We start from the raw sequence: 72089 nt of genomic DNA on the forward strand, positions 1-72089 counted from the left end.
CCCCCCATTAAGTGTTTCTTTATCTTTTTCCTTTTTAAAAATATAAAGCATTATGTATGAAATTTGTAATCTCTCTTTGATGAAGAAAGACTATACATGATTTCTCCATATTCTTGTGCTTAATACATTGTGGAGGTCACTCCAGACTGCAGAAAATACACAGAGGTAGTCCTCATTCCCTTAGTAGCTTGATAGTATTGTACTTCACTGTGTGGTTATATGTAGCTAGTTCCTCATTGATGGTCCTTTGATTGTTTTAGTTCTCTACCACTGTAATACTGCTGCAATGAACAGTAGTAGTGCCACCTTGTGCATATGTTTCTTTCATATAGTGCTAGAAGCACTATACTTGTAATAGTAATTTCATCAGTGGGATTTTTTTTTAATATTAAAAACGATTATTCCAATTAAAAAAGTAATCTAATTTTATTTTAATAGAAAATAAAAATATATAAAGAGAGAAAAAATCATCTAAAATCCATGCTGCTCAGACACTATTTGGGTGTATATATATCCCTTACTTTGCAAATATTTTTCACTTCATCAGGGAAGAGTACTCCTTACTTTTGGGTTTTTGGTTTTTTTTTTTTATGAATACGTGTAGTTGAGATCATATTGTGTTCACTAGTTTGAATTTTTTTTTTACCATAGTAGTATAAACATTTCCTCTGGTAACACAAACGTTTTATAAGTTTTTCTAATGACAGCACGATATTATGCTGTATTGATTTTTACGATATTCTTAATTATTCTGCTATTGTTAGAGATTTTGTTTGCTTCCTTTTTTTTTTTTAAATTGTACTGCATATTTGATGGGGGGTGGGAGGGAGGGGAGGGTGGGTGATGCGTATTGAGGAGGGCACCTTTTGGGATGAGCACTGGGTGTTGTATGGAAACCAATTTGACAATAAACTTCATATATTGAAAAAAAATAAAAAAAATTGTACTGCATAAACATTTGTGCATAACTTTTCCCCTAATTTTAGGATTTTCTTATTACATAGGAATGGGATTATTGGGGCAAAGGTTAAAAGCATAAAGTTTTAATACATCTTGCCAACTTTTTTTCCCAAATATCCTGTGGATCTTTTTTTTTTTTTAATGTTTATTTTGAGAGAGAGTGCGAACGAGTGTGAGTAGGGGAGAGGCAGAGAGGGGGAGAGAGAATCCAAAGCGGGCTCCATGCTATCAGTGCAGAGCCCAATGTGGGGCTCAGTCTCATGAACCATGAGATCATGACCTGAACTGAATTCAAGAATCGGGTGCTCAACTGAGTGAGCCACCCAGGTGCCCCACTGTGGATCTTCTCTTGATAGGCATTCCAGCAGCATTAAAAAAATATTTAAGTAATCTCTATACCCCAGCGTGGGGCTCAAACTCATGACCACTGAGGGCCCCCTGGGCACACGCTGCCCTTTTTTCTTTGAGTGCACTGCCGGCTATGGGTCTTAACATGTATTTGCCCATTTAACTTTTGACCTCATATTTTTCTCGTGGGGTCATAGGAGTTATTTATTTATATGTTAAGGATGATAACTATTTTTCTGTCATATTGCAACTTTTTCACCAGGTGTTTAAATTTGGTTAATTTTTTACATACTTTAATTTTACATTTTTATGTAGTTATTTTTGTTTGTTTCTAGTAGTAGGCTTGCCTTTACCACTCCCTGCCTCCCCAGAAGAGAAAAAAATGGTGAATAATGGTCATTATTCATCTGTCAAAAATCAGCATTTGTGTTTATTATAAATCTTAACATTCAGGGGAGTCAAATTCAGTTAGCATTTATTCAGAAACAATTATATATTAGGTACTTTGTATGTTCTCTGTCCAAGCTACAACATTCTGTCTTTTCTATAGACTGTAAATAACAATGTGAAAATAGGGATGAATTGAATTATAGCCTCTTTTAAAAATTATAAGCAGTATTTATTTGCTTTAAGTATCTTTTATTATAATAAACTATAAAACCTATTTCACAAAATATAATGAGTTTCCTTCCCTCTTTCCTTAATTGTAAGAACAAATATGTATCTTCTGGTTGCTAATGGGCTAATCTCTACTACAGATATCTGGAGAAAACAAATTGCAGACATGAATATTATCACCAGGATCTGAAGACTCTAAAGGTTGCTCTTCAGGCTTGTCATGGATTTTTTTGGAGAAAGGAAATCTGTGAAATTATGTGAATAGAGAACATTTTTCAAAAACCATGGGGGAAAGAGAAAGAAGTCCAGATAATGATCAAGAAAGTAAGACAGACAAACATTATTACTCTTATTCTTCATCTGATTTGGAAACTACTCAACAATCTTCTGGCCGGTCATCACTAGTCAAGTCCTCTTCACCTAAGAGTAAAAAGGGAAAAAATCCTAAAAGACAGATTTCAGATAGCCAAGTACATCACCAAGGTAAGCATTCTAAAAGAGAGTCTAGAAGACTCATTTTAAGTGTTTAAGGAAAGTTGTATGAATGAAACTCTTCTATTACTATGCATATTGATATGTGCATGGAAATGGGCTGATTTATATATATATATGTGTGTGTGTGTGTTTGTGTGTGTTATATACACATAGTTTTGTATATATAGTTGTTGCTTATGGTGCTGTGTATTATCCTTTGTTATAATAAAAATCATACTATATACAGAAGAAAGAACTGTACATAAGCCTTCTCATTTTGTTTTATTCTTTCTAAATAAATTCTTGTCTTGGTGTTTCTGAGGTACTATACAGGCAAAAAAAAAAAATCACAAAGTAGTACCTTTTTAAGTCTCCACTTTTAAGGGGCATTTTTATAGATTGAGTAAAATTACTTCATCTAGGTTACACAGCACTTACTACAAAAGTTCAAATTAATTCTAGAAATGGAATTTGGGACTTGGGACCACCACTCTGTTTTCTATTAAACTGTGTTATAATGCAAACAAGATTAATCATTAGAAATAATTTGTCTTATTAAAATGTTACTAGTCTGGAACTACATATTAATACATATTTGACAAGGCAATATTCTAGAAATCTCTTCTTTGTCTTAATGAATTTCTGGTCAAAAAACCTCTGATGTACTTAGTGACAAAATATGTAAGGACTACCGTAGAAAAATACACTACAGAATTATAAACTAAGGCAAATGAGTTAATTATAGTGTTCATTAATAAATGCAGCACAGCTATAACAGCCCCATTTAGAAAGATTATATAGTTTAGATTGCAAGGCAGGGAGGGGTAAAATTGGGAACTGAAACAGGGGCCAGGTCATGAAACACCTTGAATCCTATAATAATATATTGACTGTCTGTTTCTGTGGAGAAATAGTTAGCTATAGAATAGATTTAACCAGGGGTGTAATTAAATTTGCCTTTATAAATTTTTACTTTGAAAAGTAACATTTGCTTTGAAAAAATCAGCAAAGAATATATGTTAATTTTGAAAGCAACCCTTTCATGGACCCCTGATCTAACTTCCCAGGGATGTTCATACTTAGAACAGTTGAGTGCTTTTTCTTTCTCTTCCTTTCTTTCCTTTCCATTCCTCTTCTTTTATTTCCTTTCTTTTCTTTCTTTCTCCAGTACAGTGCTACAAGTTTTTTGGTCTTTTCCTCAGTGTGAGCCTCTTGTTTTGATTTTGTGGTTGAAAGCATGATCTGATATTAAACTTTTGCTATCTAATTAAGAATAAACAGACTTTAGGGTTGAATCTTAGACAATGCCCATTTACTCCTGAGAAATAATTTACATACTTCGTGAATTACTTGCAGGAATACTTTAATTTTTTACTACTTCCCCAAAGCAATTTAGGAGGCTACCTAATTAAAGAGAAATTCTTAAACCTTACCTTATTTAAGAAGATAATTGAGAAAAATCTATGAAAAACAGTTCCAACATCACCCAGAAAAATCTGTTATTGTCTTTAGTCTGACTTTTACTATTTTCTGCTTTGTACTGCCTTCTGAATTAAAATCTGTGGTAATTTGTCTACCTTAGATTAATCAACAGGACCATACCAGTTACACTTAAGCACTTTAGTGTTTCCTTAAACACTGAATTAGTGTTAAATAGAATATGCTATTTAAGTTGCAACTGCCAGTGTATACTAAACTAAGGAAAGAACACATGTAATTAAAACAGCATCTTGAACACTTGAATTTGTGGATTTGAATGTTTGATAGCATATTCTTCCTTTCTCTTTTTAATTATCAGCATATCTAATTATTTTTAAAAATGAAATTGTTCTATCAAAAGTTATATGCATAATGATAAAATTTGATGATAGTTTAGGTTATACATGTTTGTATATTACATGTTATATATGTTTTCTATCTCGTGTGTTACCAATAATATAAATATCGAGTTTTTTTGTAGATATGTAATTCATCTTTACTACATTTTTTTTAACTGCATGTTTTTTAAAGGAGTCATATTTTATTTTTATCACCTGAAGGAAGAAAAAAAGCAATACTTTCTCACCCTCTTGTTCATACTGACTTAGCAAGGGGCAAATGAAGAGTGATATACATGACAGTCAATCATCTTTTCTCTTCTCACTTGAATTAGCACTGTGTTTCATCTTGATAGTTTTAAAAATGAAAATAAGTAAATGGCATTTAGGAAATATTTTTGAATTAGCTTAAGTGTCCCTTTTATGATCAGTTTGTAGTCATATGAATAGAATATGCTGTAAATCAATGTTCCAATTATTAGGATGTGAAAAAGTTGGTTTTGGAAGGCCTTTCTGTTTGACTGAAGAGCTGAAGTGTATTAGAGGAAAATTCTGTCGATTCTTATATAGGCTTTAACTTTTCAAATAAGTTTCTATTTGTATGAAATCTTGTTTGCTGAGCAATATGATTTTATATATATAAAACAAATTTGGAAGAATTAATACTCATCTTTATAATCATTTTTATGTATAAAGTTTCTGTCATTCTAAGAGTTGAGTACATATTCCATAATAGTATATGGATACCAAAATAGTATATGGATACTAACTCAGTATGTTGGGAAAGAAAGAAAATTGAAATGATGGATGCCCCAATTTAAAATTAGAGCAGTGCTATCCACAGGAAATATAATGCAAGTCACAAATGTAGGCCACACATGCAATTTTATATTGTCTGATAACTATATTAAAAAAGAAAAACAGGTAAAATTAATTTTAATATACTTCATTTAAACCAACATATCCAAAATATTATCTTATTTATTTATTTATTTATTTATTTATTTATTTGGAGAAGGAGTGAACGTGCATAGGAGAGGGGCACAGGGAGAGGGAGAGAGAGAATCCTAAGCAGGCTGCACGCTGTCAGCCCAGAGCCTGATGCCTAGCTTGATCGTGACCTGAGTCAAATCAAGTCGGACACTTAACTGACTGAGCCACCCAGGCACCCCCAAAATATTATTGTTTCTAAATGTAGTTAGGGGCGCCTGGGTGGCGCAGTCGGTTAAGCGTCCGACTTCAGCCAGGTCACGATCTCACGGTCCGTGAGTTCGAGCCCCGCGTCGGGCTCTGGGCTGATGGCTCAGAGCCTGGAGCCTGTTTCCGATTCTGTGTCTCCCTCTCTCTGCCCCTCCCCCGTTCATGCTCTGTCTCTCTCTGTCCCAAAAATAAATAAACGTTGAAAAAAAAATAAAAAATAAAAAAAATAAATGTAGTTAATATAAAACATTATGTTTAGAACATTGTGCTTGCTTTTTTTTTTTTTTTTTTTTTTGAACTAAGTGTTTGAAATTCAGTATGTACTTCACAGTATACCAGATCTCAGTTTGGACTGCCCACGTTTCAAATCTCTCAGTAGCTACATGTGACTAGTGACTACTACTATATTGGATAGTGTAGTTTCAGAGTTACAAGTAGGCTTTCCCTCATTTATTATCATTACCACTTCCTTTTGTGTATTCACACATTTTTAGAACTGGAATCCCAAATCAGTACACATTCAAAACACAGTCATTAGAATCTTCTGTTTTTTAAATGAAATTTTGTAATGTAAATTGTAAATATTACTTGTTTAAATAATGGAATTAAGGTATCCATGACTAGAGAGATGGGTAGGGAAAGGTTAAATTTTCTAGTTTTTCTTTTCTTTTTTTTTTTTTTTCCCATCTGGAATGCATTTCCTTCTTAAAAACTGCAGTCACCTTGGAGATTAAAGTTCATTATTCTCAACTGTGGCAGGCTTCCAGATGCCTCTTTTAAAGGACAGGGGCTCTGTACACTGGGGCCTAAGTTTAATGAACTTTTAGTATAAATAATGACATTCCAAATTTTTGCGAAACGTTATTTAATGTGTATAGTTTAAGGATTTCATATGCATATATTTTTTAGGGTGTAGTTTTTTTGTTTTTGTCTTGTTCTCAAATTGCATCAAATGTTTTTGATTGAACCCTACACAAAAGAAAGCCCCTGAGCAAGCATTTAAAATCATGTCTGTACTGCTAAAAGTGTTTTTCATTTTTAATCGCTGATAAATGGGATTAGGTTCTTATTGTGCCAGAGAATATTTGTGGAGAACTTCCTATTTTATATGAATTCTTTGTTTAGTCCTCACAACAACCTAGTTATATAGGTGCTGTTATCCTAATTCTATGGGTGGGGAAAATAGACCTGGAAAGATTTAGCCGAATTGCCTAGGAAGTTCTTAAGTGGTAAATCAGAGTCCCAAACCCAAGTCTTCTTGTTGTATAATATGTTGTAATCTTCTTTCCCCAAATAAAGAAAAAGTTCTGGTTAATTTAGAGAAAACGTACATTTCATCATTCTGAATTATAATCCCAAATATCTTGGCATAAATTACTTGAATATCACAATGTTTTGTCCAGTGTTCATTAAACATCATGCTAATGGTGATGCTGACCATGTTTGAATTCTGGCTTGCCATCTTATCTATAAAGTTGAAAATGGTAAAGCCTGATACTGGCATTAAAATTTTTTTTTCAATGTTTATTTTTGAGAGAGACAGAGTGCGAATGGGGGAGGGGCAGAGAGAGGGAGATACCGCTGATACTGCCATATTTTAAAGCAGTGTAAAATAATTCCCTGTAAACTATTGAGATATCATTTTGATAAGTCAGAATATTCTTGACCTTTCTTAAAAGATTCTGAATGTTTCTTAATAAAAACATTAGTATATAAATATATGTATATTTATATACATTAACATTATATTAAGACCTCTAAAACCTGATACTTAAGTTTTGTAAGGTCATTTTTTAAGGAACAATATAATTAAAGAATGTTATGGATCCACTTGTGTTAGAATGAATAAGTAATATTACATTGGTAGGGCTCTCACTTTACATTGTTACTGTTTCCTTTTTAGCCGCTAGGAAGCCAAGCCCTAAGGATCCACCAAACAGAAAGGGAGTCCGAGTGGGATTTCGCTCCCAGAGCCTCAACAGGGAGCCACTTCGGAAAGATACTGATCTTGTTACAAAACGGGTTCTTTCTGCAAGACTGCTAAAAATCAATGAATTGCAGAATGAAGTAACTGAACTACAGGTCAAGTTAGCTGAGCTGCTAAAAGAAAATAAGGCTTTGAAAAGGCTTCAATACAGACAGGAGAAAGCCCTGAATAAGTTTGAAGATACAGAAAATGAAATCTCACAACTTATTGCTCATCATAACAATGAGATTACAGCACTCAAAGAACGCTTAAGAAAATCTCAAGAGAAAGAACGGGCAACTGAGAAAAGGGTGAAAGATACTGAAGGAGAACTATATAGGACAAAATTTTCCTTGCAGAAACTGAAAAAGATCTCTGAAGCTAGACACCTACCTGAACGAGATGATTTGGCAAAGAAACTGGTTTCCGCAGAGTTAAAATTAGATGACACCGAGAGAAGAATTAAGGTAAAACTTACACAGCTTTAATTGTGCTGTTTTAATATCGTTTTTCATTGGGTATTTAAGAGCATACTCTGTTAAGACTGCTTATTGAAGTTCAGATTTGCTTAGAAATGAAAACTATTTCTTTAATATTTTAAAAATTATCTTTCTGAGGAAGATTAGGAAAAAATTAAGATTGTATATTTAAGAGCAAGATACAAAAAATTTATACATTAATGGGAAGGTTAATGAATGAATGAGTGTTTAATTCCACGAATCTTAGTCATTTTGGGTAAGTACATCATTTGATTACCGGAGTGTTTCTCTAAAATTGAAAACAGTACACTAATAGCTGTAGTGTATAAAACTGACATTTGGGGCCATTGTGTAAGAAATGCCACAAGAAAAATCCTTTGTTTTTATTTCTTTGAACATTTGTAAAAGACATTTTTGGCAGCAGAGCATATTCTTATTCCCCCAAATAGAAACTAACATGAGAGGTGGGTAGAAGAATGTTGAGTTACTAGCCTGAGAATACAGTAGAACATTTATTTTTTTATTTTCATTTTTATATTTTTAGAGGGAGAGGGAGAGGGCGTGTGAGTGGGCAAGGGGCGGAGGGAGAGGGAGCATGAGTGGGAGAAGGGAAGAAGGGGAGAGGGAGAGAGAGAACCTGAAGCAGGCTCCATGCCCAGTTCTGAGTACATGCAGGGCTGGCTTGATCTTAAGACATGCAGTCATAACTTGACCCGAAATCAAGAGTTGGACGCTTAACTGACCGAGCCACCCGGGCACCCAGAAAGGTATTTTTCTTGGGGCACCTGGGTAGCTCAGTCGTGCCAAACTCTTGATTTTGGTTCAGGTCATGATCTCACAGTTTGTGGGATTGAGCCCACATTGAGCTCTGCACTGACAGAGTGGAGCCTGCTTGGGATTCTCTCTCTCCCTCTCTTTGCCCCTCCCCTGTGTGTATGCATGCATGCCTGCTTGCTCTCTCTTTAAATAAATAAACTTTAAAAAAAAAGGTATTTTTCTTATAACAAGTTGGAAAAAGAGTACTATCCTGTGATTGTTATACAGAGAATTTATATTAGATGCTAACTCATATGTATGTATATCATGTGCACATGATAAAATTACATAGAAGTAAATGCATATACAATATACACATGAATGTGAGTGTGTGTGTGTGTGTGTGTGTGTGTATGTATGTGTATGTGTATGTGTGTATGTGTGTATGTGTGTGTCAAACAGAAGCCCTGAGTCAGGGCTTATTAAAACTGATGAGTAGTTTGGAAAGCCAAGGTAGGGGAAAAGTATGGGAATAATGCCTGCTGTGACAGCTCTCTGAGGAAGGGCAAGTCAGAACTACAAGTAAATTAGCTTCTGTCATGTATTAATTGGGTGTTTTTAATACAGGGTATGTTATTGTACTTCTTTGTATAGTATACCGTGTTCAATATACCAATGCTAAGCCCAGGAGCAGTGGCTTACTAATAGAGTGTACATAAGTGGTTAGAAAAAGTATCTAACTTACTCTATATAATTAGCAATTATTATCTTCTGCTTGAGTGCACAGAAGATACCATATTGTGTAGGCTTCACCAGTGATCAACCCAAACTGCAGAGCAAACATATGGAAACATTTTTTTTTTTTTTTTTAAGGGGCCGCTTACCTTGAGGTGGCTTGGAGGTAGGGGCTGAAAGCAATTACTGTCACAAAAAACAACAAACATTTTAATTATTTTTAAAGGGGAGTATAAAATGTGCCAAATCATAGGGTTTGAAATTGGGAACCAAGAGCACAGAATGCTAATAATGATAAAAAAAAACAAAAACCACCTCTGTGTATGTTTGTATAAAACTAGAGAGAACATGGTATTGCATTGTACACACATATACATACACACACATATGCTGTGGTTCTCTCTTACAACCAGTTATGAAGGAGGCTTATAGGGTGTTGGGGGAAAGAGGAGAAAGAAGGAAGAGAGGAAAAATAAATCTGTGGATTCTGAGTAGTAGATGGAGGTTAATTATGTGGCTGCCCACTTGGGAGCATGAAAATCAGTCATCTGTAATGATATCTTTGAAATACTTGTTAACTGTATAGGGTCCTCAATTTTTTTTTTTTCTTACTGGATTTAAAAAAGTGCTTTTAACTTTTTATTTTGAGATAATTATAGATTGATATGCAGTTGTATGAAAATTATATGTAGAGATCCTATATACCCTTCATCCAATTTCCCCAGCAGTAACATACTGCATAACTACAATATTGCAGTCAGGAAATTGGTTTTGATAGTGATACAATTCATCAACCTTACTCAGGTTTCATTAGTTTTGCATGAATTCATTTGTGTTTGTGTGTGTGTATATGTTTAGTTCTCTGCAGTTTTATCACTGTGTAGATTTATGTGACCACCACCAGAATCAAGATGCAGAACAGTTCTATCACAAGGATCCTGCGCTACCAACTTTTATAGGCACAGCTACCTTCTTGCCTTCCTTCCATTCTAACCTGTGACATCCACTAATCTGTTCACTATTTCTTTAAATTTGTCATTTTAAGAATGATAGATAAGTGGAATCATGTAGTATTTAAGCTTTTGAGATGAATAGATTTTTTTTTTCCTAGAGCTCCATCCAAATTGTTGTATATATCAATAGTGTGTTCCTTTTTTATTCTTGAGTAGTATTCCATAGTACGGATGTACCACTGAGTGTTATGGTGTATCCCATTGGAGGACATTGGGGTTGTTTCCAGTTTTTAACTATTAACTAATAAGGCCACTGTGAGCATTCCTGTACAGTTTTTTGTGTAAACATAAATTTTCATTTCTCCGGGATCTGTGCCTGAAAGTGTACTTGATGGGTTGTATGATAAATACATTTTTGGTTTTGTAAGGAACACCATTCTCTTTTTAGAGTGGCAGTGTTATTTTACATTTGTACTAGCAATGTATATGTGATCCAGTTTCTCCACATCCTTGCCACCATTTGATGTTCTCGCTCTTTTATACTGTAGCCATTCCAATAGGTATATAGTGCTGTGTCGTGGTTTTAACTTGTATTATTCCTAATGGCTGAGGGTGTATATCTTTTCATGTGCTTATTTGCCATCTATAGATTCTATTCATGTTCATATTTTTTGCCTATTTTTAAATTGGATTGTTGGTGCATTTACCATTGATTTTTGAATCTTTATATATTCTAGGTAATCTAGGTCCTTTTTCAGATGTGGGGCTTGCAAATATTTTCTCCCAGTTTGTAGGTTGTCTTTTCATCTTATTCACAGGGTCTTTCAGAGGGAAGGTTTTAAATCTTGATGTAATCTAGTTTATTAGATTTTTCTTTTATGGATTGTACTTTGGTGTCAAGTGTAAGAATTCCTTGCCTATTTCTATCACCCTTTGCCTGTAGCTCCAGAGATTTTTTACTGTGTTTCTATCCAAAAGTTTTATGGTTTTATGTTTTCTTTTCTTTTTTTTTTTAATTTTTAACTTTTTTTTAGAGTTTATTTTGAGACAGAGAGAATGAGTGGGGTAGGGGCAGAGAGAGAGGGAGAGAATCCCAAACAGTTTCCGCACTGTCAGCACAGAGCCCAGTGTGGGGCTCAGGCTTACAAACAGTGAAATCATGACCTGAGCCAAGATCAGGAGTCAGACGCTTAATTGACTGAGCCATCCAGGCACCCCTATATTTTACTTTCAAGTTCATTTTGAGTTGATTTTTGTATAAGATGTGGGGTTTAGGTTGGGATTCTTTTTTTTTTTTTTTTTTTTTTTTCTTTTTTTTGCCTGTGGTACCCAGTTACTCTAGTACCATTTGTTGAAAAGACTATCCTTCTTCCTTTTAATTTGGCACCTTTGTCAAAAACCAGTTGGGGATATTTTTGTGGGTCTATTTCTGGATTCTGTAGTCTGTTGATCTATGTATGTATATGTCCCTCTGCCAATGTCAGACTTCTTCATTATAGGTGACATAGTAGGCCTTAACATCAGGTAGTGATTCCTCTTATGTTATGCTTTTTTTTTTTTTTTTAAAGTTTGGCTATTTTAACTATTCTGGGTCCTTTGCCTTTGCATATAAACTTTAGAATAAGCTTGTTTTTGTCTACAAACACCTTCTTGGGATTTTAATGGGAAATGCATTCAACATGGATCAATTTGTGTAGAATTTATATGTGGAACCTTTCTACTCTTGAACACAGTATATTCATTTATTTCATCGTCATCATTCCCAGGATATAGATCCATATAGGTTTTTTTAGATTATACCTAAGTATTTATTTTCTTTAGAGCAATTGTAAATACTTTCAGTTCTTTCTAGATGAGGAAATTATGTTTGGACTTTTATTTTCAAATTTCAAAGCTTATTTTGTTGTAATAATTATTTTCACAAGGAGTTATGAATATTTTATGCACATGAAGGAAGAGCTTGGTTTTAGCAGTTTACTTTCAAATATTAGGAGTGTTGAGCTAATTAGCTGTAAGCCCCAAAGTTTGGTTGGGAGATACAAGCTACTTCATTTATATTGTGTTTGAAGTTCTATTGGAAATGACATTTAATATGTAATTATGAACCTATTACGCTCAAATCAGTCTTATTTCAGCTGTCATACCATACTGAAAATTTTTTTCATTTTTTAAAAAATTTAAATCCAAGTTAGTTAACATATAGTGTAATAATGATTTCAGGAATAAAATGTAGTGATTCATCACTTACATATAACATCCAGTGCTCCTCTCAACAAGTGCCCTCCTTAATGCCCATCGCCCATTTAACCCATCCCTCCACCCAACACACTGCCAGCAACCCTCAGTTTATTCTCTGTATTTAGGAGTCTCTTATGATTTGCCTTCCTTTCTGTTTTTATCTTATTTTCCTTCCCTTCCCCTATGTTCATCTGTTGAGTTTCTCAAATTCCACGTGTGAGTGAAATCATAAGATATCTTTCTCTGACTGACTTATTTTGCTTAGCATAATACCCTTTAATTCCATCCACATTGTTGCAAATGGCAAGGTTTTATTCTTTTTCATCACAGAGTTGTATTCCATTGTATCTGTATATCACATCTTCTTTATCCATTCATCAGTCGATAGACATTTGGGCTCTTTCCATACTTTGGCTATTGCTGATAGCACTGCTATAAACATTGGGGTGCATGTGCCCCTTCAAGTCAGCATTTTTGTATTCTTTGGACAAATACCTAGTACTGCAGTTGCTGGGTTGTAGGGTAGTTCTATGTTTAACTTTCTGAGGAACCTCCATACTGTTTTCCAGAGTGGCTGCACCAGTTTGCATTCCCACCAGCAGTGCAAAAGTGTTCCTCTTTCTCCATATTCTTGCCAACATCTGTTGTTGCCTGAGTTGTTACTTTAGTGATTCTCACAGGTATAAGGTGGTATCTCATTGTGGTTTTGATTTGTATTTCCGTGATGATGAGTGATGTTGAGCGTTTTTTCATGTGTCTCTTAGCCACCTGGATGTCTTCTTTGGAAAAGTGTCTGTTCATGTCTTTTGCCCATTTCTTCACTGGATTATTTGTTTTTTGAGTGTTGAGTTGGATAAGTTCTTTATAGATTTTGGATACTAACCCTTTATCTGATATGTTATTTGTAAATATCTTCTCCCATTCTGTCAGTTGCCTTTTAGCTTTGCTGATTGTTTCTTTTGCTGTGCAGAAGCTTCTTATCTTTTTTTTTTTTTTTAATTTTTTTTTTCAACGTTTATTTATTTTTGGGACAGAGAGAGACAGAGCATGAACGGGAGAGGGGCAGAGAGAGAGGGAGACACAGAATGGGAAACAGGCTCCAGGCTCTGAGCCATCAGCCCAGAGCCTGACGCGGGGCTCGAACTCACGGACCGCGAGATCGTGACCTGGCTGAAGTCGGACGCTTAACCGACTGCGCCACCCAGGCGCCCCCAGAAGCTTCTTATCTTGATGAGGTCCCAGTAGTTCATTTTTTGCTTTTGTTTCCCTTGCCTCGAGAGACATGTCAAGTAAGAAGTTGCTGCGGCCAAGAAAAAAGAGGTTGTTGCATGTTTTCTCCTCTAGGATTTTGATGGCTTCCTGTCTTACGTTTAGGTCTTTCATCCATTTTGAGTTTATTTTTGTGTATGGTGTAAGAAAGTGGTCCAGCTTCATTATTCTGCATGTTGCTGTTCAGTTTTCCCACCACCATTGCTGAAAAGACTGTCTTTTTTCCATTGGATATTCTTTTCTGCTTTGTCAAAGATCAGTTGGCCATATTTGTGGGTCCGTTTCTGGGTTCTCTGTTCTGTTCCATTGATCTATGTGTCTGTTTTTGTGCCAGTACTGTACTGTCTTGATGACTGCAGCTTTGTAATGCAGCTTGAAGTCAGGAATTGTGATGCCTCCACCTTTGGATTTCTTTTTTAACATTTCTTTGACTATTTGGGTTTTTTTCTGGTTCCATACAAATTTTAGAATTGTTTGTTCTAGTTCTGTGAAAAATGCTGTTGTTATTTTGATAGGGATAGAATTGAATATGTAGATTGCTTTGGGTAGTATCGACATTTTAACAATATTTGTTCTTCCAATTCATGAGCATGAAATGTTTTTCCTTTTTTTGTGTGTCTTCTTCAGTTTCTTTCCTTTTTTTTTCTTTTTTTTTTTTAAATTTTTTTTTCAACGTTTATTTATTTTTGGGACAGAGAGAGACAGAGCATGAACGGGGGAGGGGCAGAGAGAGAGGGAGACACAGAATCGGAAACAGGCTCCAGGCTCCGAGCCATCAGCCCAGAGCCCGACGCGGGGCTCGAACTCACGGACCGTGAGATCGTGACCTGGCTGAAGTCGGACGCTTAACCGACTGCGCCACCCAGGCGCCCTTTCTTCACTTTCTTTCGTAAGCTTTCTATAGTTTTCAGTGTACAGATCTTTCACCTCTTTGATTAGGTTATTCCTAGGTATTTTATGGGTTTTAGTGCAATTGTAGATGGGATTAATTCCTTGACTTCTCTTTCTGTTGCTTCATTATTGCTGTATAGAAATGCAACTGATTTCTGTACATTGATTTTATATCCTGCTACTTGGCTGAATTCATGAGTCAGTTTTAGCAGGTTTTTGGTGGAGTTTTTTGGATTTTCCATGTAAATATCATGTTGTCTACGAAGAGTGAAAGTTTGACTTCCTCCTTGCTGATTTGGATGCCTTTTATTTTTGTTGCCTGATTACTGAGGCTACGACTTCCAACACTATGTTGAATTACAGTGGTGAGAGTGGACACCTCTGTCATGTTCCTGACCTTAGGGGAAAAGCTCTCATCCTGACTGAGGATGATATTGGCTGTGGGTCTTTTGTATATGGTCTTTATGATCGTGAATTATGTTTCTTCTATCCCTACTTTCTTGAGGGTTTTTATCAAGAAAGGATGCTATAATTTGTTAAATGCTTTGTTTGCGTCTATTGAGAGGATCATGTGGTTGTTATTCTTTCTTTTATTAATGTGATGTATCACATTGATTGATTTGCAGATATTAAACCAGCCCTGCATTCCAGGAATAAATCCCACTTGGTCATAGTGAATAATTCTTTTAATGTATTGTTGGGTCCAGTTGGCTAGTGTTTTGTTGAGAATTTTTGCATCCATGTTCATCAGGGAGATTGGTCTGTACTTCTTTTTAGTGGGGTCTTTGTCTGGCTTTGGAATCAAGGTAGTGCTGGTCTCCTAGAATGAGCTTGGAAGTTTTTCTTCCATTTCTATTTTTTTGGAATAGCTTCAAAAGAATAGGTGTTAACTCTTCATTAAATGTTTGGTAGAATTCCCCTGGAAAGCCGTCTGGCCTTGGACTCTTGTTTGTTGGGAGATTTTTGATTACTGATTCAATTCTTTACTGGTTATGGGTCTGTTCAAATTTTCTATTTCTTCCTGCTTCAGTTTTGGTAGTGTATGTGTTTCTAGGAATTTGCCCATTTCTTCCAAATTGCCCAATTTTTTGGCATAAAATTGCTCATAAGATTCTCTTATTATTGTTTGTATTTCTGTGGTGTTGGTTGCAATCTCTCCTCTTTCATTTGTGATTTTATTTATTTGGATCCTTTCCTTTTTCTTTTGATCAATCTGGGTAGGGGCTTATCAATTTTGTTAATTCTTTCAAAGAACCAGTTTTCATTGATCTGTTCTATTGTTTTTTTTTTTTTTATTTCAGTATCATTGATTTCTGCTCTAATCTTTATTATTTTCCTTCTTTTCCTGGCTTTAGGCTTTATTTGCTTTCTTTTCTAGCTTTTTTAGGTGTAAGGGTAGGTTGTATATTTGATACCTTTTTCCTTCTTTAGGAATCCCTGGATTGCTACATACTTCCCTCTTGTGACTGCCTTTGCTGCATCACAGAGGTTTTGGACTGTCATGTTTTCATTTTCATTGGCTTCCATGTACTTTTTCCTTTTCTCTTTAATTTCTTGGTTAACCCATTCATTCTTTAGTAGGATGTTCTTTAATCTCCAAGTATTGGCAGTCTTTCCAAATTTTTTCTTGTGGTTGATTTCAAGTTTCATAGCGTTGTGGTCTGAAAATATGCAAGATATGATCTTGCTCTTTTTGTACTTGAGGGCTGATTTGTGATCCAGTATGTGATCTATTGTGGAGAATGTTCCAGTGCACTTGAGAAAAATGTGTATTCTGCTTTAGGATGAAATGTTCTGAATACATCTGTTAAGTCCTTTTGGTCCGGTGTGTCATTCAAAGCCATTGTTTCCTTGTTGGTTTTTTGCTTATATGATCTGTCCATTGCTGTACGTGGGGTGTTGAATTTTTCTCCTGGTACAGTATTATTATCAATGGGTTTCTTTATGTTTGTGATTTATTGATTTATGTATTTGGGTGCCTCCACGTTGGGGCATAACTATTTATAATTGTTAGATCCTCTTGGTGTATAGACCCTTTAATTATGATATAATGCCCTTCTTCATCTCTTGTTACAGTCTTTATTTTAAAATCTAGTTTGTCTGGTATAAGTATGGTCACTCCAGCTTCTTTTGATGACCATTAGCATGAGGGATGTTTCCCCATGCCCTTACTTTCAATTTGTAGGTGTCTTTAGGTCTAAAATGAGTCTCTTGTAAGCAGCATATAGATGAGTATTATTTTCTTATCCATTCTGATACCCTAGGTCTTTTGATTGGAGTATTTAGTACATTAACATTTAGAGTGAGTACTGACATACTAACTCTTTTCTAAATGGAGGAGCCTCAGCAGCCCACCTGAGGCTAATTCCTACCTTTTCATACTTCCTAAAGCCTTTGGCCCAATTTGTAATTATATTTTCCATAATCTCAGTGATCAATCCAGAATTTGAAATCTGTACTCTTGAGTTTCTTGATATACTGTGAAAATTAGCTTTTGTTTTTGTGCCTCATACATTTATTCATATTTTATTACTTTATCCAACACAAGGTTAATCTTTTTTCTTCAAACTCAATAGGTTATAGTCAGTACCACTAATTGGATAAGGGAGACCTCTAGGAGCTCAATTGTGGTGTTTCATTTTACACAACTAAAACCCAGGAAAGTCCTGAGTATCCCTTGAAATTGCAGTGAAATAGTAGTGCTATCTTTAAGGTCTGTGCTACTGTTTCTTAAGAATGACTGTATGGTGTTTTTTGTTTCATTTGGTGTAGCTTTTTCTTTTATGTTCCTTAGGCTGAAACTCATGGCAGGCAGGTTTGTTTATTTGTTTAGTGATCGTCTCGTTCCAGGAAGGATTTCGGGCCACGCTTCTTACTCCCTTTTGAGTTATATTTTCTTTTTAGAGGACAGGACAAAAAGCATTTTCCAAGTTACCTATAAATAATTTAGCTGTGGAAAAACATCCCTCTGACTATCATCCTCTCTCTACGTTGTGTGCAGGCTTATTTTGTTAGTTGATGGAACTGAGAGAATGCACAGAGTCCCAATGATTTAGGAGCATGGTAGTTTAGAAGTAGATACATGTTTAGGGAGACAAATAACCAAAGGTATGAGTGGAGACAACCACCCATGACCTCTGTTTTTTCCCTTGTGTGATATGGTCTGCCCCAAAATGGACCATATACCAGGGATGAAGAACTGCTTGATATGGTTCAACTTGTTTAATTCAGTACAAAGGGGCAGACAGCTAAATCAGACTACATATTTATTTCTTCATTTATGGTTGGCTTTATACCATCATTTTGGGTTTTACTTCAGTTAATTTACTGAATGGAGTTGTGTCAGTAGTAGCCCCATTTTAATATATTAACTTAAATATTAAGTTATATGTAATATTTAATAGTTAAATAAAACTGCAGCAAAGTATAAAAAAGCTGCAAAAAATATAAAAGTGTGCTTTTATAGCAGAAAAACATTTTTAGTTATATAATGCAGTGATTCCCAGTTTGTGGTCTGAAGACCTGTTGATGTGTTTAAACATTACAGACCCCCCTTCCCCAGGAGCTTTTGTTTATGTGGGTATATCAGAAATGAAAACTGAGAACATTTAACTATATTTCTTAATTTATTTAAAAATAATAATAAACAACTGACTACATGTTATAAGATTTTTTAATGAAAAATATTGTATTTTCTAAACAAAAAATGAGAGAAGAGTGGCATTGTTTTCTATATTTGCAGTTTTATTCAATGTCAGGCTTAATATAGAGGACACCTGCATACTTAAAGCTGCTTCTGCATTCAGTCTGTTGCTGTATGTATTATGGTTGATAGATATTTAAAAAATTGCAGCCTCACACAAATGTCTATAGGAGTTAGAAAATGGAAGAACATTTTAGAAGCCTTTTCAGATAGCTAGATAGGCCTCTTTGATACTATATCAAAACATAGTAAGTGGTGTTTCTTACAGGTTTGTTGCAGAGTGGAATCTGAAGCCATGGATCAGTGAACTTTTTGTACTCTGTCATATCACTTTTGTATTTGTTCATTGTATTAGGTAGATTTTCTAAATGCTGACCATTTTCTTTATATATTATCACATCTTATATATATAGCCTTTGGAAAATTCTAACATATATTCATGATGATGAGTGAAAACAGCAAATAATATTTCATTATAAAAGGGTTCTGAACTTGCAGACTCCTGAAAGTGTCTAAGGGACCTTTAGGTGATCCCTGCACCTCTTGTTGAGAATCACTGATTTAACATAAATAGTTCTTTATTAGCAAGTTCATTTGTGATTACCCCCAAATGCAGTTTCTTTTGATGACTGCCAACCTGCATCCACCATGGCTTACGAGGCCTGCAACTGGCCTCCAGTAGCAGCTGAAGGTAAAGGCACTAATTCTGTCCCCATTCCTCATTAGAAACACAGAGCTCTGGTTGCATTCCTCATCTAAGGGTACAGTAGCATACGGTCATAGGGAAGACCAATAAAGCAAATACCATGAATTGTAACTATCTTAAGAATCCTTAGTCATTAAATAAGAAATTATCTACAAAGTTTTATGAAAAGATCATAAATGTAATGATAATTATTCATGCTATTAAAAGGATACCAGTAAACTGTAGGGTGCACACTTAATACATTAAAAAAATCCAACCCTCTTTTAGCATTGAATTGTCACAGAGTAAACTAAATAAATTACCTTGTTAGAAAAACATTATTAACAAGGCTTTCTCTCCCTTTTTAGAAATTTTTAAAGATTTTGGGGAGTGATTTGAGTAGCCTGAGTATCATACAGCTATGAAAGGAGGTTTGAATACTCTTCTTTTTCTTTTGATAGATTTTCCTGTTAGAGACTAGCATTCAAATTCCCTTGACCCTAGAGCTGCCCTTGAGTGGGTATTTGTTTCTCCATGATACAAACATTATAGTCCTCCAATGTAAACCATTTTCAAAAATAAGAATTGATTCATCATTATCTTCTCTTACCCTTCCTAGTTTATTCAGAACCAGAATGGAACTGTCTAGTATTGGGTCCTTTTCCTGCATCTTTCCCTGCCATACCTTACTCTTGTGTCTAGGTATCTGCTCTAAGCATTTTCTGTCCTTTCACCCTTCAGAAACCGAAAGCCAGAACGCCCCTTGTTGCCTCACTTACTTGGTCTGTATTATTTCTTTAAAAATGAAACTAATTAGCACATTTGGAGGTCAAACCGAGAAATCAGTTTTGTGTTTGTCCCACTCTGACTTAGTGCAGGTCCCTTAATTGACAGGTTTCAGTTGTTTCATCTGAGGAGTGAAATGGAATGATTTGAGCGTTCTTTTGTTTCTGAAACCTGATGAGTATAAATCATGTTTTCAAATCTTTTATGGGCCAAAAGCATTTTTAGCGTGGTAAACCATATTTATTAAAAAATAATGAAGTCCTTATTATGTCTGTTGAATATTGGGAAAATGAAAGATTTTTAATGTTAAAAAAAGGAACTGCTTGTAAAATATAATAGCATTTGTTGAGATCTTACTAATTTTTTATTGTATAATTATTCAAGGAATTGGCTAGATTTTGTTATATTGTTTACAAATATTTTTACCAATTTTGGTGGGAGTGTATTTACAATGAAATAATGGGATCTGTGATTCAAGGGTAAAGTTTAATACTCTTTATCCAGAGAATAAATTTTACAGGATCCTTTCAAACTATCCATTTAGTTAGAACAATTGTTATAGCAATTTTATGTTAATATTTAAATTAAAATAATGTTTCTGTTGAAAAGTAATACAAGCATTACAAAAGTCCTAAAAATTCAAATAATACAGAGAAGTAGACAGCGAAACATCACTATCCTTTCTGTTATCCTTGTAGACTCCTTTCCAAGAAATAATCACTGTTAAGAAATCATCTCAACATGTACAAGTTCAGGGCGCCTGGGTGGCTCAGTCGGTTGAGCGTCCAACTTTGGCTCAGGTCATGATCTCACAGCTCGTGAGTTCGAGCCCCGCGTCAGGCTCTGTACTGACAGCTCAGAGCCTGGAGCCTGCTTCTGCTTCTGTGTCTCCCTCTCTCTCTGCCCCTAACCCACTCGCATTCTGTCTCTGTCTCTGTCAAAAATAAATAAACATTAAGAAAAAAAAAAAAACATGTACAAGTTCATAAAGATCCTTTTTTTATTCACTAACTATAAATGGGAGTGTACCATGCACACTGCTTAGTATGTTGTTTTTACTGAAACATATTTTGGTATTCTTTACATGTTACATGTTATTGTGTGCATACATACAAGATTATATATATATATATACACACACACACACACACACATATATATGTATATATATAAACTCACAGCATGAATAAAATCTGCCTCATTCTTTTTTTAAGTTTTCCAGGTATATTGAGATATAATTGACATACAACACTGTATAAATTTAAGGTGTACAGCATAGTGGTTTCCATATATTGTGAAATGATTATCATAATAAGTTTAGTAAGCATCCATCATCTTATATACAGTCAGTAAAAAGAGAAATCAAAAAAAGAGAAATAAATGTTTTTTTCCCTGTCATGAGAACTCCTGGGATTTACTCTTGTAACGACTTTCATATATGTCATATAGCAGTGTTAATTATAGTCACCCTGTTGTACATTACATCTCTAGTATTTATTTATTTATCTCATACCTGGAAGCTTATGCCTTTTGACCATCTTTCTTCAATTCTCCCTCCCCCCATTTTCCTCCTGGTAACTCCAAGTGTGATTGCTTTTTCTAGGAATTTTCTTTTTGGTTAAATATGCCACATGTAGGTGAGATCATACAATAATTGTCTCTTTATGACTTATTTTACTTAGCATAATGCTTTAAAGGTCTATCCATGCTGTCCCAAATGGAAGGATTTTCTCATTTTTTATAGCTGAATAATATTCCATTGTATGTGTGTGTATACACCACATCTTTATCCATCCATTGATGGACACTTAGGAAGTTTTCATGTCTTAGCTATTATAAATAATGTTGCTATGAACATGGGGGCACAGATATCTTTTAGAGTTAGTATTTTTGTTTCCTTTGGATATATTCTCAAAAGTGGAATTGCTGGACCATAGGTTCAGTGTAATTTTAGTTTTTTTAAGGATCCTTCATACTGTTTTCCGTATTGGCTATACTAGTTTACAGTCCTACCAACTGCATAAGGTTTTCCTTTTCTTCACATCCTTACAAGCATTTGTTATCTCTTGTCTTTTTGATTCTGGCCACGCTTATAGGCATGAGGTAATATTTCATTGTGGTTTTGATTTGCATTTCCCTAATGACTGGTGCTGTTGAGCATTTTTCACGTATCTGTTGGCCTTTCATATATCTTCTTTGGAAAATGTCTATTCAGGTCTGCGCATTTTTAAGTGGACTTTCTTTTGCTATTGAGTTGTAGGAATTTAGGAGTTCTTTATATATTTTGGATTTTAACCCCTTATCTGATAGGTGGCTTGCAAATATTTTTCCCCATTCAGTATGTTGTCTTTTTAATTTGTTGATGGTTTCTTTTACTGTGCAGAGACTTTTTAGTTTGGTGTACTCTCTTCTTGTATATTTTTTATTTTGTTGCTTGTGCTTTTGTGTTCTGTCCAAAAAATCATCACCGTGATCCATGTCTTAGAGCTTTTTTCCTTTGTTTTCTTATAGGAGTTTCATCTTTTCCGGTCTTATGCCTAAGTCTTTAATCCACCTTGAGTTAATATTTAAGAGTAGTGTAAGTTAGAGGTCTAGTTTCATTCTTTTACATGTGAATATCCAACTTCCCTAGACCATTTATTGAAAAGACTGCTTTTCTCCATTAAGTATTTTTGGCTCTCTTGTCAAATATTAGCTGACCATAAATACTTGGATTTATTTCCAGGTTCTCATTTCTGCTCCACTGATCTCTTTGTTTTTATGCCAGTACCATACTGTTTTGATTACTGTAGCTTTATAGTATAGCTTGAAATAAGGAAGTGTGATGCCTCCTGCTTTGTTACTCTTTTTCAGGAGCACTTGGCTATTCAGGGTCTTTGTGGTGCCATGCAAGTTTTAGGATTTTTTTTCTATTCCTTTAAGGAATGCCATTGGGATTTGATAGCGATTGCATTGAATTTATAGATAGCTCTGGGTGGTATGGACATTTTAACAATACTATTAATTCTTCCCTTCTATGAACACAAGTTACCTTTTTCCATTTATTTGTGCCCTCTTTGATATCTTTTGACAGTGTCTTGTATTTTTCAGAGTAGAGATCTTTCTTCTCCTTGGTTAAGTTTAATCCTAAGTATTTTATTGTTTTGGTGCTATTATAAATGGGATTGTTTTCTTTCTTTTTCACATAATTTATTGTTAGTGTACAGAAACATTACTGATATTGTAGTTTAATTTTGTATCACTCTAACAGTTTTTTGGTTGAGTCTTTAGATTATTTTTTATATATAAATTCATGTCATCTCAAATAGAGACAATTTTGCTTTTTCTCCCCAATTCTGATGCTTTAAAAATTTTTTTTAACCTGTTTGCTATAGGTAGGCCTTCTATTAAATAGGAATGGTGAGCGGGTACCTTTGTCTTGTTTCTCAAAGGAAAAGCTAAAGCTTTCAGCCTTTCGCTATTGAGTATGGTATTAGCTATGGCCAACATATATGGCCTTTATTATGTTGAGGTATGTTCCTTCTATACCTAATTTGTTAAGAGTTTTTATTATGAACATTTGATAATACAATTTGAATATGAATTATGAATATTTGTTGATAAAATATTTTTGTCAAATGCTTTTCCTGTATCTATTGAAATGATATGATTTTTTCTTTCATTTTATTAATGTGTGTATCACATTGTTGATTTCTATATGTTGAACTATCCTTGCTTGCATTCCAAGTATAAATCCCACTTGATCATGGCAAATGATTCTTTGAATGTGCTGCTAAATTTGATTTGCTAGTATTTTACTGAGAATTTTTACATCAGTTTTCACCAGGGATATTGTTTTTTGTTTGTTTGTTTGTTTTTCTTCTGATAGTGTCCTTTTCTGGCTTTGGTATCAGAGTGATACATGCCTTGTAAAATGAGTTTGAGAGTATTCCCTTCTCTTCAGTTGTTGAAAAAGTTTGAGAAGGATTGGCATTAATCCTTCTTTAGATGTTTGGTAAAGTTCTCCAGTGAAGCCATCGGGTTCTGGGCTTTTCTTTGTTGGGAGATTTTTGATTACTGGATCAATCTCCTTACTAGTGATTTATCTCTTCAGACTATTTCTTCCTGACTTAGTCTTGGTAGGTTGTATGTTTCTAAAAATTTTTCCATTTCCTGTGGTTGTTGAGTTTATTGGTGTATAGTTATTCATAGTAGCCTCATGATTCTTTATATGCCTGTGTTATCAATTGTAATGTCTCCCTTTCAGTTATAGTTTTGTTGATTTGAGTCTTCTCTGTTTTTTCCTTTGTTAACTTTGGACTCAGTTTGTTCTCATTACAGTTCCTTAAGATGTAGATTTGGGTTGTTTATTTGACATGATTTTGCTTCTTACTGTAGGCATTTATTGCTGTGAACATCACTCTTAGAACTACCTTTACTGGATCCCATAAGTTAAGGTATGTTATGTTTCCATTTTTGTTTGTCTAAGATACTTTTAAAATTTCCCCTTTATTTTTCTTTGATATACTGGTTATTCAAGAGTGTTAATTTCCATGTATTTGTGAATTTTCCAGTTTTCCTCTTGTTAATGATTTCTAGTTTTATACCATTGTGGCTAGAGAAAATACATGGTATGAGTTTAATCTTGAATTTGCTAAGCATGTTTTATGGCCTAACATGTAGTTTATCATAGAAAATGTTCCATTTTCACTTGAGAATAATGTGTATTCTGTTGTTGTTGGATATGCATACGTTAGGCCTGTTTGGTCTATAGTTTTCAAATCTCTTCTTTCTGTATTAATTCTCTGTCTAGATGTTCTATCCATTGTCGAGAGTGGGTTATTAAAGTCTCCAACTGTTATTTGGTATTGCTGTTTATTTCTCCTTTTAGTTCTGTTGGTTTTTACTTTATGTATTCACGTACTCTGATCCTGGGTGCATAAATATTTACAATTATTATATCCTCTTGATGCATTGATCCCATTATCATTATATAATAATCACCTTTGTCTCTTTTTACATTTGTTAGTTTAAAGTATCTTTTGTCTATAGCTGCCACGGTTTTTTTTTTCTTTTTTTCTTTTTTTTTTTTTTTTGGATATCATTTATTTGAATGACTTTCCATCCCTTCTTTCAGTCTTTGTGTGCCTTTAAGGCTATAGTTGGGTCTCTTGTCTCCCATCCAAGTAGTAACCAGGCCCCACCCTGCTTAGCATCTGAGATCAGATGAGATCCGGCGCTTTCAGGGTGATATGGCCATAGACTGGGTCTCTTGTAAGCAGCATATCAATGGATTAAAAAAATTTTTTTTTAACGTTTTTATTTATTTTTGAGAGACAGAGACAGAGCATGAGTGGGGGTGGGGAGGCAGAGAGAGAGGGAGACACAGAATCTGAAGCAGGCTCCAGGCTCTGAGCTGTCAGCACAGAGCCTGAGGTGGGACTTGAACCCATGAACTGCAAGATCATGACCTGAGCCGAAGTCAGACGCTTAACTGACTGAGCCACCCAGGCGCCTCGGATTTTTTTTTTTTTTTAAAGCATTCCACCATCATTTCTATATCTTTTGATTGGTGAACTTAATCCATTTACACTTAAAGAAATTATTGATAAGTAACAACGTTCTAGTGCCATTTTGTTAATCATTTTCTGGTTCTATGGATCTCTTGTTCCTTGTTTGTGATCCTGTTGTCTTTTTTGTGTGTTTTGATGTCTCATGTTGTCAGTATGCTTTGACTTCTTTATCATATTCTTTTGTGTAATTACTACAGATTTTTTCCTTGTTTATCATATTTTATTTATAAATCAAATATCTTTAAACTATAACCCTCTATTTTAAACTAATAAGTTAACTTCAATAAAATTCCTAAGCTTTACACTTTTACTTCTCTTTCCCCTCATATTTTAGGTTAATGTTACAATTTACATATTATTTAATATTGTATAACTAATAAGATTACTGTAGTTATGGTTATTTTTACTGTATTTTTTAAAACTTTTAATCTAGAGTTGTAGTTGAATTATGCATTGAAATTACCATATGACAGGATCCAACTTTGACTCTGTATTTACCATTACCAGTGAATTTTACTCTGCCTTCTTATGTTTTTATGATATTAACTAGTGTTCTCTTATTCCCACTCAACTCCCTTCAGCATTTTCTATAAGACAGGTGTAGTGGTGATGAATTCCCTCAGGTCTTATTTGTTAGGGGGAGTCTTTATTTCTCCATTGCCTAAGGACAGCTTTGCCAGGTAGCATTCTTGGTTGATGGGGTTTTTTCTTGGAATATTTTGAATATGTCATCCCATTCTTTTCTGGCCTGAAAAGTTTCTGTTGAGAAATCCAAAGATGATCTTATGGGCATTCCTTTGCGTGTAATTTCTTCCTTTTCTCTTGATGTTTTTAAACTGCTGTCTTTGACTTTGTACAATTTTATTATAGCGTGTCTTGATGTAGTTTTATTTGGGTTCAAGCTATTTGGGGTCCTTTGGGCTTCTTGAAACAGATCCCTCCTGCTTCATTCTCTTTGAAGGTGGTATATTCTTCCATTGTATAGAAACATTATAATACGTTCAACCTCTTCCCTTACTAACATATATGTTAGGAACTTGTTTTGATAGTGTAATTATACGTGGCAGTGAACTTAAGTCTTTGCATGCATATGTAAGTATGCTAATGGAAATTCCTGGAAGTGGAAATCTCTGGATCAGTAAAGCATTTTCAAATCACTTTTGGTTATTTGTTAATATAAGGAATCTAAAAAATGCTACTGGATAATAGTTTTTCTTATGGTAATCAAGTTAAGATCTTTTATGATTAAATTGGCTTTCCTTGTGATATCATTCAAGAAGATTTTTATTTTATTTTTATTTTTTTTAAATGTTTGTATTCATTTTTTAGAGACAGAGAGAGACAGAGTACAATCAGGGGGAGGGACCAAGAGATAGAGGGAGACACAGAATCTGAAGTAGGCTCCAGCCTCCGAGCTGTCAGCAGAGAGCTGGACACGGGGCTTGAACTCACTAACCACAAGATCATGACATGAGCTGAAGTCAGTCACTTAACGACTGAGCCACCCAGGCGCCCCAGAAGATTTTTAAAAACATGTATTTTTATGAAAGCATCTTTAATATGGAAACATTGATGAGTTGTGCCAACTTGTCAGAAATTATTGGCTCAAAATTTAAGACCAAATAAAAAGTTGTTTATATTTAATTATGCTGTTGACGAATACCTACTTCCTAAGGTGTTAAGTTCCTAATGGAAGAGAATTTTATACATGCACACATACACACAAACTAGGTTCAGATTCTGGTTCTATACTGGGCTATCTCTGTGAAATCCAGTACCACTCAGATTAGTTGAACCTAAGTTTCCAGTCTGTAAAATCTTGCAGGTGGTGATAAACAGTGTTAGAGGTAAAGTTCATGATGATTCTAGCTTACTACCAACTACTTACTAAGCACCTAATGTATGGATAAAAAATAAAGTACACTCAGAGAAAAGTATGTTATTTAAAAGGAAATACATCATAGCATGGTAGTATTGGAGACTTTGAAAGGACCATGGAAATTGTTTTTTACATTGGTTTGCAAATGAGCTCAGTGTACTTCAAGGGTTCTATTGTTTTTCAAAAAATTTTTGAAAGTACTGATTTCATCCATTGGTTTTTCAAATTTTAGCATTTCTTCAGAGGCAGCTAGATAAAGGCCGAACTATTCCGTGTGGTGTCTGGTGAGTTAGGTTGCAGAGAGTGCTTCAAAAACTCACTTGCCCCGCAATCTGATGCAGCCCCTGAAACACCTTCTTGGGGAACTGTCTAGTCCAACTTAAGCATTTAACAGTTGAGGAAGCTAGGACAGAGAGATGTTATTTTTCTTCTTCTAGATCACATAGAATCACACAGGTCACTAGAATCACAGGTCTGGAACTAGAACTACAGTCTGTTGTGTCCCATTCTTTTGCTCTTTCTAGTCTATTATCATTTTAGTAAAATCTTATCATTTTATCACATATTTAAAAGCTGAGTAATAGGATTCTCTTGTAATAGTACATTTGAGTTTTATAATTTTATAACATGGATAAAAATATTAAAATTTGGCTATTTTATCAGTATCTTCTGATAAGGTGATGCACATGCTGGAAAAGAAACATTGTTTTTTTTTTCAAAATCTGTCATATCTTGTTAATTCTCTGTATACAATTTATTGAGTGGGAACCACTCTGAAACCTGTTTTATTTTTGGTATTAACAATGCTCAATACTGTGGAGTAAAATCTAACTGTATGTTGGAAGACAATATCTCAGAATAAGCAAAGGCTTATAAACATTTTAAAAGAAAACAACAGCGATTTCATTAGAGTAATAAGACCAAAGCCCACTGCTTGTAATGCTCAGAGGAGGTATAACTATTAGATTCCAAGTTTGCTTCTATCTTGTCCTGCTCAAAGCAGATGAAGAAATAATAAGAGATAACTCATTTAAATTAGCTCAGTTTCCACATTCGAATGTATCATCCCCCAGAGAACTGAAGAACCTTATGAATATGGTTTCAGAACCTTTGTCAGTATACATTAGGGACTTAGGAAGACTAGGGATAGGTAAGAAAAGTGAGAAAAAGCAAGCACCAGTGTTTTCAAAGGCACGCAGAGGAAGATGTTAGAAGCTATTAATCAGTAAACTTAATGCCAATCTCTACCAAATTTTCGAATATGTTTTGGAACATATTTCTCACTTAGAACTACCTTACTCTTTTCCTTATTAGACTGCAAGATTGGTACATCAAAAAAAATACTATATCTACTAATTTTTCTATGTACATAAAATATATACATTCAATTCTAAATTATATATTATAAACTATACAGTATATACTACATACTGTACTATACCACTTATGTAGTACATATTATATACATCTATATTCTGTAGGTATGTACTATATCTACCAGATGGTAGTAGATACAGTATATCTTTGTATATAGTAGATACAGTAAATCTTTCTTGTGTTTTAATGGAAAAATGTGGACTAGTCGAAAATGTTAGAAAGCTTTACAATCGGATCAGTAACTGAACCTAAGGGGTGCCAGTAAATAGCTGTCAGGTTGGAGAGAACATTCTTAGGTGAGTGCTTTGGAGTGCCATTTTAAGCCCCAGCCCTTTGTCAGCATATTTATTGGCCAATTTGACTAGGCTCCTTAGGGGTAAGAACAGGTCTTATTTGATTTTGTATTTGCAACATTTGACATTCTATCTGGCTAGAATTAATATTTCTTAAAGGAATGAGTGGATAGATGGATCAATGAAAGAAAGTGGCATTCATGACAGGTTTCAGAAATAGGAAGGACAGCTAATTTGATGGATGACAAGTTTAAGATTGAATTGATCAAAATCTGGCCCCAAACAAGCAAGATAAAATTTAATCTGGTTAACTTTTGAGTCCTCAATTTTTTCCATCTATTTTGTGGGTATCATATGGGAGACTTGATTTGAAAGTAATTGAAGTTTTAAAAAAAGCATAGCATTTTAGTTGTTGAATCTATGGTCATATAGCTGCTTAAAAAGTTAACAGAAGGAAAAAAACCAATTAACCAATTATGCTGGTCCTCAGGCTCTAGGAAATAATAATAATTAATTTTACTGGCCAGATAACATTTTAAAACAGACACCAAATTTTAGGTAACAGACTGACATGTATAGAGCAAGCAGGAGAACCAGAAGTAAAAAAAAAATGGGAATATAAGAAACAGTGGAAGAACCATGGAAGTGTGAATAAGATTCAGATAAAGGGAAAATGTAATGTGTTTTCAGTAGTTAAAGAGCTGTTTTGTTGGAAGAGGAGAAATGGATATGCTCTTGGATGTTGCTGAAGGTAGTACAAACCTAACATTTTTAGGTTGAATAAGCAGGTTTCTGCTTATTCATAAGGAGGAGCTCCAAAATAAATTGGAATTGTCCAATGATAATAAAATCAGTGCCCTTTGAATTACTGGACTTTCTGCCATCAGAACTATTTGTACAGATGCTGAATGACCACTTACTAGTAATATTGTAAAGCAACTATTCTGTAAGGTGGGCTATGGTCCTTGTTTACCCAAGGGTCTAAATCTTCAGCATTTAGAATAACTCAGAATAACTTAGCAGAGATTAAAACAACTGCCATTTATAAACCTGTGTGAACACATGCAATATTAATATTTTTATGTAAGTATATATTGCTTTATTAATTAAATAGTAAATGGGGGGTGAGATTAATTATCCTTTGGATTTGCTTGCAAAAGTTGTTAAGTTATATAAACCTAAAAAGTTACAATTCTGTGATCTTTCCTTTTGGTGAAATATTAGTTAAATATTTAAATTTTTTCTTAAAGACATTTTTAAATTGACAGTAAAGTAGGAGGAAAAATACTTATAATCCTTCCAGTAAAAGATAACCACTATTTACATTTTTTCATTATATGCCTTTAATTTCTAAAAGCACTTTTAATGTTTTTCTTAAGAAATATTTTGAACATACAGAAAAGAGAATATTTAAAACAGGAACCTACTTAATAGCTTGTTACTTTTGCTTTAGATCATATACTTAAAAGATGTTACTTTAAGGTTTCCTTGTAGACTATTCTCTAAAACATCCCTTTCTCTGCTTTCCCTCCACAGAAGTACTTTTCTGAAGTTGATAGATATATCTCCTTTGTATTTTATTTTCATTGAAACATATTTTTAGAAATTGTCTTTTTATTTTTACATAAGTAGCACATATGCATTATTAAAAAACTTGAAAAACATAACTAAAAGCATTATTTCACTCAGATATCACCAGTTTTAGCATTTTAGTATATATCCTGGATCTTTTCTGTGTGTACATTTTGTGTATATTAGATGTGAAGAAATTTGGTTCTATTACCAGCTTGCTAGGAATTTTATTTTAAATCATGGATAATACTGAATTTTATTAAATGTTCAAATGCTTTTTTTCTTCTATTGAAATGATTATTTTTTCTCATTTAATTAACATGGAAAATTACATTCATTTATTTAAATTACTCTCATCATTTGCTTTCTTGGGATAAATGCTCTTAGTTGTGACATAATTTTTGTACATTGCTGAATTCCTTTGGCCAGTATTTGGGATTTTTGCAACAATATTCACATATTGTGAATGAAGAATGGCTTTATTTTTCAGGTTGTCTTTATCTAGTTTTGGCATCATGATTATAAAAATTCTCAAAGAATGATTTGGAGAGCTTTTCCTTCTTTCTGTTCTTTTTTCAGATTATAAAAGATAGGGAATATCTGTTTCTTAAAATTTCATAGATATCACTTCTGAAACCTTCTGGATGTAGTGCTTATTTGTGAATTTATTTTTGTCTTTCTGTTTTTTTTCCATTTCCTCACTTCATTTAATAGTTATAGATTGATTCAGATCTTGTATTTCTTTTCACTTTTAGTAATTTATATTTTTCTGAAAAATTATTCATTTTATTTCATATCTTGCATTTGTTGGCATTAGGTTTTTCATAGTGTTTATGATTTTTAAAATATATTATTTTTGTATCTATATGCTCCATTTTTATTTCTAAAGTAATGAATATGTATTTCTTCTTTCACTTGATATAGCCTGCCAAAAAATTTAGCATTTTTTAGAGACTTACTTTTAGGTTCAGAGTTGAACTTAAAACATGTTCAGGGTTGTTTTACCTTTCTAGTGAATTTTTTTATCATTAATAACTCCTCATCTCTTTCTAATAATGCTTCTTGTCATAAAGCCTTTTTGGTCTACACCACTGGTTTTTCTTTTTTGGGTAATATTTTTGCCTAATGCATTTTTTTTCTTTCTTGGGTGTGTGTTAATGTTTTATCTGTGCTGGTACAATATTTATATATTTTTAAAAAGAATCTAATAACATAAGACCATCCTTTTCAACATTATCCATTTACATTTGTTGTGATTTAGTGTGATATTTGGATTTACATGAGTTCTCTTTGTTTTCTTTTATTGAAGTACAGTTGATACACAGTATTACATTAGTTTCAGGTGTATAACAATAGTGATTCCACAACCCTATGCTCACCACAAGTGTAGCTACCATTAGCCACCTAAGAATGCTATTACAATACCATTGACTAGATTCCTTATGCTGTACCTTTTCTCCCCGTGACTTAATTCATTTCATAACTGGAAGCCTATACTTCCCACTCCAATTCACCCATTTTGCCCATCTGCTACACCACTCCCCTCTAGCAACCACCAGTTTGTTTTCTGTATTTATGGGTCTATTTCTGCTTTTTATTTATTTTGTTTTTCACATTTCACATATAATTAAAATCATAGGGTATTTCTTTGATTTATTTTACCTGGCATAATACCCTCTAGGTCCATCCATGTGATCACAGATGTCAAGATCTCACCCTTTTTATGGCTGAGTAATACTCTATTGGGTATATATACCACATCTTCTTTATCCATTCATCTGTCGATGTATACTAGAGTTGCTTCCATATCTTGGCTTTTTTAAGTAATGCTGCAGTAAACAGGGGTACATATATCTTTTCAAATTAGTGTTTTAATTTGTTTTGGATAAGTAGTAGAATTATTCAATCATATGGTATTTCTATTTTTAATTTTTTGAGGTACCTCCATACTATTTTCTACAGTGGTTGCACCAATTTACATTTCCAGCAACAGGCGCATACAGGTTGCTTTTTTCTATATCCTTGCCAACACTTGTTATTTCTTAACTTTTTGATTCTAGTCATTCTGACAGGTGTAAGATGATATCTCATTGTGGTTTTGATTTGCATTTCCTTTATGATAAAGGATGTTGAGCAGTTTTTCATGGGTCTGTTAGCTGTCTGTATATCTTCTTTGGGAAAAGTCTGTTTGGGTTCTCTACCCATTTTAACCTGATTTGTTTTTGTGGTGTTGAATTTTATAAGTTCTTTATGTATTTTAGATATTAACCCCTCATCAGATATATTATTTGCAAATATTGTCTCCCATTTAGTAGGTAGCCTTTTCATTTTGTTGGTTCCCTTCTCTGTGCAAAAGCTTTTTATTTTGTTGTAGGCACAGTAGTTTATTTTTGCTTGTGTTTCCTTTGCTTGAAGAGATATATCTAAAGAGATGTTACTGCCTGTGTTATCTTCTAGGAGTTTTATGGTTTCAAGTCCCACATTTAGATCTTTAATCCATTGTGAATTTATTTTAAGAAAGTGGTCTAGTTTTCCCAGCACTATTTATTGAACAGACTGTGTTTTCCTCATTGAATGTCCTTGCCTTCTTTATTGTAGGTTAAGTGGCCGTATAAGTGTGGGTTTATTTCTAAGCTCTATCCTCTTCCATTAATCCATGTATCTATTTTTGTGCCAGTACCATACTGTTTTGTTTACTATATTTTGTAGCATTTCTTGAAAACTGTGATTGTGATGCTTTTAGCTTTGTTTTTTGTTTGTTTGTTTGTTTGTTTTCCCTCAAGATTGGTGGACTATTCAGGATCGTTTGTGGTTTCATACAAACTTTAGGATTATTTTAGCTCTGTGAAAAAAATGCTGTTGGCATTTTAGTAGAAGTTGCATTGAATCTTTAGATTGTTTGGGGTAGAATAGCCATTTTAACAGTATTCTTTCAATCCGTGAGCATGGAATACTTTTCCATTTGTTTGTGTCATCTTTATTTTATAAGTGTTTTATAGTTTCCAAAGCACTGGTCTTTCACTTCCCTGATTAAATTTATTTCCAGGTATTTTACTTTATGTTTTTAGTGCATGATTGTAAAGGGATTTTTTTTTTAATGTTTGTTTTTGAGAGAGAGAGAGAGAGAGAGAGAGTGTGAGTGGGAGAGGGGTAGAGAGAGAGGGAGACACAGAATCTGAAACAGGCTCTAGGCTTTGAGTTGTCAGCACAGAGCCTGACGTGGGGCTCAGACTCTTGGAGTGTGAGATCATGACCTGAGCCTAAGTTGGACGCTTAACTGACTGAGACACCCAGGGGTCCCAAAGGGATGGTTTTCTTAATTTCTTTTACAGCTACTTCTTTATTAGTGTATAGAAACGTGACCAATTTCGGGGCACCTGGGTGGCTCAGTCGGTTAAGCAGCTGACTTCGGCTCAGGTCATGATCTCGTGGTCCGTGAGTTTGAGCCCCGCGTCGGGCTCTGTGCTGACAGCTCAGAGCCTGGAGCCTGTTTCAGATTCTGTGTCTCCCTCTCTCTGACCCTCCCCCATTCATGCTCTGTCTCTCTCTGTCTCAAAAATAAATAAACGTTAAAAAAAAATTTAAAAAAAGAAAGAAACGTGACCAATTTCTGTGAATTTTGTATCCTGCAACTTTACTGAACTCATTTATAACTTCTAATGGTTTTGTGTGTGTGTGTGTGTGTGTGTGTGGAATCCGTGGGGTGGGGTTTTTTTATGTATAGTATCATCATGTCCTCTGTAAATAGTGACTTTTTTCTTACCAATCCAGATGCCTTTTATTTCATTATGTTTGATTCCTGTGGCTAGGACTTCCAGTACTATGTTGAATAAACATGGTGAGAGTGAACATCATTGTTTTGTTCATGTTCTTAGAGGAGAATTTCTCAGTTTTTTACCATTGAGTATGATGTTAGCTGTGAGTTTATATGGCCTTTATTATGTTGGGGTGTGTTCCCTCTAAACCCATTTTGTTGATAGTTTTAATCATGAATTGATGCTGAATTTTGTCAATTTTTTTTTTTTTTTTTGCATTTTGAGATGATCATATGATTTTTATCCTTGGTTTTCTTGATGTGGTTTCTTTGCAAATATTGAACCATCTTTGCATTACTGTAATAAACGCCACTTGTTTGTGGTGATGGTCCTATTAATGTATTATTAAATTAGGTTTCCTGATATTTTGTTCAAGATTACTAAGGATTTGTTGATGTATTTGGAAGCTTTATTTCCTCTTTTATTTTTTGGATTAGTTTGATAGGTGTTAACTCTTTTTAATGTTTGGTATAATTCACCTGTGAATCCATCTGGTCCTGGACTTTTGCTTGTTGGGAGTTTTTTTATTACCAGATCAATTTTATTACTAGTAATTTGTGTGTTCAGATTTTGTTTGTTCCTGATTCAGTTTTGGGAGATTGTGTGTTTGTAGCAATTTATCCATTTCTTTTAGGTGGTCCAATTTGCTGGCATATAATTTTTCGTACTGTTGTATTATAATCCTTTGTATTCTGTGGTGTCTGTTGTTACTTCTTTCATTTCTGATTTTACATATTTGGATCTTTTGTCTTATTCTGATGAAAGTTTTATCAATTCATTTTATGTTTTCAAAGAACTAGTTCTTGATTCATGGATCTGTGTTTTTTTTTAGTTTATTTTTTGTTTTGTTTTGTCTCTAGTCTCTATCTCATGTATTTCTATTCTGATCTTTATTATTTCTTTTCCTCTACTTTCCTGGCTTTCAGTTTTATTTGTTCTTTTTCTAGTTCCCTTAGGTGTAGGGTTAGATTGATTCTTTGAGATTTTTCTTGTTTCTTGAGATAGGCATTATCACTATAAATTTCCCTCTTTCATCTGGTTTTGTTGCATGCCAAAGATTTTGGAACATTGAAATTTCATTTTCATTTGTCTGCATATATTTTTTTATTTTCTCTTTGACTTTTTGGTCGACCCATTGGATGTTTTGTAGCATTTTGTTTATCCTTCATGTGTTTGTGCATTTTCCATTCTGTTCCTTAGATTAATGTTTAGTTTCATACTGTTGTGGTCGGAAAAGGATGCATGATAGGATTTCAGTCTTCTTAAATTTATTGAGAAATTGTTTTGTGGCTTAACATGTACTGTCCTGAAGAGTGTTCATTTATACTTGAAAAGAATGTGTACTCTGTTGTTTTGTATGGAATGTTTTATCTGTTATGTCCATCTGATCTATTGTATCATTCAGAGACATTATTTACCCTTTGATTTTCTGCCTGGATGATATCCATTGATGTAAGTGGGGTAATAAAATTACCTACTATTATTGTATTACTATCAATTTCTCCCTTAATGTCTTAATATTTCCTTCATATATTTAGATATTTACAATGTTTACATCCTTTTGTTGGAGTCACCCCTTTATTATTTACAATGTTTACATCCTTTTGTTGGAGTCACCCCTTTATTATTTATGTAATGCCCTTCTTTTGGCCTTATTATACTCTGTTTTAAATTCTATTTTGTCTGATAGAAGTATTGCCACCCCACTTTTTCTTTTGCTTCTCTTTGTATCATATCTTTTTTCAGTGCTTTCACTTTCAGTCCATATGTGTCTTTAGGAGTGAAGTGAGTCTCTTTTAGACAGCATATAGATGGATTCTGGTTTTTTATTCCTGCTTGCCCTCTCCCATATCATTTGAGTGGAGCATTTAGACCCTTTATATTTAAAGTAATCATCAATAGTTATGTACTTATTGCCATTTTATTAATTGTTTCTGGTTGTTTTGTTTGTTATCTTCTCTTCACTTTTTTCTTGTGATTGATATCTTTCTGTAATGTTATGCTTGGCTTTATTTTTTTGTGTATATTACAGGTTTTGGGTTTGTGTTACTATGAGGTTCATTTATAACATATTAAGTATATAGCAGTCTATATTAAGTTGATGGCCCCTTAAGTTTAAACACATTCTAAAAGAAATCTTTTTTTACCCCCTCTTCCATTTGTTATATTTTATACCCTTTTATTCATAATTTTTAATTTTACCTCGAATATAGATTTTTCTTTTCCACTTAAAGAAGTCCCTTTAAAATTTCCTTTAAGGCCAGTTTAGTGGTGACAAACTCCTTTAATTTTTGTTTGTCTGAAAAACTACTCTCTCCTTCTATTCTGAATGATATCCTTGCTCATTGGAGCATTTTTATTTGTCATTTTTTTCCTTTTAGCACTCTGAATATATCAGCCACTCCCTTATAGCCTTTAATGTTTCTGTTGAAAAATCAGCTGATAGCCTTATGGGGTTTCCCTCGTATGTAACTTTTGCTTCTCTCTTGCTGCCTTTAAAATTCTCTCTTTAATCTTTGACATTTAATTTTTATGTGTCTTGGTGTGAACCCCCTTGGGCTACCTTGTTTGGAACAATCTGTGCTCCTGAATTTGGATGTCTATTTCCTTACCCAGGTTCGGAAAACTTAGAGCTATTGTTTTTTCAAGTAAATTTTCTGCCCTTTTCACTGTTCTCCTTCTGGGAACCATATAATGCAAATGTCCACTTGGTGTTGTCCATGAGATCATGTAAGCTATACTAACTTTTTGAATGCATTTTTCTTTTTGTTCTTCAGCTTGGGTGCTTTCTGTAACCCTGTCTTTCAGATTGCTATTCCAGTCTTCTGTGTCTGCTAATCTATTGATTACACTAGAAGGAATTTTCATTTCTTTATGTATTACTCAACTCTGGTTCTAATTTATATTTTTTATCTCATTGTTGAAGTTCTCACTGCGTTCTTCCATTCTTCAGTCCAGTGTGGACATCTTTATGATCATTACTTTGAATTCTTTACTAGCTAAATGGGTTTATCTGTTTCATTTAGTCCTTTATCTGAGGTTTTTGTCTTGTTCTTTCATTTGTAGTATATTTCTGTGTCTCTTCATTTCCTTGACTTTGTTTCTGTCAATTAGGCAGAATAGCTACTTCTCTTAATTAAAGGAGTGGTCTTATATATGGTCACATCCTGTGTAGACTGTCTGTCCCTGGTACTTTAGGTTAGCTGGCTGAAGCTGTATCAGCATGGGCTGTGGTTCTTAGGACACTTGAGCTGGGCCTGCCCTAGGATGGCCAGAGCTGAAGTGGGTATAAGCCAGGTCAGTCCTGGGTCTCCCCATGTAGAGAGCACCCTGGAAGGATAGCCAAAGTTTTGTAGCTGCAAGCTGTGAGAATCCCAGGGCTTTCCTCACAGAGGGTGGCCTGGCATGATAGCTGAATCTGAAGTGGGTGCTAACTGGGGTGTTTTGGGACTCTCCCTGTGGGCCAGCCAGGAGATCCTCCTCAGGGGCACCCTGGTAGTGCGGCTGAAGCCAAGGTTGGGCACAGGTAAGTTTCAGCAGAAACTTTACAGGCCAGAAGGGAGTGGCACGATACATTCAAAGTACCGGGGTGTCAGCGTAGCTCAGTTGGTTAAGCATACAACTCTTCATTTCCACTCAGATCATGATCTCAGGGTTCATGAGAATGAGCCCCACCTCAGGCTGTGCACTGACAAGGCAGAGTCTTCTTGGGATTCTCTCTCTCCCCTTCCCCTGCTTGTACACACACTCTAGATAGATAGATAGATAAAACTTTTTTTTTTTTTTAAAGTGCTGAAAGGTTATCTGGCAAGGTTATCATTAAGGATTGAAGGAGAGGGAAAGAGTTTTCCAGACAAACAAAAGTTAAAGGAGTTCATTACCACTAAAATGCCCTTACAGGAAATGTTAAATTAAGTGGAAAAGAAAAGCCATAATTAGAAGAACATTATAAAAGGAAAAGATTTCATGAGTAAAAGCAAACACACAGCAAAGGGAATAGAGCAGATCACTTACGAAGCTGGTATGAAGATTGTAAGACAAAAATAGCAAAATTAATTTTAACTAAAATATTAGATAGGGATAAAATTAGATAAGGGGACACACAAAATAGAAAGATGTAAAATATGACAACATAAACATTAAACATGGAGGGAGGAATAAAAATGAAGTTCTTTTAGAATGTGTTTGAACCTAAGTGACCATCAACTTAAGACTGGTATATACTTAGCATGTTATAAAAAGAACCTTATGGTAACCACAAATCTGAAACCTATAATAGATATACAAAAAAATGAAGAAAAAGTAAGGGAAACAAAACACTAATAAAGGCAGTCATCCATCCAAAGGAAAGAGAGCAAAAGAAAAAAGAAACACAGAAGAACTACAAAAACAAGCAGAAGACAGTTAACAAAATGGCATAAGTATATATGTATTAATGATTACTTTGAATGTAAATGGCTTGAATGCTCAAAAGACATTGTGGTGGGGGTGGAGGGAGGGTTGGGAGGAATGGATAAAAAAAAACAAGACCCCTCTATATGCTGTCTACAAGAGAGTCAAGTCATATCTAAAGACAGACTGAAAGTGGAGAGAGGGAAAAAGATAATTCCATGCAAATGGAAGTGAATATGAAAAAACTGGGGTACCAATACTTAGACAAAATAGAATTTAAGACAGACTATGTTAAGAGACAAAGAAGGGCATTACGTAATAATATAGGGGTTAATCCAAGAAGAAGACACAACAATTGTCATTATCTATGCACCCATCATTGGAGCATATACTTATGGACATAAATGGAGAAATTGACAGTAAAGTAATAATAGGTGGGGATTTTAACACCCCACTTATATCAATGGATATATCATCTAGGCAGAAAATCAGTGCCTGCTGACACATTAGACCAGATGGACTTAACATTCCATCCAAAAACGGAATACACATTCAAGTACACATGAAACATTATTCAGGAAAGATCACATTATGCTACAAAACTAGTCTCAATAAATTTAAGAAGGTTGAATTCATGTCATGCATCCATTTCTAGCCACAATGGTATGAAGCTAGAAATCAATCACAACAAAAGAATATGAAAAAAACACAAACATGGAAGCTAAACAACATGCTATGAAACAACCAAGAGGTCAACAAAGAAATCAAAGAGGAAGTAAATATAGAGAGACAGCTTAACAATGTTCCAAAATCTTTGGGATGTAGCAAAAGCAGGTATAAGAGGGAAATGTATAGTGATAAAGGCCTACCTTACGAAACGAGGAAAATCTTAAATAAATAGTATACCTAAAAGAACTAGGAAAAGAAGAATAAACAAAGCCCAAAGCCAGTAAAAGGAAGAAAGTAATAAAGATCGGAGCAAAAATAAATGAAATAGAGACTTAAAGAAAAAATAGAAAAGATCAGTGAACCAAGACCTGGCTCTTTGAAAAAAAGAAGTAAATTTGATAAAGCTGTAGCCAGATACATCAAGAAAAAGAGGACCTAAATAAATAAAACCAGGAATGAAAGAGAAGTAACAACTGATACCACAAAAATACAAAGGATTTTAAGAGACTAGTATGAAAAATTATATGCCAACAAATTGGACAACCTAGGAGAAATGGATAAATTCCTAGAAACATACCATCTTCTAACACTGAATCAGGAAGACATAAAAAATCTGAATAGACTGATGACCAATAACAAAATTTAAAAACTCAACATACTGGGGCGCCTGGGTGGCTCGGTTGGTTGAGAGACCGACTTCAGCTCAGGTCATGATCTCATGGTTTGTGAGTTCGAGCCCTGGGTCGGGCTCTGTGCTGACTGCTCAGAGCCTGGAGCCTGCTTCTGATTCTGTGTCTCTCTCTACCCCTCCCCCACTCACGCTTGGTTTCTCTCACTCTCTCAAAAATAAAAAAGAAAAAAAGAATTAAAAAAAAAAAAACTCTCAACATACAAAAGCCAGGGCCAGATGAATTCACAGGTGAATTCTCACCAAACATTTGAAGAAAAGTTAATACCTATTTTTCTCAAACTTCCAAAAAATAGAAGAGGAAGGAAAGCTTCCAGATACATTCTACAAGGTCAGTATTACCTTGATATCAAAATAAGACAAAGACATTACAAGAAAAGAAAACTACAGGCCAGTATCCATCATGAATCTAGATGCAAAAATCCTCAATAAAATATTAGCAAACTGCATTCAACAAAATTTTTTAAAAAATTATTCACCATGATCAAGGATCATGGATTTATTCTAGGATACCAGGGCAATCCTGTATTCACAATTCAATCAACATGATACACCACTTTAAACAAAAGTGATGGATAAAAATCATATAGTCATGTCAACAGCTGCAGAAAAACGCATTTGATAAAATTCAACATCCATTCATAACAAAAACTCTCAAAGTGGGTGTAGAGGGAACATACCTCAATATAATAAAGAACATATATGACAAATCTACAGCTAAAATCATACTCAGTGGAGAGAAACAGAGCTTTAAGATCAGTAAAAAGACAAGATGGTCTTGTTCTTGCCACTTTTATGCAATATAGTACTAGAAGACCTAGGCACAGCAATTGGACAAAAAATGAAAGGCATTCAAACTGACAAGAAACAAGTTAAACTTGTCACTGTTTGCAGATGACATGGTACCATATGTAGAAAACATGACTCTACCAATAACTGTTAGAATAAATGAATTCAGTGAAGTTGCAGGATACAAAATTAATATGCAGAAGTTAGTTGTGTTTCTATACACTAATAATGAAGTAGCAGAAAGCAAAATTTAAAATTAACATAGGGGTGGAAAGAGAGAGGCAAACCATAAAACAGACTCTTGAGGGATGCTGGAGGGGAGTTGGGCAGGGGATGGGTTAAATAGGTAATAGGGACTAAGGGGGGCAGAAATAGATCTGTAAAGACAGAGATCAAACTGATGATCATTGCCAGAGGGGAGAGTGGTGATAAGATGGGCAAAATGAGTTAGTTGGAGGTACAGCCTTCCAGTGTGGAATAAATAAGTCACGGGAATAAAAAGTACTAAGAAGTACAGCATAGAGATTATAGTCAATGGTATTGTAATAGCATTGTAGAGTGAGATGTTAGCTCTAGTTGTGGTGAGCACATCATAAGGTAGAGAGTTGTGGAATCACTATGTTGTACACCTGAAACTAATGTAACATTGTGTGCCAACTATACTTCACTAAAAAATTAAAACTTAAAAAATGTCACCTTGCAGAAATACTTTTTTATATGTACTCTCCCCTACCTCTCTAGTTTTTGGAAACAGATTTTAGATATCCGGTTGTTTTATTCACAAATATTTCAGCTTGTATCTTTCTGAAATATAACGACCTTTAAAACAATGCCATCATCCAGTACCAAGAATGACATCTAAAAAATGAACAGCTTTAATATCTTCAAATATCTAGTTAGTATTCAAGTTCTCAATTGTTCTTTAGTTATTTAAAGACTTTAAACCATCCATGGGGTGTCTGGGTGGCTCAGTTGGTTGAGCATCTGACTTCGCCTGAGGTCATGATCTCACAGTTCGTGAGTTTGAGCCCCCCATCGGGCTCTGTGCTGATGCCTCAGAGCCTGGAGCCTGCTTCAGATTCTGTGTCTCCCTCTTTCTCTGCCCCTCCCCCGCTCATGCTCTGTCTCTCTCTCAAAAATAAACATTAAAAAAAAATTTAAAGACTTTAAGCCATCCCTAGGGACGAGAAGATCTACATATCTAACAGTACGGATAAAATCAGGGACTTTGAAATAAAAGGCATATGAAAAAAATACATACAATTAAAAAAAAAAAACAGCTGACAGACTGGAAAGAAAAAGTGTGGTAACAGAGTGGCGGGAGGTGTGTGCTTACCGCCTGATGCTTTGGCTGTGCCCATTGCCAGTAGGGGATCCTTGAGTTGTGGAGGGGGAGGTGTTTCCCAGAGGTTCGTGGATGATGTCTTGTCAGAATCATGGGGCCTCCAGCAGGAAACAGCATTCCTTCAGTTCTCTTTGCCTCCTTCCCTTTCCTTTCCCTCCCCACAGTCACTGTGGTCTCTCCTCAGAGAGAGTGAGTCCCGCCAGCTGCAGCACATGTGGCCAGGCAGATGACCACCTACCACCTTTACCTTCTGCCTCCTCTGCCAGAAGGTCATATGGGCCTGCCACCACCTCTGCCACCTATACCACCAGCCCTGGCTCCACAGCCTCCTCTGATGTATAGTTGAGCCACTTTCAGGCACAGAGATGGATGGCTCCCTCAGGTGTCCTGGTGTGCTGTGCGGAAGTCTTTTGGTTCAGTTATGGATACTTGCTTTGTGGATCCGATTAGCTGTAAATTGAAAGGTGGAGAAGAAAAGGAATGGCTCATACCACCATGATGTTGATGTCACTTAAAAGAAAATATTTTAACCTGAATCTTTTCACAGACTTTATGGAAAATGTTTGAAGACCATGGAAATGACTAGTATTTTTATCTAGAAATAATTTGCAAGGTAATTTCTGCACCTCGAATAGTGCCGTGTAATATTATGCAGCTGTATATATTTGCCTGAACTCTGATTCCCAAATAACCGTGTTTCTCATCATATCTTTGGCTGAATTTGCAACCAACATAAATGACTATTCATGTACGCTTCAGACAAATGCTTAAGAATTTATTTACAAGTCGTTGTAAAAAGCAAAAAAAGGACTACCAGGTTAAGGACCTTATTAAATTGTTGGTAGATCTGTTTGCCAGTTATTTTATGTTCATGAACACTAAGCGCAGCCTGATTTGTAGGTCTTGTATGGAACCACTGGAAACATTATTTCAGTGCTAAGTGCAGTGTTTTACTCTTCAGTTATTTTCGAGTATAATTTTTTTATATGTTTATATACACATCATAGGAACTATCCAAAAACCTTGAGCTGAGTACCAACAGTTTCCAGCGACAGTTGCTTGCTGAAAGGAAAAGGGCATATGAAGCTCAGGATGAAAATAAAGTTCTTCAAAAGGAGCTGCAACAACTGTATCACAAATTAAAAGTAAGTATTTAATTTAAATATATATATATATATATATTAGTTGAAAACACAATATTTTAGGAGGAGATCCAACCTGGTGGAGAAGTAGGGGGACTCAAAGTTCCCTCATCCCTCAAACACAGCAGTGTTGAGGCCAAAAGACTTGAATTCCAAGAGTCCGGGCTGCAGAATGACAAAACATCCTAGGGACCCACGGGGAAAACCTGGCGGGTCATAGTTGCATGATTGCAAACTGGGAGAGATAAAACAGGCCACATAGGCATGGATGGGAGAGCTCCCCTTCTGTGGAGAGACAAAGGGAAGAGAAAGAGAGTCTGAGGAAGCATAGGACTATATCTGGACAAGAGAAAAACCACAGACTGGGATGGAGAAAGATCCAAACTCTAACTGTAGGACTTCCTCTGGACTGGGGGCTGGCTGCCCAGTTTGCGCGTGTGGAGAGGACGGGAGCCAGCCCCTGGCTTGGTAACTAGTTCAGAGGCACAGTCCATGGTGGGAGAAAGCTATCCCCTCCCTGTATTGCTGTGGGAAGAAGGTATATAACCGTTTCAAAGGACAAAGATTGCCTGCACCCATCAGCCAGAGACCACTTATCGGTGGCATGGAGCAGTACTTCCCCAGAACTAGGGCATGCAGAGCAGAAGCCTTTAAGACGTCGGGATTTAAATCCCAGCAGAGTGCCAGGGAGGCATGAGAGTCGGCGGAGTGGGACAAACCGCGCATGTGGCACTGAGGTGGTGCAGAGCAGCACTTCCCCGGAACTGGGGTGCATGGAGCAGGACTGTTTAAAACGTCAGGATTTAAATCCCAACCAAGCGCCAGGTTGGCGCGGGAGTCAGCAGAGTGGGACAAACTGCCTCGTTCACGCCTGTGGCACTGCGAGGATGGCCTGAACGGAATGGTTTGGGACACCCAGTCCATGGAGGAGAGACTGGGATGTTGCCATTTTTCTCCCCATCACCAACAAGGGGGGCTTCAGGGAATGGACAATGGGCCCACAGTGTAGGCTTGACCTGCCTACGCCAAACCACACCCCTCTGCACCTGGTAACTTCGTATCTACTGGAGCAGGATTGACGCTGTGGAACCAGACAGCCCCTCCTCCAGACCAGCGCTTCAACCGGTTCCAAGGCACCCAGCGGTTTTGCATTTTCTGATTTAATTCTTAGACAATTCTTAGTACATATACAGATTCTTTTCTTCCTTTTCTCTTTCTTATTTCTTCCTCTAGTCTGGTTATTCTGGTTGTTGGTTTGTTTAAGCAGACATATTTAATCTATTCTCTTTATACCTGCGCCTCCTGGCAGGTATACCTCTTTATACCTCTTCCCCCCTCCTCCCCGCCCCCTCCCCCCCCCCCCCCAGATTAACCCATAGAGTTTCTCTGCTTGGTCAGTTTTTTTCTTTTTCCCTGCCCCTGTCATCTTTCTTTTTGTTTGGGATAAGGCCTCTTCCATCAAAAATGCCACCACCTTTTGTTTTGCTGTAGCTGGTGTTTTTTTTGGTTTTTTTGTTTTTCTGTTTTTTTGTTTGTTTGTTTGTTTTATTTTCCAGGGCTACTTGAATGAAAAAAAGCAAAGCACACCTGGTGGAGGATCCAAAACATCACTACGAGTAGGGAGATAAAGAACCAGAGTCACAACAACAGAGAGCAAGTAACACACTCCAAAATACACCTCCTGAAGGGCCAGGCCCTGGGCAATGTATGACCCCTCTTTAATATAGTAGTGCTCGTGGGTGCAGGACACATAACAAGCTTTTAAAACATAAGGGACAGAAAACTAGCCAAAATGACAAAACGGAAGAATTCTCCTCAAAAGAAATTCCAGGAAGAAATGACAGCTAAAGAATTGATCAAAACAAATATAAACAATATAACTAAACAAGAATTTAGAGTAATAGTCATAAGATTAGTTTATTTTGCACCTCATTTACGGCATTTTTTAATTCATCATGACTATTTTTTAGTTCCTTGATCTCTGCAGCAATGGATTCTCTGCTGTCTTCTAATCTTTTTTCAAGCCCAGCGATTAGAGGCAGTGACAGTGAGGATTGAAGAGGCAGAGGGGAGAATAAGTGAAATTGAAGATAAAATTATGGAAAAAAGATGAAGCTGAGAAAAAGAGAGATAAAAAAATTCTGGACCATGAGGGGAGAATCAGAGAACTAAATGATTCAATGAAATGGAATAATAACTGTATCATAGGAATTCCAGAAGAGACAAAGAGAGAAAGGGGAAGAAGGTGTACTTGAACAAATCATAGCTGAGAACTTCCCCAATCTGGGGAAGGAAACAGACATTGAAATCCAGGAAGTGCAGAGAACTCCCTTCAGACATGACTTGAATTGATCTTCTGCACAACATATAATGAAACTGGTAAAATACAAAGATAAAGAGGGAATTCTGAAAGAAGCTGGGGATGTGCGGGCCTTAACCTACAAGGGTAGACATATAAGGGTAGTAGCAGACCTATCTACTGAAACTTGGCAGGCCAGAAAGGAGTGGCAGGAAATTTTCAATGTGCTGAATAGGAAAAATATGCAGCCAAGAACCCTTTATCCAGCAAGCATGTCATTCAGAATAGGAGAGAGAAAGATTTTCCCAGACAAACAAAAACTGAAGGAATTCATCACCACTAAATCAGCCCTACAAGAGATCTTAAGAGGGACTCTGTGAGTGGAATGTTGCAAGGACCACAACGGGCCAGAGACCGCACTACAAGCATGAAACCTACAGATAACACAATGGCTCTAAATCCATATCTTTCAGTAATAACACTGAATGTGAATGGACTAAATATTGCAATCAAAAGACATAGGGTATTAGAATGGATTAAAAAGAAAACACCCATCTATTTGCTGTCTACAAGAGACCCATTTTAGGCCTGAGGACACCTTCAGATTGAAAGTGAGGGGATGGAGAACCATCTATCATGCTACTGGAAATCAAAAGAAAGCTGGAGTAGCTATACTTATATCAGACACACTAGATTTTCAACTAAAGGTTGTAACAAGAGATGAAGAATGGCATTATATCATAATTGGGGGTCTAATCATCAAGAAAACTAACAATTATAAATGTTTATGCACTGAATCTGGAAGCACCCAAATATATAAAACAATCACAAACATAAGCAATCTTATTGGTAAGAGTGTGGTAATTGCAGGGGACTTAATACTCCACTTACAACAGTGGACAGATCATCCAGACAGAATATCAATAAGAAACATGAATGATACACTGGACCAGATGGACTTGGCAGATACATTCAGAACTTTTCATCCTAAAGCAGCAGAATATACATTCCTCTAGAGTGCACATGGAACATTCTCCAAGATAGATGACATACTGGGTTACAAAACAGCCCTCAATAAATACAAAAGAATTGAGATCATACCATGCACATTTTCATTTTTTTTTTCAATGTATGAAATTTATTGTCAAATTGGTTTCCATACAACAGCCAGTACTCATCCCAAAAGGTGCCCTCCTCAATACCCATCACCCACCCTCCCCTCCCTCCCACCCCCCATCAACTCTCAGTTTGTTCTCAGTTTTTAACAGTCTCTTATGCTTTGGCTCTCTCCCACTCTAACCTCTTTTTTTTTTTTTTCCCCTTCCCCTCCCCCATGGGTTTCTGTTAAGTTTCTCAAGATCCACATAAGAGTGAAACCATATGGTATCTGTCTTTCTCTGTATGGCTTATTTCACTTAGCATCACACTCTCCAGTTCCATCCACATTGCTACAAAAGGCCATGCACATTTTCAGATCACAATGCTATGAAACTTGAAATTAACCACAGGAAAAAGTTTAGAAAGCCTCCAAATGCATGGAGGTTAAAGAACATCCTACTAAAGAATGAATGGGTCAACCAGGCAATTAAAGGTGACACTAAAAAATATATGGAAACAAATGAAAATGAAAACACAACAATTCAAACCCTTTGGGATGCAGCAAAGGCAGTCCTAAGAGGAAAATACATTGCAATCCAGGCCTATCTCAAGAAACAAGAAAAATTCCAAATACAAAATCTAACAGCACACCTGAAGGAACTAGAAGCAGAACAACAAAGAAACCCCAAGGCCAGCAGAAGAAGAGAAATAATAAAGATTAGAGCAGAAATAAACAATATAGAATCCAAAAAAACAGTAGAACAGATCAGTGAAACTAAGAGCTGGTTTTTTTGGAAATCAAACAAACAAACAAAACAAAATTAATAACTCCCTAACTAGACTTCTCAAAAAGAAAAGAGAGAGGACCCAAATAGATAAGATCATGAAGGAAAATGGATTTATCACAACCATCCCTCAGAAATACAATTAATTATCAGAGAATACTATGAAAAATTATATGCCAACAAACTGGACAACCTGGAAGAAATGGACAAATTCCTAGACACCCACACACTACCAAAACTCAAACGGGAAGAAATAGAAAATTTGAACAGGCCCGTAACTAGTGAAGAAATTGGATCAGTTATCAAAAATCTCCCAACAAATAAGAGTCCTGGGCCAGATGGCTTCCCAGGGGAATTCTACCAGATATTTAAAACAGAATAAATACCTATCCTTCTCAAGCTGTTCCAAAAAATGGAAATGGAAGGAAAACTTCCAGACTCATTCTATGAAGCCAGCATTACCTTGGTTCCAAACCACACCCCACAAAAAAGAATTATAGGCCAATATCTCTTATGAACATGGATGCAGAAATTCTCAACAAGATACTAGCAAATCGAATTCAACAGCATATAAAAAGAATTATTCACCATGATCAAGTGAGATTCATTCTTGGGGTGTAGGGCTGGTTCAGTATTTGCAAGTCAATCAATGTGATACATCACATTAATAAAAGAAAGGATAAGAACCATATGATCCTGTCAATAGATGCAGAAAAAGCATTTGACAAAATACAGCATCCTTTCTTAATAAAAACCCTCAAGAAAGTTGGGAAAGAAGGAACGTACCTAAACATTATAAAAGCCATATATGCAAAGCCCACAGCTAATATAATCCTCAATGGGGAACAACTGAGAGCTTCTCCCTAAGATCAGGAACATGACAGGGATGTCCACTCTCACCACTCCTGTTTACCAAGTGTTGGAAGTCCTAGCGAAAGCAATCATACAACAAAAGGAAATAAAAGGCATCAAAGTTGGCAAAGAAGAAGTCAAACTTTCACTTTTTGCAGACGACATGATACTCTACGTGGAAAACCTGAAAGACTCCACAAAAAGGCTGCTAGAACTGATCCATGAATTCAGCAAAGTTGCAGGGTACAAAATCAATGTACAGAAATCAGTTGCATTTTTATACACCAATAATGAAGCAACAGAAAGAGAAATCAAGAAATTGATCCCATTTACAATTGCACCAAGAACCATAAAACACCTAGGAATAAACCTAACCAAATATATAAAAGATCTGTATGCTGAAAACTATAGAAAGCTTATGAAAGAAATTGAAGAAGACACAAAGAAATGGAAAAACATTCCATGCTCATGGATTGGAAGAATGAATATTATTAAAACGTTAATACTACCCAAAGCAATCTACACATTCAATGCAATCCCAACCAAAATCGCACCAGCATTCTTCTCAAAGCTAGAACAAACAATCCTAAAATTTGTATGGAACCACAAAAGACCCCGAATAGCCAAAGGAATTTTGAAGAAGAAGACCAAAGCAGGAGGCATCACAATCCCAGACTTTAGTCTCTACTACAAAGCTGTAATCATCAAGACAGTATGATATTGGCACAAAAACAGACACATAGACCAGTAGAATAGAATAGAGACTCCAGAATTGGACCCACAAAAGTATGGCCAACTAATCTTTGACAAAGCAGGAAAGAATACTCAATGGAAAAAAGACAGTCTCTTTAACAAATGGTGCTGGGAGAACTGGACAGCAACATGCAAAGAATGGAACTGGTACACCATACACAAGAATAATCTCAAAATGGATGAAAGACCGAAATGTGAGACAGGAAACCATCAAAACCCTAGAGGAGAAAGCCGGCAACAACGTCTTTGACCTCAACTGCAGCAATTCTTGCTTGATACATCTCCAAAGGCAAGGGAATTAAAAGCAAAAATGAACTGTTGGGACCTCATCAAGATAAATAGCTTCTGCACTGCAGTGGAAACAATCAGAAAACTAAAAGGCAACTGACAGAATGGGAAAAGGTATTTGCAAATGACATATCGGACAAAGGGCTAGTATCCAAAATCTATAAAGAACTTATGAAACTCAACACCTGAAAAACAAACAGTCCAGTGAAGAAATGGGCAGAAGACATTAATAGGCACTTTTCAAAGATGACATCCAGATGGCTAACAGACATGAAAAAAATGTTCAACATCACTCATCATTAGGGAAATACAAATCAAAGCCACACTGAGATACTACCTCACACCGGTCAGAGTGGTTAAAATTAACAACTCAGGAAACAACACATGCTGGCGAGGTTGTGGAGAAAAGGGAACCCTCTTGCACTGTTGGGAATGCAAACTGGTGCAGCCACTCAGGAAAACAGTGTGGAGGTTCCTCAAAAAATTAACAATAGAACTGCCCTATGACCGAGCAATAGCACCACTAGGAATTTATCCAAAGGATACAGTTCGTAGGAGTGCTAATTCATAGGGGCTGTTTATAGCAGCACTTTCAACACTAGCCAAATTATGGAAAGAGCCTAAATGTCCATTAACTGACAAATGGATAAAGAAGACGTGGTTTATATATACAATGGAATACTACTTGGCAATGAGAAAGAATGAAATCATCCCATTTGCAGCAACATGGATGGAACTAGAAGGTATTATGCTCCGTGAAGTAAGTCAGAGAAAGACAGATATATGTTTTCACTCATATGTGGATCTTGAGAAGCTTAATAGAAGATCAAGGGGGAAGGGAAGGGGAAAAAAAATAGTTACAGTTAGAGGGGGAGGAAGGCAAACCATTAGAGACTCGTAAATACAGAGAACAATCTGAGGGTTGATGAGGTGTAGGGGAGAGGAGAAAATGGGTGATGGGCATTGAGAAGGGCACTCCTTGGGATGAGCACCGGGTGTTATATGTAAGCGATAAACTACGGGAATCTACCCTGAAAACCAAGAGCACACTTTACCCACTGTATGTTAGCCAGTTTGACAATAAATTATATTTAAAAAAAAACACAAAAAACCTAAACATTTTAAAACACTTACTCATATTTGTGGGGGCCAGGGTGGCTCAGCCGACTTCAGCTCAGGACATGATCTCACAGTTTGTGGGTTTAGGCCTGCATTGGGCTTTCTGCTGTCAGCACAGAGCCTGCTTGGAATCCTGTTTCCCCTCTCTCTGCCCTTGCCCCGCTTGTGCATGTGCTCTCTCTCTCTCAAAAATAAGTAAAACGTTAAAAAAAAAAACTTTAAAAAAATTTTTAAAACATTTACTCATATTTGTAAGTTGGTACTATGTAATTTACACCAGGGTGCCTGGGTAGCTCAGTCAGTTGAACGTTCAACTCTTAATTTCAGCTCAGGTCATGATCTCATGGTTCATGGGATTGAGCCCCACCTCGGGATCTGGGCTCTGTACCCTGCTAGGGATTCTCTCTCTCTCTCTCTCTCTCTCCCTCTCTCTCTCTCATGTTGCCCCTACTCCATGCATGCATGTACAGGCACCTGCATGTTGTCTGTCAAAATAAATGAAAAAATTTTCTAAAGGAGTTACTTAATTTATCATATATATTGGTTGAAAACTCAACATTTTATTTTTTTAACTTTTTTTAATGTTTATTTATTATTGAGAGATAGAGACAGACTGTGAGCAGGGGAGGGGCAGAGAGAGAGGGAGACACAGAATCTGAAGCAGGCTCCAGGCTCTGAGCTGTCAACACTGAGCCTGACGCGGGGCTCGAACTCACAAACCAAGAGATCATGACCTGAGCTGAAGTCAGATGGTTGAGCCACCGAGGCGTCCCTAAAAAGTCAACATTTTAAAGCATATTTGTAAGTTGGTACATTGTGATTTACAAAATTCTAATATTCTCTTTGGTACTTTTAAAGAAAAGTTTTGGTAATATAGTCACTATAACACATGCCAAAACTGAGAACATTGAATCCTAATAGGAATGATATAACTGAAATAAGTTATGAAATCCTAAAAGGAAATTATGGGAACTTGAGTTTTTCCCTGTTGCATGGTTGAATAATCCAATGTTCTTCCTCAGATAACCCCATGATTATTTTAAAAGTTGTTTCAAGTAATGCCCTTCATTTTCACAGTGTTGAGAGGAAGCATTCACATTATTTAATTTTGTTAAAGGTGTTCTTAATTCTATCCAGAGGTCATTGATGGCTGGAAATTTTGTGCAAAATTGAATGTTTATTCATTATCTTACATAGAATTTTCATTTTGTTAATCAAATTCTCAGACCCATAGTCCCAAAATGATAAAGAATAGTGTGTTTTAAAAAAACGTCTAGTTTTGGGGGTGGCTCAGTCAGTTAAGCATCCAACTTCAGCTCAGGGCTCCAGCCCTGCATTGGGTTCTGTGCTGACAGCTCGGAGCCTGGAGCCTGCTTCTATTCTATGTCTCCCTCTCTCTCTGCCCCTCCCCCACTCGTGCTCTGTCTCTCAAAAATAAATAAACATTGAAAAAAAATTTTTTAAACCTCTAATTTTTAACTAATTCAAAACCCACATTTGAAAGATGCTAACAAAATTATTTTGGTCTCTGTTACTAGTCTGAAAGACAGTTTAAGATAGTTACTAGCTCCATCAGGTAGGAGTGGGTAGAAAATGAATTTTGCCTTATTTATGCTCATTTATTTTGATTGCCCGTACATATTGCACTTTTTAGGGAGAACCATTTCTCTGCCCTAACCTAGATGTTCTAGAGACATGCCTTTCTATAGTTTGGTAGGTAAGAAGGGAAATTGAACTAGGTATAATATATTCCAGTTTGGTGAGGAAAATACCAGTTGATGAGGTGAGAATTTTTGTTTTATTTTACACTGATACTCTACATCCTTAATTGTATTATGGGTTTCTTTTCAGGAAAAGGAGAGAGAACTGGATATAAAAAACATATATTCTAATCGTCTGCCAAAGTCTTCTCCAAAGAAAGAAAAAGAACTTAGATCAAGAAAAAATGGTATAGTGGCTATTACTGTTGAAAAACATATTGTAGTTGTCACTTATTAATAGTAAAATCAAATAATTCTGAAGTAGAAGGCAGGCAAAGGGGAAAAAACTTCTTTGAAGTAAACTTAAATTTCCTCGTAGCTAATTTTCAGAAATCTTGTCAACTTTCTGTTTTTCCTGAGGTCATTAAATTATGTTTTACATAATTTTTAATTTTTTTCTTATAATTATTTTTGAAACTTATGAAAATATGTAAGAATATTCTGAGCGGAGATTGATTATATTACAATGAACCTTTATTATGCATCACTTAGCTTTAATAGTTACATATTTTACTAATTTTACTTCATCTATTTTTTTCTACTTCTAGAGTATTTCAAAGTAAATCCTAGCAGTCATTTCACTCATAAGTACTTCGGCATTATGAATTTTTTTTTGCTTTTTTTTAAACAAAAGTATAAATTTTCCTTTTTTGAATTGCAGAAAGTTAAAAACAAATTTTGTAAAAGCTTAATAGGGTTTACCTGTTTAAATTGTTCTCGAGTCACAGAATTGCCAGTTAACCCTAGAAACAAAAATAGTAATAGTGGGTAGGCACAGAGCTGAGCAAAACATGCATTATCTCGTGTAGATGGTGAACATATAGCAGTTAAATTCCATGTCTTAGCACTGTTCAATATGATTAGAAAAATTCTTTTGTAATTTTCATGGTAGCTGCATGCCAAAGTGATTTTATAGACCAGTGTACAAAAGGAGTACAAACCAGTGACGACTTCGAGCTGGAAGAATTTCCTATAACACCACAAACAGTTATGTGTTATGAAAACAAATGGGAAGAACCTGAACGTCTTACTTTGGTGAGTTTAGAAACATGATTAGGTACTAAACTCTAGGTTTGAAGTTACTCCAAAAAACATAGTATCAAGTGTTTTAAAAGTTAGCAATGAAGCTAGTGCCATAACTGAAAATATGCAAGTAGCCTTTTCAAAAGAGGTAACACCTATGTATTTTATTAAATCCCTTTGGATCAACTCTTAGTTCTCATTGCATCTTTCAGATGCTTCAGGAAGGTTAGTTGTATCTTCTGGATTGGAGATAGCAGTTTCTTACCTTTTATGTAATCTAATAATAATAAGAAGAATCAGATACCTAATAATCAGATATCTAATAATCAGATAATCTAAAAATCCTCCTTGCCCTTATGTTTAATAGTAAATTATAGTACTTTTCAAATGATTTTTTACAATTAGTCAACATATTTTTTTGGCCTTATTATATGAGAATTTTATAGATTAATTGAATGTTGAGCAAAGTCTTTGCAGTTCAATCTGACTTTATATAACTAACCATTTAAATTAAAGTGAAATTCAGGGGAGTCTGTATTGGACCTTCATCGAAAAGGACTTTTATACTGAATACCAAAAGGTTCTTTTCTCTAAGAGAGTTCTATATTTTGTGTTTACAATTTAAATCCCAAAGAAAATAATATACCAGGGATCCAGCATATTTCACATATTCCTATGTTTTTGTGCCCTGTAAGTTTCCCAGTGACCCTGAGCTCTTTTCTTGTGGTAATACCAGACAGGATGGTCTGATTTGATTCTTGGGCTGTATGTGCTAAGTGTCTTTCTTCCTATATTTTCACTGTCATTGAAACTAGATCATGTTTTCTTTTTGAAAAGGGTAAAGTGTGGAATAGAAACTCATTCTTAACTTTAAAAGGATTAAAAAATAGTCTTTGTTAAGATTCAGCATGAACAGTAGCAACCTGATATGGTGAAAAGAGTACAGCCTTGGAGTTAGCACTGTTTTTTAATTAAATTCTGGTTCTAACATTTTAGTTGGGACTTCCTGGAGCCTCAGTTTCCTAGTGTATAAAAGAGGGATGGGCTACCCATCAGGGTTGTGGTAATAACTAATCACAGAGTTTATAAGGCTCTTAAGACTTCCTGCCACTTTAAAGGGTCTTAGCAAATGGGAATGTTATTAAAGTACAGACCAATAAGTTCCTGTTGGAAAGAGACCCCAAATACAGTGGCTCAAACAAGATGCAGATTTTCTTTTTTATATAATAGATTGAAGGTCAGTGTGTAGTCCAGGATAGGTAGATAGGTTTATTCCTTGGCAGTCATCCTTTGTCTTAATGTTCTTCCATCTTAAAGAGTGTAGTCCTCCTCTGTATGGTTGGAATTGGCTCACCACCCTTGTGAGGAGGAGGAACAAAGTGGAGGGCAAGCAGCTTTTGTTTTTATAAATGTGATCGGAAGTTGCATCTGTACTTTCACTCACATCCCTTTGGTCCGTTTAGCTCCAAGGGAGGTTAGCAAATGTAGTCTCTACTTGAGCAGTCCTATGCCCTGCTAAAACTCTCAGGGATTCTGTAACTAAAAAGAAGAGGAAAATTGATACTAGGGACAATTCTCTGCTATACTTTGTAATAGGTATTTTACTTTTATTCAGAAAAATTACACACACATGTTAAAGGGACCATAAGGAACAAGTAATTTTGGGTTTACATTTTATTTATTTAAATATTTATTATAAAATTTATAGTATAAACTTGAAAAATTCAGTGCAGTTGTTACTGCCTGTATTATAGCTCAGCACCTTCTCCCATGGCCTCTCCGTACGTTGTTAATAGCCTTTTCTGGTTAACTGAATTAATCGGATTTTGCTGTGAAAATGTACAAAGCAAGGATACTTCTGAAACATATCTCTTCAGAATTGTTTGTAGAGTATTGGCTTTAATTTTATTGGTTCTGATATGTCTTCTACTTTTTAGAAAAATTTGAACTAAAATAATCTTATGTGCCTTTGAAGTATCTTTCAGAGGGTGGTAACTTGTGATTTACTGCTTTATTAAATTAAAATTTAGTTTCTAACTTGGTGTCATACTTAATGGGAGATAAATCTATGATATTTAAATAGCTTTTTCTCCCTTTTAACTTGTGAGCTTGCATTTAAAAAAATATATATGTAATAGGACCTGGAATTGCAAGAAAGAGGTGAGCATGAAGAAGCAGGGATGCTAAACCCAATTGTGAAAAGAGAAGAAAAATTTGTGAAAGATCAAGGATTCCGTGTTGTAAAACAGGAGGTTGAGAAGCCGGAGGATGGTAAGAAAAGAATTTGTTTAATCAAGAGATGAATCAGCATCTTTTGGTAAAGAAAGGGTTAGCATCCCTTAATATTGTCATATTTTCCAGCTGCACAGTGAATTGGTTATACAGAATAAGAAAAGGTTGATACAGTGTTGGGGGATGGTCTTTTAGGAATCAAACATTTCAATACAGTTTTTAAGGAAGGGAAAAAATGACTTAAGTTGCTATTTAGGGTTAGGTAATAAGGACAGTTACCTTCAGAAAGTTCGGATGAAGTAGAATTCCAATGAAAGGGAAAATTTTTGTGTATAAATTAACTAAAACTTGATGAAGAGATAATCAAAGACAATACACTTTATTGGCTTGGCCGTCAGACTGGCCAAAACATGAAGATCAATGAATTATGAGGCCCCGAATATATTCCTGTAAGTTTTCTTTGGTTTCAGTATGTAAAACAAATCTTTAATGTATTCAACCATTAGTATGGAAGTTTAGGGAACCAACTCATACAGTTTCAGATATTGAAAATGAAGTTCAGAAATAAATTCATTTCCATCTGGATAAAATATCTTAAATGCATAGGTGAGAGGGATCCTGGACTTTAATCCTCTGCATATATTTCATTAGTCTTACAGAGAAATCCTTTTTTTTCCCCTTAAAGTTAATGGAACATAAAACTGTCACCTAACTATTGCTTCAGTTACTGTATATATGTGTGTTTCTAGTGTCTGTTTAGAGCAATGTAACAGGTAAATTAGAAAATCTATTCCTGTTGGCTAATGCACAAAGGGAGATGCTTCCACATGTTAAAATATAGAATAGAAAATTAGGTAGTATGTCCGTTGTGTCTAGGTACTGAGAAAAGGAATAAAGTAACAGAAGACTGGCCCTTTCTTTCCATCTTACTGATTTTTTTTTTTTTTCTGGAGTTTGTATAGAATGGTCTCTAACATCAGTGAAAATGTTCTAAAGCTTCTAAAGCTTCTAAAAGTTGTATATCTCATGCCCATACCTTAAAATACTTCCATGTGTATTGTTCCCAAATAAGGACATTTTCTTACATCATTCCAGTATAGTTTTCAACTTCAGAAAATTTAACTTTGATACAACACATTTCTCTAATCTGCCGTCCATATTACAGTTTTGTCAGTTGACATAGTATTGTCCTTAATAGCATTTTCTTCTCCATGATACGATCATGAATTGCATTTATTCTCCTATCTCTTCAGCCTTCTCTAAATATTTTGTGAGATTAACATTTTTGATGAATAAAGACCCATTTTTTAAAAATTCCTCATTTGAGGTTTATCTGAAGTTTTCTCTTAGATTCAACTTAATGTATCTTCAGTAAGAATACTATATACATGATGTTGTGTCCTTCTCATGGTATGACATCTAGAGTTTCAGTTTAATTTTAAAATAAACTCACCCCATCCATCTATCACTCTCTATTCAGTGTACCACACTATATTAGGTATAAAAAATAGAGACCCTTCTTCCCTATCTCTAAACTGAAGAACAAAATTCTTTCTATAAATGTGAATTTTAAATGCAGTACACATTAAGTATATTCTTTTTGAATTCCAGACTATCAAGTATAGCAATGAAATTTACAGTGTTCATCTTCACTGTGCTGATAACTAAGTTAGATAGACTGTTTTGTAAAAGATGAGAATTGAGTTTTCCTAAAGATATTGACTCCTATAAAATCTCATTTTTTTAATTTGATTTCATGCAGAGTGGGAAAGAGAAGAACTTGCTAAAAAGGAAAAAGACAAGGTATCTTTGCTGGAGAGAGAAGAAAAGCCCGCATTGGAAACTGGAAGATACCAAATGGAAATGTACCAAATTCAAAACCTTGGTAAATTAGAAGAAGAGGAAGAAGAAAGGCTGAAGAGAGAAATGCTACTTGCTAAACTGAATGAAATCAACAGAGAACTTCAAGATTCTCGGAATCTAAAATGCCCTCCTCTGCCATTGCCACCTGATTTGGAATCAAAACTGCACTTCCCAGAGAGAAGCCCCAAAACATCCATGTTCTGTGAATCCTCAGAGAGAGTGTTTAATGGGCATCATTTGCAAGACATCAGCCACTTTGCTACAAAAGGAGAGGGTCAGAATCCAGGAAGTATTAGAAGCCCAGCCTCTCCAAATGAGCTTGCATTTGGCAGCTATGTGCCTTCATTTGCAAAAAACACATTTGCAAAAACGTCAAATCCATTTAGCCAGAAGAGTGGCCTTTTGGATCTCCAAAGAAACAGTATAGAGAAACTTGGTAAAGACAGTGTAGATTTAATTACAAGAAAAGAGAAAAAAGCTCATCTGATGGAACAGTTATTTGGTGCCAGTGGCAGCAGCAGCACCGTTTCCTCTAAAAGCAGTGACCCAAATTCTCTGGCTGCCGGCAAAGGAGACTTTGACTCTCTCAGTTTTCCCCCTGGGGATAAGAGCAGTAGGGATAGAGAACGTGATGAAAATGACGACTTTTTCCTCAACGAAGGAAGAAGTTTTAATCTAAATAGACACCGATTGAAACATGCAAACAGTAAACCAGCAGTAAAAGTAGTTGAATCTGTAGAAGATGAAATTGAAGAGGTAGTCCTGAGATGACTGATGACAGTATATACTTTTTCCAATTGTAAATATTAAAATATTTTAATACAATATTTATTATACACATTTAGAATTTTTAATATGAAAAGTCCTTATTAAGGAATGATTTTTAATAGAGAAACACAGTGTAAATGAAAAGTAGATCATATCATGCCACATAGCTAGTTTGCCAAGAATGAAGGAGACTTTTGAATGAAACCAAAAATAGAGATGTATCTTACTTGGTTTTGACTTTTTATTTACAAATAGTTTTACCTTTTAATCAGATCTATAGGAAGTTTTACTCCATTGGAGTTCATATTTATTTCCTATTTTTATCCCTATTTGTTTACTTATTTTTGGTCATATCCTTACTGACCTAAATATAGTCTTCCTCCTGAAAGTTGAGTGGAAATTAAGGGTGAGAGGCTCTGGGTTAGGAAGCATAGCTCCCAGATGGTGGAGAGCTGGTGCTACTTAGCAGCCCTGTGCTCCGTGGGCAGGACAGGGGTCCCTTTCTAACAGGGCAAAGCTGAGCTACTCTTAAGTGGGAGCAGTGACAACACAGGGGCTGCATTTATGAGCTGCATTAAATCACTTACCTACGACTGTGCTAACATATTAAATTCAGAAGACATTTGTCTGTTTGCATGGATAATTCCCCTATCATGGCTCCCGGAGGCTTGGGTATCCTCTCCTTGTTCTCCTACACTCTTTGTATCACAGTGACTGGGTTTGAGATTTCATACCCAAAGAGATTTCATCCTAATATAGAAACTCAATTATGTTTCCAGAGTATGTAACTTGGAAATTCTAGTATATATTTTAAGGTTTGAACTTATGTCAAAACCAACAATAGACAATGAGAGTGTAATACTGTTGGACTTGTAGGACTAATTATAAAGCAATCTTGGGTTAAAAATGTTTTAGAGATGAGCTTCTGCCTTGCTAAGTAGGGCGGATGTTTTTCTGTTGAAATGCATTGGTCTTCTTTTGCTCTTTGTAGCTCACTTCATCTGAAGAGGAGTTGATGACCTTGGACTGCTGGGTATGATTGGTCTTTAAGAAGCAGTAATATACCACCAACCATGGAGAAAACACTATTAAAATGAAGAGTGGTGGAAATAGTGTGTCAGGGGAAGCATAAAAAAATGTAGATTGACACTTATTCTAAAGTGAGCTTTTTTTCCTTCAAAAATTTCAAAAATTTAGTATGTATTTGCTAATGGTATGATTTCTGATGCCAAGTATATATACTGATAGATGAGGGGACCAGAGTTACTGTTTTACCTTGAGTTCTTATGAATGCTGATTATTGAATATAATTTCATAACTATTTGGCAAGACTTACCTGGATAGGTCTCTAATGAAAAGATAGGCTATCTGTCATCTTCTAAATTGTGTTACTGTCATTGATTGGGAACAATCTCCCAGAAGTGCTAAACTACATTAAATTTTTTTTTTTAGTAAAGAGGTTTGATGTCTGATTAAAAAAAAGCTTGTTGCAAATCATTCTAATATATGTAAACCACATTATCATAATTCAGTTCTTGATAAAATATTATGTAATGTTAATTTTGTTCATAGCTGCTAATTTTTCTGCCAAAAGTATTCTGATTTTTAGGTTGTTTTAAGAGGCTTTTTAAAAGCCTTTTAGTAAAGTTTTATATTGAGATCATTTAATTAGTCTCTTGCTTTTTTTTCTACATAATGTTTTCTAGTCTCTTTCACAAGATATAACAAGACAGGGTTTTTAAAATTAAACCTAAAATTAAGTTACAGACTTAGAAGTATTATGGTGTTAGGCATTAGAATTGGAGATTAAAATGCACACAACAGGTTTTTTTTTTTTTTTATGAACAAACCTCAGAGTAAATCGTTTTTTTTCTAAATGTCAAGATAAATTTGTTATTTGTACTCAGAACTCTTAACTCACGATGGCTGTTTGATACCTTAAGTCACTCAAGAAATTCATGGTAGAAACAGGACCAGCAGTGTTAAATTTTACTTCTTTACTCACCTTTTTCCCCCGTCCAGTATTTTTAATTAAAGTAGATGAATTTGCCCTAAATCAGGTTAGACAGTATGCTAGTCTTATCAGATAATTATAGTTTTAATTAATCCTTTCACCCTTAATAACTATCCTAATGGCATATATTGCTCATAATATAAAAAAGCGGGGAAGGAGGATTAAATTGAATCATAAACTTATTTCATGTCTGATTCGCTAGTTCTGATCCTCCTCTCCATCTCCTATCAGACATACTCACCTTCTGGTATCCCTGGTTGAGTGTCAGTCAGATACAGCATGCAGATCTGCCCTATGAAAAGGGGAAGGGAAATGTGTGTTACAGTCACAATGTGGATTTTTTAGGATTCAAAAAGGAACTGTAAATTGTTAGGAAAAGATCTGCCTTTAAAGCTTTTTCCTTTCTACACAACAAATGCCCCTTTCACATTAAAGTCTCCTTTTATATCATTTGAAAGTGCTCTCTTTTTAGTAAAGAGTGTGTAGTCATTCATTAATGGGGTGCCCTGCATGTAGCAGGTGCCAGGAGAGTAAGACAGACCCTGCCCTTGCCCTCACAGTGAATGCAGAGCACAGTGAGCCAGACTGCACAGTTCCATCCCTGCCCTCCCACCCACTCTCTGAATGTCCTTGGGTTGCTCAGCTGTTACTGCTCTTTTATAACACTTTTTAAGGTAGTTATGAGGGATGAATGAAATACTTAGGTTGATGCTTGGCAGGGTGCCTGGCACATTATAAGCACTCAGTAAACATCAGCTGTTATCTTAGGTGATTGAAGTTCTTTTAGGGTATAATTGGAAAATAGAGCATAGGTATGTACATACAACATACTGACACTACACTTTGCACAAGATAACGGGCCAAAAAAAAAAAAAACCCACCCGAATTACCATAAAACATCTATACTAAATGTGTTGTACCTCTTAGCTCTGCACTTAGAACTTTCCTTGCTTCATTCATCATTAACTGTGCAGTCAGCCTCATAGCAGAAATGAAATACAGAAAACATAGCACTTTATATTGCATAAGGTGATAATTTGCACCCCAGCTCTCCCACAATGTGTGTATCCTTGGATAAGCTACAAAACCTCTTTTCACCTCCTTTCCCCCCTCCCTCATGATATTGCATACATTAAATGAGTTGATATGTGAAAAACAACTGTAAAGGCTCAAATATTGATGTTTTAGAAAGGTAATGTAGAAACAGGGAAGAGAAGTTATACTTATTGAATGTTGGGCATTACAGTTCGTGTTTTTATGCATGTGCTTTAGCTCATTTAATCCTCACAAAGTTCTTTCTAAAGTTGATACTCCCATTTTACACTCGGGCTAATAGACTATATTCAATAGTCTCAAGAAGTCCAAAGAAAGAAGATATTTTAGAAAAGAATTTTGTATTTACTCTTTAAGTGGTAAATAGTGGAAACCCAAATCAAACCAGCTTAAAAAAATATTATTTTTGGCTTAAATATGGAAAGCTCATTGATCTGGAGGTTCAAATAACAGTGCTTTGTCCACCTCTTAGCCTGGCACCCTGCATCTGGCACCGACCTCAAAAAGAAAATCTTTCCTATACCTCCAGCGAAAATCTGGTGGGCTAGTTTATATGCCCACCTGTAGGGTTGGTGGCTTTGTGTAGGGGAAGGATGACACCCTTCTACCTCTCTTCATGGAATGATCACAACTTCTACAGAAAGGGGGAGGCATTTTTCCCTGATGAAATTTTGGACATAAAAAAGCAATTTGCTTTACAGTTATGGTGGATTTGGTTCCAGACCACCACAATAAAGTGAGTTGAATTATTTTTTTGGTTTCCTACTGCATATAAAAGCTATGTTTATACTATAGTCTATTAAGTGTACAATGGCATTATGCCTAAAAGTAAATGCATACCTTAATTAAAAAGTATTGCTAAAAAAAAAAAAATACCATCATCTGAGCTTCCAGCAAGTCGTAAATTTTTTTGCTGGTGGAGGGTCCTGCCTCAATGGTAATGGCTACTGAGTGATCAGAACGGCGGTTGCTGAAACTGGGGGTGGTGGTGGCATTTCCTGAAGATAAGACAATGAAGTTTGCCACATCAATTGGCTCTTCTTTTCAGGAATGATTTCTCTGTAGCATGTGACGCTGTTTGACAGCATTTTACACACAGTTGAACTCTCAAAATTACAATCTTTTGAAACCCTATGGCTGCTTTATCAAGTAAGTTTATGTGATATGCTAAACCCTTTGTTATTTCAGCAATCTCCACAACATCTTCAGTAGATTCCATCTCAAGAACCCCTGTCTTTGCTCCTCTGTAAGCAGCGGCTCCTCATCCCTTCGGGTTTGATCATGCGATTGCAGCAATTCTGACACATCTTCAGGCTCCGCTTCTAATCATAATTCTTTTGCTGTGTCTACATCTGCACTTAGTTTCTCCACTGAAGTCTAGAATCCCACAAAGTCATCCGTGAGGGGTAGAATCAACTTCCAAACTTCTGTTAATGTTGATATTTTGACCTCTTCCCATGAATCACATTCTTGATGGCATCTAGAATGGTGAATCCTTTCCAGAAACTTTTCAATGTACTTTTCCCAGATCCATCAGAGGAATCATTACCTATGGCAACTAATGGTCTTAAAAAAAATGTGTTTCTTAAATAAGATTTGAGTGTCAAAATTACTCCTTGATCCATGGAGAGAGAATGGATGCTGTGTCAGCAGGCATGAAAACAACATGCATATCACACGAATATCACTGTCATCAGAGCTCGTGGTGTCTAGATATATTGTCAATGAGCAGTAATATTTTGAAAGGAGGCTTTTTCTGAGCAGTAGGTCTCAACACTGGGCTTAAAATACTCAGCAAACCATGTTGTAAACATGTGCTATCATCCAAGCTTTATTGCATTTATAGAGCCAGGCAGAGTAGATTCATCATAATTCTTAAAGACCCTAGGATTTTCAGGATGGTAAAAACACTGCCTTGACCCCTGAGAAGAGAGTCAGTCTGTCCTGTGAAGCTTTGAAGACAGGCACTGACTTCCCCTTTCTAGCTCTGACAGTCCTAGATGGATCTTCCAATATAAGGCTATTTCATTTACATTGAAAAATCTTGTTTAGAGTAGCCTCCTTCATTAATGATCTTAGCTAGTTCTCCCGGAGAACTTGCTGCAGCTTCTACATCAGCACTTGCTGCTTGATCTTGCATTTTATGTTTTGAAGACAGCTTCTTTCCTTAAACCTCATGAACCAATATCTGCTAGCTTCATACTTTTCTTCAGGAGCTTCCTCAACTCTCTCAGCCTTCATAGAACTGAAAAGAGTTAGGGCCTTGCTCTGGATTAGGCTTTGGTTTAAGGGAATATTGTGGCTGGTTTGATCTATCTAGACCACAAAACTTTCTCCTTATCAGCAATAGTCCATTTCACTTTCTTATCATTAATGTGTTCACTGGAGTAGCACTTAATTTCCTTTGAGAACTTTTCCTTTGCATTCACAACTTGGCTGTTTGGCACAAAAGGCCTAGCTTCCAACATGCCTTCCTCACTAAGCATAATCATTTCTAGCTTTTGATTTAAAGTGAGAGAAATGTGATTATTCCTTTCACTTGAATACTTAAGAGACTTGTAGGATTATTAATTGGCCTAACTTCAATATTGTTGTGTCTTAAGGAATAAAATGCCCAAGGGGAGGGAGAAAGATGGGAAATGTCCAGTGGAATAGTCAGAACACACACAACAGTTATCGATTAAGTTTGCCATCTTATATGAGAGCGGTTGGCATTCCAAAACAATTACAACAGTAACATCAAAGATCACTGATTATTTTTATATGGTGACAGATGATAGCTACACTTGCTATGAACATAGCATAACATACAGACTTGTTGAATCACTATGTTGCATACCTGAAATTAATGTAACATTGTGTGTCAGCTATATTTTAATTAAAAAATCACTAATTAGAGATAACCATACAAATAAAATGAAAATTAAAAATATTACAAGAATCATTAAAATGTGACAGAGGAATGAAATGAGCAAATGCTATTGGAAAAATGACACCAACTTGTTCAATGCAGGGTTGCAACAAACCTTCAAATTATAAAAAATGCAGTATTTGTGAACCACAATAAAGTGAAGCACAATAAAATGAGGTGTGCCTGTATTTTCCAATTAACAATATCTAATTAATGGCTCTTATGGAAAAAAAAATATCAAAAGGCTCTTAATGGAACAAGCATTAGTTACTCAAAACTCCGTATCTCTAGCAACAAACCATTTTAGCAATATGATTACAACCATGGGGTTGCACTATGAAGTTAATTCTGTTGTTGAAGGGTGAACTGTCCCATCATTATTGTAAGATGAGTATGTAAGACATTAACACTTTAGAGTTCACAGAGGAGTTCCAGAAATGTACTTTTTTTGTACCAAATGCTACATTTGTGAAATACATCTATATTTAAATGAATATACTCTATTTCAATCTAGAGCAAAACAAAACTTAGAAATGGGTAGCCAGGATAGGGTAGAAACAGTTGGGTTGGAGTTTGCCACCTACTAATTAAAACTTTGGTCAAATAATTTAACTTTTCTTAAGGTTTCCTCAGATGTGAATGGGGCTGATCATAGTTTACAGTTATTGTGAGGATTAAATGAGATGATGTTTTCTTGAGAGAAGAGACTAAGTAAAACGGGCATGTCAGTAGAGGGAGAACATTACCTATTAAGCATTTTCTTTTGTTTCTGTATCAATACCCCAACAGAAGCTTGTCAATATGGTATCTTAAAAACTAAATGTGATATTTTACCCTATAATCTGCCATCTTTGAAGTCACCTTGTCATTATGGACCCACGCGGAGGTTGCGGTCGCCCACAGAAGGACTTTGCTGCTCCCAGGAACAGGCAGCCTGTGGGAGAAGCAGCTTTACACACATAGTTTTGCTTCTCCAGTTGTTTCCATGGAGGAGTAACAGAAATAGGAGCCCCTGCTCTGGTCTGAAGGCAGAGTATTAGAATTCAGGAAGAAGCCTCTCTGCTAGTATAGCTAAGGGGGGTGTCCTGAATAGCATGGCCAAGGGCAGCTGTTTTTCTTCTCTCTTTAACTGACCTGAATATCAAATTTCAGAATTTTTGTCCCAGTTAATATGGATCCTGGTAAGGCCTACTTTTCACACTATCTGTAACAGGACATCATAGACTTCAGGGTTTTTTTTCACACTGATAAAAAGAACCTGAGAGTTACCATATATACACAGTTGGGATACTGAAAACCTCTGGGTACACCTAGAAACATGGGTTTATTGCAGTTTTGTTTTTCTTCTACAAGGACTTCCCTCCTGTTCTTAAATTTACCTCCAACAGTTTGTTTCTAATGTCAGTGACATCCTAATTTACTCTCCTAAGCACTTACAGAAGAACTCCTTCAATAATCAGCACAAATCTCTATGTTCTGTATCCAAAATATTTTTCAGCAGAGAAAGAGAATCAGTAGAACCAAAGAACATATGCCAGGAGAATCTGTTACCACTCAAACATTACTACTGGGGTCCAGAATCAATGGGGCCCATAACTCTGAGGTCTAGTTTTAAATAAACAAGTTTGCTTTATTCTTTAGGCATTAGTTCTCAAAGTGTGTCTCCTGCCCACCCCCCAAGCCTCACCAGTGTCCCCTGGGAACTTGTTAGAAATGCCAATTCTTGGGCGCCTGGGTGGCTCAGTCGGTTAAGCCTCCAACTTGGGCTCAGGTCATGATCTCGTGGTTCGTGAATTCAGCTCTGCATTGGCTCTGTGCTGACAGCTCAGAGCCTGGAGTCTGCCTCAGATTCTGTCTCCCTCTTTCTTTGCCCCTCCCCTGCTCTCTGTCTCTCTCAAATAAACATTAAAAGAAGAAATGCCAATCCTTAGGTTCCACCCTAGACCTCCTAAATCAATGACTCTGGGTATAACGCATTCTGTATTTGAACAAGTCCTCCAGGGATTCTGATGCAACTCAAGGTTGAGAACCAGTGCTCTGAGCTAACACTAGTAGGTGAGGGGTTGAGGGGCATTTCTACTTAGATTGGCTACCTGCAGGGTTTTGCAAATTGAAATTTAGCACAGCGTGGGATCATAGTGTGAACGTACAGTATATGAACTCACCTTTGTCCCTCACACTGCACTTTTTTTTAAGTTTATTTTATTTTTAGAGAGACAGAGAGCATAAGCAGGGGAGGGGCAGAGAGAGAGAGAGAGAGAGAGAATCCCAAGCAGGCTCTGTACAGTCAACACAGAGCCCAATGTGGGGCTTGAACCCACGAAACCATGAGGTCATGACCTGAGTGAAATCAAGACTCAAATGCCTAACTGACCAAGCCACCCAGGCGCCCCCTCACACTGTACTTTTTGGACCAGAAACAAACCACTGTCTTTTTTATGGCTACAACAGTTATGGTCTATAACAGTCAGTCCTCTGTTACGTATCAGAAGAGTTGAACTAGTCAGGGAAGAGGAATGCCATTGGAAACACAAGCACCAAAATGATGGAGTGGTTCATATGTCATTCCTCTATCATAGCCTATCGTCCCTAACCTTCCAGAAAAACCCTCAAAATGTTGTCCTACCGCATTTCCTGAAGAACTAATCAATATGGTTTAAATTTGACATTCTTTGTAGGGCATGCACTTTGGTATAGCAACAAGTTTATTAAATTTAAAAGTTTAGCTTTTTCAAAATTTGAGAAAAATGTGTGTGTGTGTGTGTGTGTGTGTGTGCGTGTGTATGTGTGTCTACTTAATGTTCCAGGCAAGTAACTTCTTTGCTTGAGGTTTAAGAAACATTAAAATTATCTAAATGAAATTGGCCTATAAACAGGGAATATGTTAAAAATTAGAAGTATTCAAATTTCTCATGTGTCCACTTTTTGCATCTTTGAAGACACATAAATAAGAATTCTGATGTACATCCAGAGGTAGTACCTACCTCTACCTACACAAGTAGGCCATGTTTTATGAATTTGGATTTTGTTTGCTATACAAAGTCTCCATCTGCCTTTCTCTGAGTTCCTTGATTTATATGGCTCTTACCAAAAACCCCCACCTCATCAAGGACATACCTGTTGCTGTATAATCTGTTATAAACAGATATAGATATAAACAGTTGAAGATGGTGCCCAGTACTGGGCCATGCAAAATAGTGATGGTGGTGATGATGAGGTAGGGGGAGTGTGGGTGAAGGAAGTGGTGGTTATGAAATTAGCTACATTTCCAAATGTGTACTCAGGAGAAACATTGTTTTTCAAGGGCTTAGTTCCCATAAAATGCATTACCACTAGGAAATGTACAATTGGATGGGCCATTAAAAATGTAGTGGGCTTGGGGGTGCCTGGGTGGCGCAGTCGGTTAAGCGTCCGACTTCAGCCAGGTCACGATTTCGCGGTCCGTGAGTTCGAGCCCCGCGTCAGGCTCTGGGCTGATGGCTCAGAGCCTGGAGCCTGTTTCCGATTCTGTGTCTCCCTCTCTCTCTGCCCCTCCCCCGTTCATGCTCTGTCTCTCTCTGTCCCAAAAATAAAAAAAAATAAAAAATAAAAAATGTAGTGGGCTTGTACAACTTAAATATATTCTTAAAGCTGTGATTATCCCAATGTAATTTTGGCCTTGGACTAGCAATCTCTTAATCAATATAATAGTGGTTCTAACACTCACAGCAATCGTAACTTTACCAACTTCCTTGTGGAATTATAATTTTACCAATTTCATTTCTACTCTATTGATAAGCAAGTAAAAAGTTATCTTTCAGTTATGAAATTCTCCCCTTACATTCCTTCGCCTGTTCTCATTTTCAGCTGTGACTTAATTTCTATTTCTGTTTTTAAGTGTTTTTTTGATTAACTGCAAAGTTTGATAGAGCCAGCAGCATAATTAAATCGGTGTATATTGTCATTTGGGTCTTTCCTGAGCTTGCTGAAAGGTTGCTAGGATACTCTCTTAAAGATACAGTTCTCTTGATTAATTGCAAAACCTGGATTGCCCAAGTAACATTTTTATTAATTCATAAAAATACAGGTCAGGATTGCATTTAAATTTATAGCAAGATGAGTGGTATATATCTCTGGATGCTTTTAGCTTTACAGAAATGTGTCTAGATACACTTATAAAGAATGTGTTTTGAATTACAATTTAGTGGTTAAGAATTAGTCACTTTTAGTTAAGGGAGAGTATTCCTTTGTGTTGTACAATGTATACGGGTTTGGGACTGAAAGAACTCTGAACTTTAAATTGCCACTAGGAAATAATCCATGGTGTAATACTGTAGACATCCTACTGTAGTTATTAGGATTATAATTATTGACATATTCAATTCCAGAATTTCATATAAAGTACAATTATTGTTTCTGGTTGATTTAATAAAATAAATCAAGAAACTGATAAACAACTTTATCTATAATAGTTTGATGTGATATGGCCAGTTGTTTCAAAGGTTAAGGATAAGCAAATGGCTTTAAATGGTTGGCATTCTTCCAACAATTGTTTTATAGCTAATAAATCTGAAAATACTATGACTGAACCTACTCAACTGTCAATCATCCAGTTCATCTATTCATTCACTTAAAAGCCTCCAAACACTTTATGGGGCTTATATTATATACAATGCACTTTAGTAGAAGTCAAAAGTGGATTTTTAGATGACATGAGGCTTTTATTTCAGAACAGCAATTTTTATACTAATATGGAAGACAGATTACACCATTCAAGAATTTCACATAAGAAATAAGAGAACATAAATAACTAGAAAATAATTAACAAACTGGGAATAAGTACATACCCATCATCATTACTTTAAATGTAAATGGTCTAAATGCTCCATTCAATAGATAGTATGCAGGAATGGTTAAAAAGTAGACTCAACTATGCTGCTTATAAGAGATTCACTTTAAACCTAAAGACACACACAGATTAAAAAGTGAAAGGATGGAGAAAGATTTTCCACACAAATGGAAGGAAAAACAAAAGCCAGGATAGCAATACTTAGACAAAATAGAATTTAAACAAAGACTGTAATAAGAGACAAAGAAGGACATTACATAATGATAAAGGAATCAATCCAACAAGAGGAGGTAACAATTGTAAATATCTACATACCCAACATTGAAGTACCTAAATACATAAAGCAAATATTAACAGACATAAGGGAAGAAAGTGACGGCAATACAATAGGAGGGGACTTTAACACTTACATCAATGGGTAGATCATCCAGACAGAAAATAAATAAGTAAACAGTGTTTTTGAAAGACACATTAGACCAGATGGACATAAAAGAGATAGAACATTCCATCAAAAACCACAGAATACACATTCTTTTCAAGTACACATGGAACAATCTCCAGGATAGACTACATGTTGGGCCACAAAACAAGCCAATAACTTCAAGAAGACTGAAATCATATGCATCTTTTCCAACCACAATTGTATGAAATTAGAAATCAGTTACAAGAAAAAAGAAAAAAACAGAAAAAAAACACAAACAAGTGGAGGCTAGACAGCATGTTAGTGAACAGGCAATGAATAAACAAAGAAATCAAAGAGGAAATAGAAAAATACATAGAAACAAATGAAAACACAATGTTCCAAAAACCTTTGGCATGTAGTAAAAGCAGTTCTAAGATGGAATTTATTTATTTATTTATTTATTTATTTATTCTTCCATCCATCCATTCAATTTATTTTTAATATGGAAATTTATAGCAATAAAGGCCTACCTCAAGGAACAAGAAAAATCTCAATCTCAATCCAACCTTGTCCCTAAAGAAATTAGAAAAAGAAGAACAAAGCCCAAAGCCAGTAGGGGAAAAAATGATAATAAAATCAGAGGGGCGCCTGGGTGGCGCAGTCGGTTAAGCGTCCGACTTCAGCCAGGTCACGATCTCGCGGTCCGTGAGTTCGAGCCCCGCGTCGGGCTCTGGGCTGATGGCTCAGAGCCTGGAGCCTGTTTCCGATTCTGTGTCTCCCTCTCTCTCTGCCCCTCCCCCGTTCATGCTCTGTCTCTCTCTGTCCCAAAAATAAAATAAAAAAAAACGTTGACAAAAAAAAAAAAATTTAAAATCAGAGCAGAAATAAATGAAATAAGACTTAAAAAATAGAAAAAAAAATCAAGGAAAGCAAGAGCTAGTTCTTTGAAAAGATAAAATTGATAAACCTTTAGCCAGACTCATCAAGAAAAATAAGAAAGGACCCAAGTAAATAAAATTAGAAATGAAAGAGAAGTAACACTGACACCCCAGAAACACAAAGGATTGTAAGAGACTACTACAAAAAAATTATATGCCAGCAAATTGGCCAACGTGAAAGAAAAGGATACATTCCCAGAAGCATACAATCTAACAACACTGACTCAGGAAGAAATAGAAAATCTGAACAGATCAATTACAAGTAACAACATTGAATCACTAATCAAAAAACTCATAAGAAACAGAAGCCCAGGACCAGATGGATTCACAGGTCAATTATACCAAACACTTAAAGAAGAATTAATACCTATTCTAATCCAAATACCTATTAATACCTATTCTAATCCTAATACCAAACTAATCCAAAAAGTAAGAGGAAAGAAAGCTCCGAAATATATCAACAAATCCTCCATTATCTTCAACAAAATATTAGCAAGCCTAATTTAATAATACGTTAAAAGGATCAGTCACCACAAACAAGTAGAATTTATTCCAGGGATGCAAGGATGTCTCAATATTCACAAATCAATGTGATACACTTCATCAACAAAACAAAGCATAAAAATCATATGGTTATTTCAATAGGTGCAGAAAAAAAGCATTGACAAAATTCAACATCTGTTCATGATAAAAACTTTCGACAAAGTGGGTGTAAAGGGAACATACCTCAACATTAAAAGACCATATATGACAAACCCACAGCTAACATCATACTCAGTTGGGAAAAACTAAGATCCTTTCCTCTGAGATCAGGAACAAGATTAGGATTCCACTCACCACTATTATTCAAGATAGCACTGGAAGTCCTTGCCACAGCAATCAGACACGAAGAAGAAATAAAAGGCACCTATGTTGCTAAGGAAGAAGTTAAATTCTCACTATTTCAGATGACATTATTTCATACAGAGAAAACCCTAAAGACTTCACCAAAAAAAAACCATTAGAAGTTATAAATGAATTCAGTAAAGTTGAAGGATACAAAATTAATACCTGGAAATCAGTAGTGTTTCTATACACTAATAACAAAGTAGCAAAAAGAGAAATTAAGAAAAAAATTCCATTTACAATTGCACTAAAAAGAATAAAATACTTAGGAATAAACTTGACAAAGGAGGTAAAAGATTTGTACTCTGAAACCTATAAAACACTGATGAAAAAAACTGAAGATGACATAAATGGAAAGATATTCCATGTTGATATACTGAAAGAATTAATATTGTTAAAATGTCCATACTACCCAAAGCAATCTAAAGATTCAGTGCAATCCCTATCAAAATACCAATGATCTTTTTCACAGAACCAGAATAGTCCTGAAATTTGTGTGGAATCACAACATACTCCAAACAGCCAAAGTAATCAAGAAGAACAAAGCTGGAAGTTCCACAATTCTAGATTTCAAGACAATACAAAGCTGTAGTAATCAAAACAGTATGATACTAGCACAAAAATAGACACATAGATCAATAGAACAGAATAGAAAGCCCAGAAATAAATCCACATGTATATAGTCAATTAATCTATGACAAAGAAGCAAGAATATACAATGAGGAAAAGACTGTCTCTTCAATAAATAGTGCTGGGAATATTGGACAGCTACATGCAAAAGAATGAAAGTGGACCACTTTTCTACACCATACACAAATAGATTAAA

General features: G+C 35.5%; 1 protein-coding gene across 1 annotated transcript; it reads left to right on the plus strand.

Annotated features, from left to right (window-relative positions):
* Nucleotides 1-1688: 1688 nt before the first annotated feature.
* LCA5 (lebercilin LCA5) lies at nt 1689-59894 on the plus strand. Its single transcript, XM_047102249.1, has 7 exons — nt 1689-2409; nt 7321-7850; nt 43257-43394; nt 52437-52533; nt 53238-53380; nt 55507-55639; nt 57363-59894. Exons 1-7 carry the CDS (start codon nt 2211-2213, stop codon nt 58232-58234), a joined length of 2112 nt encoding a protein of 703 aa, XP_046958205.1. The 5' UTR covers nt 1689-2210; the 3' UTR covers nt 58235-59894.
* The last annotated feature ends 12195 nt before the right edge of the window (nt 59895-72089 follow it).

Source organism: Lynx rufus, unplaced genomic scaffold, assembly GCF_022079265.1.
Source record: "Lynx rufus isolate CCGP_SWC_20201006 ecotype Redwood Valley unplaced genomic scaffold, mLynRuf1.p SCAF_6, whole genome shotgun sequence".
In the NCBI taxonomy this organism is placed as follows: domain Eukaryota; kingdom Metazoa; phylum Chordata; class Mammalia; order Carnivora; family Felidae; genus Lynx; species Lynx rufus.

What these genes read in the sequence shown, in the direction of transcription:
- LCA5 (XM_047102249.1), top strand. Translation starts at nt 2,211, where the DNA reads ATGGGGGAAAGAGAAAGAAGTCCAGATAATGATCAAGAAAGTAAGACA. An exon ending in TAGCCAAGTACATCACCAAG is followed by an intron (nt 2,410 to 7,320) that starts GTAAGCATTCTA and finishes TTTCCTTTTTAG; the next exon opens with CCGCTAGGAAGCCAAGCCCT. An exon ending in ACACCGAGAGAAGAATTAAG is followed by an intron (nt 7,851 to 43,256) that starts GTAAAACTTACA and finishes TACACATCATAG; the next exon opens with GAACTATCCAAAAACCTTGA.